This window comes from Jaculus jaculus, chromosome 6, assembly GCF_020740685.1.
Source record: "Jaculus jaculus isolate mJacJac1 chromosome 6, mJacJac1.mat.Y.cur, whole genome shotgun sequence".
NCBI lineage: Eukaryota > Metazoa > Chordata > Mammalia > Rodentia > Dipodidae > Jaculus > Jaculus jaculus.
In genome coordinates this window covers 9,698,256-9,770,344 of record NC_059107.1, presented here as the reverse complement: position 1 = coordinate 9,770,344, position 72,089 = coordinate 9,698,256, and the positions used below count along the sequence as shown (strand labels likewise).

Sequence of the window (72,089 nt, the reverse complement as noted above, 5' to 3'; positions counted from 1 at the left end):
ACCTGAACTGGACTCCTCCCCAGCTGAGGACAGGTGGGAACAAAAGCAACAGGAAGGTGTGGCTTCTGGCAACAGAAGGCGCAGGGGAGTGGATAGGGGGTGTGACTAAGCAGTCCCACCCAGCTCCTGGATCCAGGACCACAGTTCTGCCTGGCAATGCTGGGTGGGGTCCAATAGCTAAGAACGCTGTGGCCCCTGCCCTTCCTTCCGTCCTGATCACATTGTGATATCTGGTGTCTCAGAGACACACTGGCTACAGCAGGAAACCTTTCCGGAGAAGTACCTCCTGATCCCCCTAAGCTCCTCCATGCCAGGCCATCATCAGTCAGGAGTGGAGTCAGCAAAGGGCTGTGGGCAGGTTCTTTGGCCCTCAGAAGATTATCCCCACCAGGGTCTCCATGTGAGCCACAGGGTACATGGCATCAGGCATGATGTCACCCCATGCCTGGCCACCATCAAGTAGTATGAAACCGACTTGGGCCCTTGAGTGCCACCTGGCCTCCTTGTTCCTCCTCTTTGTTGCAACCTCACACTGCTCTTTATTCTCGGACTTCTCTCGAGCAAGTCCTCACAAAGGTCCCCTCTGCCCCTTTGGGAAGGAAAAGGCTGAAGAGATGCAAGAGCCACAGCAGTCAGGACCCAGCTGAGGGCAGTGACAGACTGTCACCCCCGGGCCTCAGAGAAATGCTCCTCCGGCTCGGGTTCTGCTGGCTGAGAGGGTGAGGCAGCTGGAGCTCCTGGGGCTGCCTCCTCGTGTCAGTTGGGCTTTGTGCTTTCCAGAAGGATCCAGGATGCCTCTGAGTCATAGAGGCTTGTTCTTAGAAGCTCCATGTCTGCCTCAGGCTATGAAGTCTGTCCCTCTTCCCTGAGGATGGCCCTGAGCTGGGGAAAAGCAAGCCCAAGCGCAGTGATTCCCATCACTCCCTCGGCCCCGGAATTCAGCGTTATGTTGCATTTGGAGAACACTAGACTCCCTAGCCCTGGGGCCTCTCGGGCCAGATGACCTGGAATGGCCTCCTAGTTCTCTGTGCCTCAGTTATAAAACAAGGATGAGCATAATCTCAGGGATGGGTGAGCTAGGCTGGTGGAGGCCAGAGTGCTGGCTGCCATTAAGATAGATAATTTATTAAGCACTGACTGTATGCTTGCCCTGTTAGGCAATAATGAGTGAGAACAGATATTTATAATCATATATATATACATACATACATATATACATATATACATATATACATGTATGGTGATATATAATCATATATATACATATATACATTTATGTGCTGATACAGAGCCTTGTGGGACCACCTGCAGCTGGCTGGAGGAGAACATCGGGTCTCCCCCTCCATCACTCACACACTTACCTTTTTTTCCTTGTTAAGGAATCTCTTACTGACTCCAGAGCTTGCCGTTCAAGAGCCCAAATAATTCTCTGTCTCTGCTCCCCACAGAGCTAAGGTTACATATGTGTGTGGCCACATCTGGATGTTTTAGATGGAGATTCAATATTAGGCCATCTCCGGCCCTGCGATTGCTCAAGGAACACGTTGAAGCCTTGAGCCATCTCTCCAGCCCCAAACCTAGCCATGAAAGAAAGTGGGTGAAAGAAGAGAGACTGGGAAGTGAATGGGATGTCATGTACTGGGTAGGAGCACTGGTTGGGGCTGAGTAGGTTCCTCCCTCACCCTGAGCAAACAGAGTCCCAAGGATAGGAGCAGGGGTCCAGACATCCCTGCAACACAGCAGCTGTAGTGAAGCCGAGGAAGGTTCAGCTGCACCAGCCAACCTAAGCTCTCCCAGGCCAGCTGGCCTAGGCCAGGCTTAGTGGAAAGCACAGACGAGACCAAGACACGGGCCTCTGGACCGTAAGCGCCGTGCATGAAACCCAATCCATCCCTCCTCAAGAGGGAAGACAGCAGACCCAGGGGAACCCCTAACCATGAGCTAGGATGTCCCTGGGCCAAGCCAAGTGAAAGGCAGTGAAGAGTCTCAGAGCTGACCCCAAAGACAGGGAAGAACGGCTTTCACCATCAAGGGTGTAGAAGGTGGCTTCTCTGCCTGACGCTGAGCTGAGTGGGTGCACTGCGGGGGGAGGATGCCAGTATCTGCTCAGAGCTGGAAGGTGGAAGGTGGGGACAGAGGCGAAGCCAGGCCAGGTGGGAGTCCTAGGGAACACCCTGTCACCTCTCTGTCCTTCCCTCCCTGTGTACATGTCAGTGACCCATTCACTGCGGCCAGTTGTTGCTTAATAAACGATCTTAGGGAGTGAAACCGAAAGCCAAGCAGGCCAGGGAGCAGGTTTACTTTGGAAGGTTTCAGTTTTGCTCACTAATCACAGGTCCTTTGTAAAACTGTGATATGTGTTAGATTTTAAAACCAGATAATCTCAAAAGGCTATTAAGGAAATTAACTAAACCTTATTGCCTCAGGGCCTTGATGAGGAAGGAGACCTCCTCCTAGCCAATACTTGTGGCCTGGGGTGTAGCTGTGGCAATCCAAACTTCACTTCCCTTGGCAGATTTCTGCAGACCCTCCAGAAGAACTCAAAGAGGGCCATAAAATCTAGTCAAGTTGGGCCACAGATGCTCAACCTCCTGGGAGCACAGTTCTCCCCTTCCTGGAATCCTTTAAAATCTCCTTGCTCCTGTTTCCAAGGCGTCCGTATCTTTTGCTTTGAATCTTTCTTGAAGATTTCCAACCCCTTTGCTTCAGATCTTGCTGGCATCTCCTGGCATTAAGTAAAACTTTAGATCCAAGAAACTCTCGCTCAGTTTTCTACTGTGAAACCAGAACCTGGCAGTGTATATAACAATGAATTTTTCTTTTAGCCATAGGAAGAATGAGGACACATATCATTTGCAGGAAGATGGATACAACTGGAAATCATATTAAGTAACTTGAGTCAGTCTCAAAAAAAACATCCTATGTGTTCCCTCATTAGTGGTTTCTACTCTGTATAGGCGCATTAAGTCGTGTGTATGCACATGAAAGGATACACATAAAACTCAACTGTATCATGGAAGATAAAGGAGAGGAAAGCAAGAAGGTAGTGTTGAATGGTAGAGAGAGATTTAAAGTGCATTATATACTGGCATGAAAACAGCCTTAGGTAACCCTGAATAATAAAGTAAATAAAATAAACTTTTTAAACATAGAGAAATAGTATGTGTGTATGCACGCGTGCGTGCGTGCGTGTGTGTGTGCGTGTGTGAGAGAGAGAGAGAGAATAGGCACACCAGGGCTTCTTGACACTGCAAACAAACTCAAGACACATGTGTCACTTTGTGCATCTGGATTATGTGGGTACTGAGGAATTGAACCTGGGCCATCAGGCTTTGCAGACAAGAGATTTTAACCACTGGGAGCTCTCTCTAAACTGGATTCTTTTTTTTTAATTTGGAACATACTTACTGTGAAAGTACATACATCATGTATTGGTACCATCTTTTCCCTCCTCCCTGCCCCCATTCTCTAGGAGACCTTCCTCAAGGGGTTACTGGTATTCCCCATGGGGTTGTGGGTTATGCATTGTGGAAATAGCAGTCAGTTATTGGGGGAAAGTAATGCCTTTGGGCATGATATTTGAATCTGTGGCTCTTACAATCTTTCTACACACTCTTCCGCAAAATTCCCTGAGCCTTTCTAGGTGTGTATGTATAATATACATACATACATACATACATACATACATACATACATACATACATATATTTACAACTTCCATGATTATAAACACCAGGGCTAATGGCGAGTTCTCAATCACCAGCCCAACAGGGGTCTTGCTGAAAACGGCCCTAGTGATGAGATTTTACGTGACACGTGGAGAATGAAGAACTGTGTGGTCTGTTAAGGTGACTGAGCAGGATTCCTGAGAACATGGGGCAAGGTAGAAATAAATATGACAGTGCAGAACTGAGGTCCTTGTTGGGAGAGAGCTCTGTGGAGGCTGAGCAGCTTAACCAAGGACGGCATCTCGACCAGGAGTGGGATAACAGGTAGTGGCGCCCTCTCAGGACTGCTCCCAGCTGCCAGCTGCCAGGAGTTTGTCCACTTGCCCTGTAAGAAGTCTTTAAGTCTTTTTTGGTCTGGTATATGCAGAATGAGCACAGCATGTTGTCACTAGTCCCCAGAATAAGCACAGGGTGAAGTCGGTGTGGGACACTAACCACAGAGTGAAGCACCCTTGAAACCACCCTGTGCACTGTACCCACCCTTGTTTGATCCCCCCCACCCTCGTCCAGGAGGTGTGTCCCTACAGCAAGCTCTGCCAGCTTCCCAGTAGTGAGTACAAGTCAACTCAGACCTGAGCAGTCTCTGGCTATGGAGATTTTGGTGAGGCCCTGCCCCAAGGTGGGAAGTTGCAGTAGAATTGGGTGTTTTGAGGTAGGTCTCACTGTAGCCTGGAATTCACTATGTAGTCTCAGGCTGGCCTCGATCCTCAGCCTCCTGAGTGCTGAGATTAAGGTGTGTGCCACCACGCCCAGCTACTGTTGTCATTTTGTGTGCATGTGATTCCCCACATTCAGTTATATGATCCCATCTGGGGTTGCAACCCCTCCAATTTAAGAAGCTTTACATTAGATATTCTTGAGTAATGAAGATGTTAACTTGTAGAGGTAAGCATGTGACCCAAAGTAAAGGAGGCAGACATGATGACAAGAGAGATGCCAGGTTTTCATTCTGCATTTCATCACTGCATAGGCCCTGTTGCAGTCAGGTTCGCATTGCTGATAGAACTCACCCAACCAAGAGCAGCTTGTAGGGAAAAGACGTTTATTTTGGCTTACAGGCTTAAGGGGGATTCTCCATGATGGTAGGGAAAACAATGGCATGAGCAGAGGGTGTATACCAGCAACAGAAGAGTGTGCCAAACACTGGCTTGGGGAAACTGGCTATAACACCCATAAGACAGCCCCCAACAATACACTGCCTCCAGGAGGCTTTAATTGCCAATTTCCATCAGCTGGGGAACCTAGCATTCAAAACACCTAAGTTTATGGGAGGCACCTGAATCAAACCACCATAGGCCCGTGTGGGGAGTTGACACTCTTTAGCAAAAGGGGGAAGAAAAGAGAGAGTACGTAAATTGGCATGCCAGGGCCTCTTGCTACTACAGTTAAACTCCATATGCATGCACCACTTTGTGCATCTGGCTTGACATGGGTACTGGGGAATCAAACCCTGGCCAACAGGCTTTGCAAACGAGTGCCCTTATCTGCTGAGACATCTCCCAAACCTCTTCTGTTGCTTTTACTTGCTGTTGTGAAGTGCGTTCCAATTACTGAGGTCAGGAAAAAAACTTATGAACACTTTTGAGATTCTGAAGACAAAGATGTGGGGAAGGAAAAAGAGAGAGAGAGAGAGAGAGAGAGAGAGAAGTTACTGTTTTGATGTTTAAATTTCAGTGAAAGAAACATACAATAAACAAGTAAAATATAAACTATATTGGTATGCCATAGTGGAAATTGCTACTCTGGAGAAAAATTAAGCAGCGAGATATAACCAGAGTTTTGGTCCAAAGCCCTGGTTTCTGCAGCCCCAGCAGGCTCGTCTTGGCAATAGCCCCAAAGCCCAACGCACCATTAAGGAGCCAAGTAATGGTGAGAAGCAGAAAGAGGGAAGTTAAGGATGTACTGGGGAAAGGAAGTGATAAAGGGATATAGTGACCCCAAGACTGTCCCCAGGGAGCTGACAGGAGCTGTAGGTTTCAGTAGAGAAGAAACTGGGACTGGGGACCAAGAGCTGTCCTGGTCAGCACTGGTTGGTCGTGATCTGGTTCGGCAAGGTGGTCCAGAGAAGTTGTCATTATGCCAGGTGCAGTGGCTCAAGCCTCTAATCCCAGCATTCAGGATGCAGAGGAAGGAGGATCACTGTGAGTTGAGACCAGCCTGGGAATACAGAATGAGTTGTGCACGCATCTGGAGTTCCTTTGCAGTGGCTAGAGGCCCTGACACACCCATTCTCCCTCTCTCTCTCTCTCTCTCTCTCTCTCTCTCTCTCTCTCTCTCTCTCTCCCTCCCTCCCTCCTTCCTTCCCTCCCTCCCTCTCTGTCTCTAATAAATAAATAAATAAAAATAAATCTTTAAAAAAATAACAGGGCCAGACTTTTAATTTCAGCCCTCAGGAGGCAGAGGGAGGAGGATTGTTGTGAGTTTGAGGCCAGTCTGGCACCACAGTGTGAGTTCCAGATCAGCCAGGCTAGAGGGAGAGCCACCTCAACCACCCCCCAGACAAACAAAAAGCAAGAAGTTGCCATTGTTGTCATCGCTGGGTCTCCTGAGAGGACGACTTCTGCTCCAGGATGCGGCCTCACCACCACGGGTATTTCGGTGCCATGACTATTCAGGAGGAGTTCGTCCAGGCAGCTTCCCTGTTGTTTGGGGGGTAGTTTCAGTGTCTTCTCATAAAGATGTTTAGCAATCAGTCCTGTTCCTGGAATCCAAAGTGACTGCAGGGGAGAGTGACTGAAGGAGACAAGCAGAACCTCAAAAGGACAAGATGGAGTGGGTTGGGTCAGTGACCAGTCCCTCCTTCACAGAGGACGAGAACAGAGTTAGGAGTCTAGTGTGGAGTCACTTAGCCAGGGAGGGCCTTGGGGAGAAGGTGATACTTGAGAGAAAAGCCACAAGATAGGCAGAACAAAGTGTGCAGAATGCCAGAAGAAAAGATACTTGACGGGGCTGGGGAGATGGCTCAGCGGTTAAGGTGCTTGTCTACAAAGCCTGATGACCCAGGTTCAATTAATTCCCCAGTACCTACGTAAAGCTAGACGCACAAGATGGCGCATGCATCTAGACTCCTTTTGCAGAAGTGAGAGGCCCTGGCATGCCTATTCTTACTGCCTGTGTTGCTGTCAGGTTCACATTGCTGGCAGAAATCACCCGACCAAGAGCAGCTTTTGGGGAAAAAAAGGGAGGGCTTATTTTTATCTTATAGAGTCTAGGGGAAGCTCCATAATGACAGGGGGAAATGATGGCATGGGGAAAACATTACCCCCTGGCCATCATCAGGTGGACAATAGCAACAGGAGAGTGTGACAAACACTGGCAAGGGGACACTGGCTATAATACCCATAAGCCCACCCCCAAGAATACACTGCCTCCAAGAGACATTAATCCCCAAATCTCCATCAGCTGGGAACCTAGCATTCAGAACACCTAAGTTTGTGGAGGACCCCTGACTCAAACCACCACACATGCTATGTGAGTAAGCCCTCACCCTGAGGCTGGGGCTGAAGGAGAGCATCTGCAGCGGGAATGGGGAGGTCATCCTCCAAGATGGATGAGACTTCTCAGGAGTATAGCTGCTTTGGGGTCTCCATTGCTCCTGTAAGCAACCCATCATCTCTGTAATAACCCCAATAAACTCATTGGTTCACCAATCACACTGTGGTCTGTCATCTGTGCCCTATCTGGGGTGAAGATGTGTATTGACATTACCCAAGGAGAAATGTTTCCTATGACAACACATTTTGGTTTCTGTATTGCAAGTGGTAAATTATGATATGGATTTCTCAATCCAAGCAGCATAATAAATTTGAGTGGAGAAATCACCTTGAGCGCTATTGTGCTTGCATTCTATCTACTTCAGAGGTGGGTTTTTTTTGTTTTTTTTTTTTTTTTTTCCTTTCCGTTTGCTGGTATTACTTCAGTCTGATGCGCGCTTAGTGGCTAAATGTGTGGCTGAGATGTGCCCTAAGCAGGGCTACCAAAGAGATTAGTCATACACCCTGCACAGGCAGGCTAAGGTCAACCCCGTGAAATGTAAGAAAAGGTCATCTAGACTGGACCATATTATCTAGCATCACATTGGTAAGGGACTAAATCCATAGACCCTAGGCTTATTCAGAGTCCCAGTGGTACAGGCTTTCTTTGCTCTAACGTGCTATGCCAACACCACATTCTTAGCTTCCTTGGGATCTCTGCCTGGGGGAATAATCTTGAGACTCTCAGGGACATACATTTCTAACTAATAATAGAGCTGCACAAGGCTATTAAGACTTTGAATCAGAGTGAATATATGGAGATTTGACTCTGTTGCCGTCACTTGTTCTACCTTATGATAATGTTATGTGCTGTTTAAAATTGATGGCTTTCTGGATTCTGGTCTCAGACCCCCCAGAACCTTAGATGATTATTGGGAGTCATAAATTCTGCCAGGTGTAGTGTCTCACACCTTTAATTCCAGCACTTGGGAGGCAGAGGCAGCAGGATCAGGAGCTGGAGGCCATTGGTCAGGACAGCAGAAGCTCTCTTACTTCCTGAGGCTGCCAAAGGAACTTTAGGGACACTCGTCACGGTGACAGAGATGAGGCTGGAGAAATGGCTTGGTAGTTAAAGGCACTTGACTGCAAAGCCTGAAGGCCCAGGCTCAATACCCCACTTCCCATGTAAAGCCAGATTCACAAACACATGCATAGTTTATTTGCAGTGACAAGAGGCCCTAACATGCTCACTCGCTCTCTCTCCTTATAAATAAATAAGTTCTTTTTTTAAAAAAAAAAACAAAAAACAGAGATATCAGGACTTTCTTCTGCTTTAGTTGCTTTTAACAAAACTACGCCCATGTGCTTTGAATTCTTTGGTAAGAAGGATCTCCAGGGCTGTTCTCATGTTTTACCTGTATTTACACATCCACTCAAGGCTGGTGTGACTCCTTCCTTCTGAGTGCTTAATTACCACATATAGAAGCCAAGCCCAACTAGAGACACCAGGACTGAAAAGGACAGTTAATATTTTGGTCCCTACTCTCAGATCAAGGAGGCCCAACAGATGATAGGACATTTCTAGAGTGTCCTACAACTCTGGTAAGACACCTATCTTCTTGATTCGGGAAGACATGGAGACCCTGATGTTGGATGCCAATCAGTGTATGGTCCATAGGAGGAGAGTGGAACAGAGGAAACCCCTCAGTGCTTCCAAGGGAAGCCACGTGGTCAGCACAACCCTGACTCATCGCAGCAGGTGGCACAAATGCTGAGAAAACCACAGATCTCCCCCAAGGTCCCTAAGAGTCACTCCTAAAGAGCCACAGATATCCTTCAAAACTTCATATTAGCTGGGCATGGTGGCACACACCTTTAACCCCAGCACTCAGGAGGCAGAGGTAGGAGGATTGCCATGAGTTCAAGGCCACCCTGAGAATACATAGTGAATTCTGGATCGGCCTGTTCTACAGTAAGACTCTACCTCAAAAATAAAAAAAAAACAAATTAAAAAATCTTCATACTTAATTAATTAATTTCGGGCTATCTTTTTTGTCTTAAGTACTCAGAAGAAAGGTATAGCCAAAAAGTAAAGCATACCTTAAAAGCCTTAGGCAACACATCACAGAATTTCCCTTTCTAATTCCAAAGGTCAAATGTTGACAGTAGCCAGGCGTGGTGGCACATGCCTGTAATCCTAGCTCTTGGGAGGCAGAGGAAGGAGGATCGCCATGAGTTCAAGGCCACCCTGAGACTACACAGTGAAATCCAGGTCAGCTTGAGCTAGAGTGAGACTTTACCTCAAAAAACCAAAAAAAGAAAAAAAGAAAAAAAAAAAGAAAAAAAGAAAGCAAAGGTAGCAGTTGGACAGAGTAGCTTTAGACAGATGTGCTCACAACAATTCAGAGCAGAGTCTGTGCCATTATCAAGTTTAAATGCTGTGGATGTGCTCTTGATGATTCTGCTAATGTCTTATCGGATTTATAAGCTCTACAAAACAGGTATAGACCATTTCATTTAGCCAGCTGCTTTAGAGAGCTTCATGGTGGAAGACAAATATGACTATCATTCCTGCTCATAGTGACTCTGCTAGTTTTTGGACCTCATGTACTCAGCTATTGTTTGAACTTTTTTGTTTTTATTTTTATATTTTTGAAGTAGGGTTTCGCTCTAGCCCAGGCTGACCTGGAGTTCATTATGTAGTCTCAGGGTGGCCTCGAACTCACGATGATCCTCCTACCTCTGCCTCCCATGTGCTGGAATTCAAGGCGTGCGCCACCACACCTGGCCTGCTACTTGAATTTTATCTCCTTTTGCTTTTTGTCAGCTCGCATTCAGATGGTACTGTGACAATCTAACTCCATCTACCTGGGTCCTCTCAACTGCTCTCCAAGACCTGAAAGTCTACAAGAATGGGAACCCTGAAGAGCTCCAATTTGTCCAGGACTCACTTCCCTGTAACTTCTTGCTTTAATTCTTTCTCCCCAACATCTTCATTTCAGACTGTCTCTCTACACTACACCAGTGCATAGTCAGGGTCCCTTAGACCTAGGGGAGGAGCAGTCCACCTGCCACTTCCAGCCACTCAGCTCAAAGAAACCAGATGGGTTGACACCCCATTCCCTAACAGCAGTTAGGGTTGCTTCTTCAGAGAGGGAGTCGAAGGGGATTAGGGATGACAAAGCCCAGAAAGCAAAATGCAATGTCCTTGAGCCTGTCCTTGCAGTAAGAGGTTCTCTCCTAGACCTGTTTGTTTGTGCTTGAACTCAACCGTAATCCCTTCCTGGAAAGAAGTCCCTCCATAGAAGAGACAATTTCCCCTTGAGAAATTTCCCCTTGCCTTTCTGGAAGATTGAGATTTCTGGCTGATCAATTCAGCTCCCATCCAACACCTTAAAGAAGCTAGTCTTGCCCTCTAGGCAGGCTTCTCAAACCCCTCTTACCTTCGTGGGCAAGAGCTATGTCTCCCTTCCTTTAAACTCCTTTTAAAGCTCTCCTTCCTAAAACTCTAAGCTAAAATAAATCTTTCTGAACCTTATCCTCTGGACTGTGGATTTATTTATTTATTTATTTATTTTGGTTTTTCGAGGTAGGGTCTCACTCTGGTCCAGGCTGACCTGGAATTAATTCTGTCATCTCAGGGTGGCCTTGAACTCATGGCAATCCTCCTACCTCTGCCTCCCAAGTGCTGGGATTAAAGGCATGCGCCACCACGCCCAGCTTGGTCTGTGGATTTAATTTGTTGAATTCATAAGACAAGAATCCAGGGATGCCCCAATATTCTTGTATCAAATTGGTGTAATGGCAGAGTAACCCCAATTCCTGTATCACTGCCCAGGAGAGTTGCAAATCTAACACAATTCACCATGACGGAAGAGAGAGAGCATAGACCACTTCATGCAGTCTGGGGGGCAAGTTTGAAGGTGGGTCAGGGTAAAAATCTGAAGATGCCTCAGGATCCAGGGATCAGCTTAGGATGACTGGTCACTGCCCACTGCTCCCTGGGTTGCAAGAGGGTTACCACTCCAAATGACTGCCCCAGGTTTCAGCATCAAATGTTAGGAAAATCCTGGGAATGAACAGAAAATAAAAGGAGAAGAAACACTTGTCTCAGCAGCAGACAAGGACTTTATCTGGGAAAGACTGAAAAGGGTTCTGGCCAGGCGGGTTGAGAGCAGCTTCTCTTTTACAGAGTGGGGACGGTGAGGCCATCGGAATCCTTTCCCTGCAGGGTGCTCTGCTTCAGGGGCCAAGGCCACCTCAAGGAAACAGCAATTAGACAGGTGGTCTGGACCACTTCAGGGACACAGCAATCCATATATTGTTTTGTGGTTGCAATGGGTGGTACTGGGCCACTTCCGGGAATCAGAAACTTCTACATTGTAAAATAATGACCAGAGTTAAAAAAAAAAAAAAAAAAAAAAGGAGACATACACCAGGCGTGGTGGCGCACGCCTTTAATCCCAGCACTAGGGAGGCAGAGGTAGGAGGATCGCCATGAATTCGAGGCCACCCTGAGACTAATTCCAGCTAGAGTGAGATTCTACCCTGTAAAACCCAAAAACTGAAAAAAAGGAGACATTTGGGTCCTAACAGTCATGATGGGGAAAGGAGAGAAGGATGTGGGCAAACCAGGGTCAACAGACATTTTGAAACAGGAAACAAACAAAAAAAAAAAAGATGAAGGAAAAAACTGATAAAATAATGAAGTGAAAGTGAGATTGTTTTTTTTCATTTTTTTTTTCTTTTCACAATTTTCATTAACATTTTCCATGATTATAAAAAGTATCCCATGAGGGCTGGAGAGATGGCTTAGCGGTTAAAGGCTTGCCTGTGAAGCCTAAGGACCCCGGTTCAAGGCTCGGTTCCCCAGGTCCCACGTTAGCCAGATGCACAAGGGGGTGCACGCGTCTGGAGTTCGTTTGCAGAGGCTGGAAGCCCTGGCGCGCCCATTCTCTCTCTCTCCCTCTATCTGTCTTTCTCTCTGTGTCTGTCACTCTCAAATAAATTAAAAAAAAAAAAAAGTATCCCATGATAATACCCTCCCCACACTTTCCCCTTTGAAATTCCATTCTCCATCATATTACCTCTCCATCTCAATCGAAAGTGAGATTTTTTTAAACAAGGTTTTAAATTTTTTTTGTCTATTTTTATTTACTTATTTGAAAGCAACAAACAGAGAGAGAAAGAGGCAGAGAGAGAGAGAGAGAGAGAGAGAGAGAGAGAGAGAGAGAATGGTCGAGCCAAGGCCTCCAAACAAACTCCAGATGCATGCGCCATTTTGTGCATCTGGCTAAGGTGGGTCCTGGAGAATTGAGTCTCTAACCAGGGTTCTTAGGCTTCACAGGCAAGCGCTTAACCACTAAGCCATCTCTCCTGCCCAAAAGTGAGATTTTTTTAAAGGGGTTTTAATGTTATCACCACAAAGAAATGATCAATATTTGAGATTTGAGCATAAAACAATTTACACATACTGAAATACAACATAGTACTCTATAAATATGTGCAATTTTTAGGTGTCAAAAATAAACACTTTTGAGCTGGGTGTGGTGGCACAAGCCTTTAATCCCAGCACTCAGGAGGCAGAGGTAGGAGGATTGCTGAGAGTTCAAGGCCACCCTGAGACTACATAGTGAATTCCAGGTCAGCCTGAGCCAGAGTGAGACCCTACCTCAAAAAAACAAAAATTAAAAAATAATAATAAAAAAACACATTCTAAGGCTAAGGAGCTATCTCAGTAAAGCATGAGGACCTGAGGTTAATCCCCAGGAGCCACATAAAATGCCAGAGGTGGTGGTGCACACCTGTAATCCCAGGGTCAGGGAGGCAGAGACAAGAGGATCCCAGGTGCTTGCTGGTTGGTTTGTGTTACAGTCAGGTTAGTATTGCTGGTAGAAATCACTAAACCAAAAGCAGCTTGTGGGGGAAATAAAGTTCATTTTGGCTTACAAGCTCCAGGGGGAAGCTCCATGATGGCAGGGAAAGCAATGGCATGAGCAGAGGGTGGACATTAACCCCTGGCCAACATCAGGTGGACAACAGCAGTAGGAATGTGTGCCAAACACTGGCAAGGGGAAACTGGCTATAACACCCATAAGCCCACCCCCAACGATACATCACCTCCAGGAGGTGTTAATTCCCAAACTTTCATCAGATGGGAACACAGCATTCAGAACACCTAAGTTTATGGGGGACACCTGAATCAAACCACCACAGCTTGTCTAAGATAATTGGTGAACTCTAAGCCAACCAGAGAACTATGTCTCAAAGGAGGTGGATGACCTTCCTGAGAATGACATCTGAGGTTGTTCTCTAACTTCTACATACACCCATGTGCACATGCACCCCCCACCACACACATACAAGCATAAATACATACACAGGTACAGAGTGTTACAGCAGAGAGGGAGACAGAGGCATCAGAGGTCACCAGCTACATCCAGAAATCATTCTTAAACCATGACATCTATCCTCCCAGCAAGGTGACCAAGAAAATGGGAAATCTAGGCTGAGGATGTGGACAAAGTTGGCAGGGTCCTTGCCTAGCATGCTCAAAGCCCTAAGTTTGATCTGCACTTAGATAATCCTAGCACTTGAAGTGGCAGCTGGAGTATCAGGAGCTCAAGGATATCCTTGAATACACAGTGACTTTGAGGCCAGCCTCAAAAAAATAAAAAAAAATAAAGGGGAGCCGGGCGTGGTGGTGCACGCCTTTAATCCCAGCACTTGGGAGGCAGAGGTAGGAGGATCGCCGTGAGTTCGAGGCCACCCTGAGACACCATAGTGAATTCCAGGTCAGCCTGGGCTAGAGTGAGACCCTACCTCGAAAAACCAAAAAAAATTTAAAAAAAAATTTTAAAGGCGGGGGAGGCTGGAAAGATTTCTTAGTGGTTAAGGCACTTACCTGTGGAGCCTAAGGACCCAGGTTTGAATCCCCAGAACCCACATAACCCAGATGTACAAGGTGACACATGTGTCTGAAGTTTGTTTGTAGTGGCTAGATGCCATGGCATGCCTGTTTTATCTGCCTCTCTCTCTCTCTCTCACTTTCTCTCTCAAAATAGATAAATAATTTTTTTAAATAAAGGGGATAGACAGATGGCTTAGTGGTTAAGGCACTTGCCTGTGAAGCCTAAGGACCCATGCTCCATGTGTCTCCAGATCCCACGTAAGCCAGATGCACAGAGGAGATACAAATTCAAGGTCACACATGCTCACTAATTAGCAAAAGTGTCTGGAGTTCAATTGCAGTGGCTGAGGCCCTGGAGGACCAGTGGGCCAATTCTCTCTCTTTCTCTCTAAAAAAACAGAAATAACAGAACAGAATGGAAAATAACTAGTGTGGTGTAAATAGAAGGTATGTCTCTATCATGTAACACATACCCATGGTGTTCCCTGAATGAAATTCAGTGTAAAAAATTTACAAACAATGATCAGACAGAGTTGAGGAAGGGGAAAAATCAAGAACTAAAACTGTTTCTTATGTAAAATATACATAGGGGACGAGAAGAAAGTCAGTAATATAGCTAGTAGATAGAGTGCTTGCCTAGTGTAGCAGACAGCTCAGGTTCACTGAAATGAACTTCCAGACCAGGCACAGTTATGGAGGAGGGGATTTATTGAAGCTTACAGATCTAGGGGAAGTCCCAAAAATGGCAGAAGAAGCTGGCCTGCCTTCACAGGCCCAAGCAGAGAAGAGAGGTACAAGCCTAAGGGTCAAAAGCCATAGCACACTTCAGGAACTACAGCTAGGCACACTTTGCATATTTTTAGATTGAAATCTGAAGCCCACCACCACACCTAAAGATCCATCCAGTGACATTGCCTCCAGCCAGGTAGCCAGCAAATGCAAACTACAAGCAATAAAGAACTGAATATATTGGGGGCCATCTATTCAAACCACCACATTCCGCCCCTGGCCCCCAATACACTTATAACCATCACACGTTGTAAATTGTACTCAGTTCAATTTCAAAGGTCTCCACAGTGTTCACCAATTTAAGATATTAAGACCTGTAAAATCAAACAAGTTAAACACTTCTAACATATAAAGGCACAGAGTAAACATTTTCAACTGGTATAAGGCATAGCAAGGAGAGACTAAAACAATGCAAATTCAACCACCATCAAACAAACATCAAACTTCTGCAATTCTAGTCCAAGACTGACAGTCTCCAGATTTTCCAATTCCGCCCCTATAGCTGGGCAGAGTAGCAGAGGAACACTTCCATCCCAGGCCAACAGTGCACTCCATGGTAGCCCTTGAACAGTCCTGGTATATCCAAAACTTCTTGAGGTCTTCATGCAAACCACGGTCCATCTTCCAAAGGCTCTTTCATCCTATCAGGGCATCATGCCCTGCCTCATGCTGCATCTCAGCAGCAGCTCCTGGAAGCATGTGCAATTCATGACCACTCCTCACATTTTTCATGCTTCTGAAACCAATACTAGGTGTGTAGGATACAGCCATATTCTTAATTCACAGACAAAATAAATCATAACCTTGAAAGCAGGTTCCTTCTCCAGTCAACTCTTTCCAAAAGTGTTTGCATTTCTATGATAGTCTTCCATCAGGCATCCTTTACATGGTAAAGCAATTGGACCATCTTCCTTAAGATTGCTGATATGTCGACAATAGCAGCTTTAGTAATCTAAAGCCAGTCTCTGTGCCAGTAAATTTAACTTGCTTAAAGTTTTCCATCTTAAAATCTTAAATCTCACAGTCCAATATCTCTAGCCAAGCACATCAGTCCATTACAAATTTAACCTTGATCAAACTCTCTGGGCCTGGGCAGCAGGACGCAGCCAGCTCTTATGCCAGTAGCCCAGTTCCAACAAAGTCCTCTGCAGTCTTTCCTTCCCCTTAGAAAGCTCATAAGCCAAGCCTCGAAGTTCAATGCTGTCTGCACTTAGCATTCTCAAACTCTGATCAGAATAGTCCGTAAAACTTGGATTACCACTCCAGAAGGCATCTTCAGTTGCAAGCACTATGTCCATGCTCATTCCTCCAAAACAAAGGTTCCAAAAGATCAACATCCACATGGCCAGGTACATCTCAGCCCACTCCTCAGTACCAAGTTCTGTAGCAGACAGATTCAGATTCTCTGAGATGAACTTCCAGACCAGGCACAGTTATGGAGGAAGGGATTTATTGAAGCTTACAGATCCAAGGGAAGTTCCATAAGTGGTAAAAGAAGCTGGCCTGCCTTCACAGGACCAAGCGGAGAGAGAAGAGAGGTACAATCCTAAAGGTCAAAAGCCACAGCACGCTTCAGGAACTACAGCTAGGCACACTTTGCATATCTTTAGATTGAAATCTGAAATCCACCACCACACCTAAAGATCTACCCAGTGACATTGCCTCCAGCCAGGTAGCCAGCAGATGCAAACTACAAACAATAAAGAACTGAATATATTGGGGCCATCTATTCAAACCACCACACCTAGCATATGTGAAAAACTGGGTTTTATTTCCAGCACAACGTGAGTGTGGTGGCATGAACTGGTAATCCTAGCAATGAGGAAGTAGAATGTTATAAAGTTCTACTTTTCTTAATTGCAAAGTAGAAGGGATTCAATGAAGAGGAAATTTGGAAGTGGGGGGGAAGTAGATGGTGGGATTGTGATTATGGTACATTTTCTATATTTATGGAAGTTGTTGATAAAAAGTTTTTAAAAATGTTCCACCTCTCTTAATTGAAAGATTCTGGGCAGAGAAAGAAAGGCAGTTTATTTCTCAATCCTGCAGGGTGGGTGGCAACCCAAAAGCAAAAGGCAGGTGCACCCCCTGAACACAGGAGACAGTTCTTATAAATTTCTTAGGGTAACCCCTCACCCTTCTCCCACTGGCTGGGTGGGTACCTGGAGGTACAATCTTCCTGGTTTTCTGCTACAATTCTGTCCCTGGGTCCCTCCACTTTGTCTAGCTGGGCTTAGCTTTGGTTCTACAGTCTAAGAACATTAGGTCTTATCTGTATCTCCTGCCTTAATGGTTACAGGTCTTTTATGTATTTGGTCAAGCATAGTTGTTGGTGATTTTTCAGTTCTGGGGCCAGACAAAAGAACTCAGTTGGAAGGGTACTTACTTGTTCGTGCTTATTGGTACCCTTGCAGTTTGTAAACTCAAGTCTTATTTAAGGCATTTTTAAAAAATCAAGCATGGACTACTATATTTCCCAAAAAAGGAATGCAACCAGGAGTTCAAGGTTATCTTTGGTTACATAATAATCTTGAGGCAAACCTTGGCTGCACACAACCCTGTCTCAAAGAAAAGGGGAAGGGAGAATCCTTGACTTAACATATAAGAGTCATCTCCAAGGTATATAATTTCTCACGTAAAAAAAAAATTAAATCAAACAATATTCAAATAGTCCTAGAAGCCACAAGATTGATTTTCCAGTCCTGTAGGCTATATGAGGAAATGTCCTGAAGCACCCAAGGTTTTTGTAGCCAGGATATGTGGCAAGTGACAAAATCCTAGCTGCCCATGTAGCTCCTCAAGAGAATGTGTGGTGCATGGATGGAAGAGATGCAAAATCTCAGCTGATCCCGCTAGTCTTTGGCTAAAAGAGGGGCTACATCCATCAAACTCTCCCTAAATTAATAATGCTTATTCAATTTAACCTATGCGGACTTCACTCTCAGTTGGAGAATCTGTTTTTCTTTTTCAGAAGGTAACAAGACTCCAGGAGATAAACTATCCCCCACCACATCTCAGTGAAGGCCCAGGTGAAACCACAGAGGAAGTGGGGAGACCAGCAAGAGCACCCCTCCCACGGTGAGCCTGACATCAGCCCCAGGGTGAAGGAGACAGATGCTGAGGATACTCAGCACTTACCAAAGCAGAAACCCAGAGGCTCCTAAGAGCTCATCATTCAAGTAGACTTAAAACTCACCCTCCAAGGCTCAGGGAATTTTGCTAAAAAGAGGGTAGAAAGCTTGTAAGAGCCACAGGTTGGGACGTAATATCCAGAGGCATTGCCCCCCCCCATAATTGACTGCTGCTCCCACAACACATAACCCATAATCCCATGGGGAATACCAACAACACCACTGAGGAGGGAAAAGACAGTACCAACACATGATGTACCCATGTAAAGTATGTTCTTAATTTAAAAAAATTTAAAGGACATGAATAATATATTACCTGAATTAATTCCAGGAGAATACAAACAACTGAAAGACAGGGAATAAATCCAAAATATGAAGATATAATTTGATAAATACTAAAAATACTGAAGAAAAGCACAAGGCACAAGTGAAATGATTCTGGAAATAAAACATTCAATAAGTCAAATATGAAACTCAGTGGAAAGCTTCATTAATAGGACGTGAAGACAAGATAGAAGATTGGGATTAGTCAGCCAAAGTCAATAATAAATTCAAACCTTATATGAATAGAGCATGCAAGATCTTTTGGTATACCATGAGAAGACACAAATGCATGAACTAGGGGCATAGGAGAAGGAGATGACCACTATGCCAAATGCATAGAAAATATTTGCAGTAACATAATAAGAAAATTTCCCAAATTTAAGGAAAGAGATGCCCATCCAGGTACAAGACATGTACATCATGCCAAAGAGAAAGAACCAGCAAAAAAACAAAACAACAAGAAAAAAACTTCCCTGTGTCATATTCAAAACACTAAGTACACAAAGAAAGTGTACTGAAAACTATGAGAGAAGCACCAGGCCACTTATGAAAGTAGGATCTTATGAATTCATAAGTAGGAACTTATGAATGCTAGGATCATTAAAAAATAAAGACTGAAAAAATGAAAAACAAAGACTAATAAAATACAAAACACAAGCCATCAAGATGACAGAAATTAATAAGCACTTTTCAATAATAACTATGAAAATAAATGGTATCAATTTCCCAATTAAAAGACACAGAGTATCATATTTGATTACAAAACAGGATTCAGGCCTGGAAGTGTTGCTCAATGGTTAAAGACACTTGCTTGCAAAGCCTTCCATCCTGGTTCAATTTCCATGCTACCCATATAAGAACCAGATGTAAAAAGTGGCACAAGTGTCTGGCATTTATTTACAGTAACAAGAGGCCATGGTGCACATGCGTGCATGTGCACGCATACACACACGGGCAAATAAGGGGAAAAAAAACAGGATCCATCTTTTAAGAAAGATTTTTTATTTATTTGTGAGGAGAGAGAGAGAAGTGCAAAGGGAAAAAATATTGTTGCAAACAAACTCCAGATGCATGTGCCACTTGTGCATCTGACTTCACATATATACTGGGTGTTGCAGTCAGGTTCACATTGCTAGCAGAGAACACCCTACTAAGAGCCGCTTTGGGGGGGGGGGGGGTATTTTGGCTTAAAGACCTGGGGGGAATCTCCAAGATGGAAGGGGAAAACAATGGCATGAACAGAGAGTGGGCATCACCCCCTGGCCAACATAAGGTGGACAATAGCAACAGGAGACTGTGCCAAACACTGGCAAGAGAAGGCTGGCTATAACACCCATAAGCCCACCCCCAACAATACATTGCCTCCAGGAGGCCTCAATTCCCAAATTGCCATCAGCTGGGAATCTAGCATTCAGAACACATAAGTATGTGGGGGTCACCTGAATCAAACCACCACACTGGGGAAGAAAACGCAGGCCAGCAGGCTTTACGAGAGTTATAGGTACCTTCTCCTTGGTAGGATAAAAGCACCTGACCAAAAGCAGCTGATGGGAGGAAAGTTTTTATTTCATTTAAAGTCTCAAGAGGAAGTTTTATGATGGTCGAGGACAGCAAGGCATGAGCTTCCCCTGGATCTGTAAGCTTCAAATAAATTCTCTTTCTCCCATAACCGTGTCTAGTCTGGATGTTCATCCCAGCAATGTAAAGCTGACTGTAATAGAATTGGTACTGAGAGCAGGGTGTTGCTGGGCGATGAATCTCACCATGTGGATTTTGGTCTTTTGGAACTTTTAAAAATCTTTTATTTTTATTTATTTATTTGAGAGAGAGGGAGAGAGATAAGCAGGTGGAGATACAGAAAGAGAGAGAGAGAGCTTTCCCTGGCTATTCAGCCCAGTTGAAGGGGCAAAATTGGAAAATCTGGAGACTGTCAGTTGCTGGTTATGATATCAGACTTGGACTGCAGGTGTTTAATGTTTGCTTGGAGATTAATGACTTTGCATTGGTCTGGTCTCTCCTTGTTAAGCCTTATAGCAGTTAGAAATGTTTACTCTGTGCCTTTATATGTTGAAAGTATATAACTTGTTTGGATTTTACAGGACTCAGTCTTAAATCTCAGATGAGACTTGAGATTTTGGGACTATCTTATATTGGTAAAGACTAAGGGGCCTTTTGAAATTGAACTAAATACAATTTACATCTAGCCCTAGACAAATAGTAATCTAATTGCTAGTTTCCATATATTTGCCCGTATTGGGCACTTCATTTCAATAGAATCATATCTGGGGTCTCTTGTGATTGGTTTCATTCACTTAGAAAAGTTTACAAATTCATCTAGATTATAACATGCCTCATTTAATTTTATAGCTAAATAATATTCCACTCCCTGGATAAACTGTGTTTGACTTATCCATTAGTTGATGAACAGCTGATGTCAGTCTACTTTGTTTGTTTATTTTTATTTATTTATTTATTTGAGAGCAACAGCCAGAGATAGAGGCAGATAGATAGAGAAGATGGGGAGGAGTGCCAGGGCCTCAGCCACTGCAAATGAACTCCAGATGATTGTGTCCCCCTGTGCATCTGGCTAATGTGGATCCTTGGGAACTGAGCCTCAAACTGGGGTCCTTAGGCTTCACAGGCAAGCACTCAACTGCTAAGCCATCTCTCCAGCCCTCAGTCTTCTTTTTAATGATTGTGAAAACTGCTAGGTTGTGAGTCTTACTACATTCTTTTGCTATTACCATCAGTCGTGTACAAGTTTCTGCATGAACATATGTCTTCAAGGATCTTGCTCATACATCCAGAAGTGAAACTGCAGGATCCTGTGGCGAATCTATCTTTCGTGGTTGCACATCAACCACAGCAAATTCAGAAGTGACTGCTCCAGCAGGGAATATAAAAGAAGATTCTGTTTCCCTACACCCTCATCAGCACTTCATCCTTTTTTGCATGATAACTACACTCATAGTATAAAGTCGCATTGCTGTGTTTGTTGTCTATGTGTGTGTGCACATATTCATGTGTGTATGAGTACATGTGCACATGTATATGCATGTGCAAGTGAAGGCCAAGAGAATAGTCTTGGGTGTCATTCGTAGGTGCACCATACACCTCCTTTTGGACACTGACCTGGAGTTCTCCAGTTAGGCTAGATTTGATGGTCAGCAGGCCCCAGGCTGGCCAAATTTAAGGCTTGATGTGTCCACTGTTGTTTTCGAACACTGATGAATTCTCTCTCCCATACAGCCGTATGTAGTATAGCTTTTTCCAGCTTTCTGTCAGCTGGTCTACATGAAGGAGGTTTTCAGCTCAGGTCCAGCTTTATGTCTTAGTGACCTCGCAGCCCAAGTATGAGTCTTCACCATCTATTTCTGGTGGAAAACAAAGAGCCTTGGCAATGCCCTGTAATGTTTTGGGGGCATCAGGAACTTCCCTGGCCAACAACTCACTGGAAGGTATTCCATCCCTGGCACTGAAAATTTTCTAGTAACAATCTATGGCTTGCCCACAATCACTAAAGTTTTTATCAGTTGTCAGCCAACCTTCCTTGTTTAACATGGGTGTGGCCTTTTTTGTTTTCTGTTTACATAATTAACCCCCCTTCTTTTTTTTTTAGATAGGGCTTCTTGTAGCCCAGGCTGACCTGGGATGAAAGGCATGCTCCATCATGCCTGGCTCTTATTTTTTTTTTAAGTTTTTATTTGTACTCTTCTGGTTTCTTGAGACCCTTTCACTCTATAGTCCAGACTAACCTTGAACTCTGTATGTAATCAAGGCTGGCTACCTATCTCAGCCTCCTAGGTATTGAAATGACAAGGTTGTTCCACCATTCCCCAATAGGAAAATCATGTCTTAAAATTAAATTGGCTGCAATATCATATGTATATTTAAGGCTGGCTTTATTCCTCTTGAGCAGTGAAAGAAAAGGAAGAAAAAGAAAACAGGCACAGTTACCTTGAGTAATCTCACAGTGTTCTATTCCAACCCTGTGCCTCATAAGGAAGTGAATGTCCCAAGGACACGAAATGTTTGTGATTGAGTGAGTAACCCTGGAGGCCCTGGAACTGCGGAGTGGGTATGGACTTTAGGTCTGAGACATTGCTGTCCAAGTTGTGGAGGTCATAGCACTGGTGTTTGCTTAACATCGTCAGTATACTTAATGACACTCCTGTGTACACATAAAAACGGTTACTATAATAAAAAAATGATTACCAATAACTCTATTCATTTAATTTTTTCAGGGAAAGGAGAAGAAAAGGGAAGAGTCAGTCAGCATGTGTTAGAAAATGATTAGAAAATGGGAAAGTAAATATATCTCGATATGACAGAAACACTTCAGCAATGAGATTACCAAAGCCCTGCGGCAGAGAAACGAAGGGAAGAAGGGAAGAACAGACAGGTACGTTTTTCTCTCTTCTTCCCTTCCCATAAATTCAGGCTTTCTAACAAAGTTTGTTTTCTATCAATTATCAAGAAGTTAGATAATCTCGTGACCACTTCAACATAACTTTCTTGCACTTGCATAAAAGTTCCAGATTGACCCAAAGATGCATTTATATTCCCTTTCTTGACTTCGTGACCTCTTCAGGATTATAGTTTAAGTAGATTAGATCCATCTAAATACAGGCATATTGTGTTTGGCAAGATTACATCCAGAAATGATCTTGTCTCAGAAGGTTGGGCACAAGAGTCAGAGACCCCAAGCTTCTTTAAAATATTTCCATAACTGAGGCTGGAGAGATGGCTTAGTGGTTAAGGCACTTGACTGCAAAGCCAAAGTTCCCAGGTTTGATTCCCCCAGGACCCACATAAGCCAGATACACAAGGTACTGCATGCATCTGGAGTTCATTTGCAGCAGCTAAAGCCCTGGTGTGCCCACATTCTCTGTCTATCTCTGTCTCTCTCTCTCTCTCTTTCCTTCTTTCTCCTGCCATCTCAAATAAATAAAATATAAAATATTTTTAAATACTTCCATAACTAGCAATGAGTGCTAGAGGCAGCATGATGCTGCAGGTGAGTCAATCCCAAGCACACGTACTGTGAGTTTTCCCTGCAGGCCCAGCCACGCCATGGTGCCGGAGGTGAGTTAGATATGCCCAAACACTCTTCCAGAGACACTCCTGCAAGTCTTCCTGGCTGGTTAAAATGCTGCCACACACTGCTGTAGGGCAGTCCACTGCCCACCTCCTCTGCTCAGGGCCTGCTCCCGCAAGGGCTTTCCAACATCCCAGTTGCACCACTCCAATGTGAGTGAGCCTGCCAGCCCCTGGCATCCCCTATACTTACAGGTACAAACACTCTCCTGCTTAACTCTACCACCCTGTGCTTGCTATAGTGAAACTGTGTCTTCTCACTCCACATCCCTCCCTCAGTCACTGCACTTTTGCCCCTGAGAGACTCCACACCCACCCCAGCAAAGCGCACACTCCACACAGGAGCCTATGGAATATGATAATGACATTCTTTATATGTACTTGAATTTAGTTTGCAAGTACTTTATTGAGAATTTTTGTTCATGTTATGGAGATTGGTCTACAGTTTTATTTTTCTGGTTTTGGTATCAGAGTAATACTGGTCTATAGCAAGAGTCTGGAAATACTCATTTACTTTCTATTTTATAAAATAGTTGGAGAAATATTAGTGTTCATTCTTTTTTTTTTTTTTTTCAAGGTAGGGTCTCACTCTGGCTCAGGCTGACCTGGAATTAACTATGTAGTCTCAGGGTGGCCTCAAAATCATGGCAGTCCTCCTACCTCTGCCTCCTGAGTGCTGGGATTAAAGGCGTGCGCCACCACACCTGGCTTAGTGTTCATTCTTTAAAGGTCTAGTTGAATTCTGCTGTGAGTCCATCTGGACCTGGGCTTTTATTTATTTATTATTTGTTAGAAAAATGAGAGAAAGAGAGAATGAGAGAATTGGTATGCCAGGGCCTCAGACACCGCAATCAAACTCCAAATGCTTGCACCACCTAGTGGGCATGTGTGATGTTGTGCTTGCCTCACCTTTATGTGTCTGGCTTACATGGAATCTGGAGAATTGAACATGGGTCCTTAGGTTTCATAGGCAAGTGCCTTAACCGCTAAGCCCTCTCACTAGACCTATTTATTTATTTATCTATTTATTTATTTTTGAGGTAGGGTCTTGCTGTAGCCCAGGTTGACCTAGAATTCACTATATAGTTTCAGAGTGGTCTTGAACTCATGGAAATTCTCCTATCTCTGCCTTTTTAGTGCTGGGATTAACGATATGTAGCACCACATCTGGCTGGGCTTTTTTTTTTCAAGGTAGGGTCTCACTCTAGCTCAGGCTGACCAGAAATTCACTATGTAATATCAGGGTAGCTTTGAACCCACAGTGATCCTCTGCCTCTGCCTCCCGAGTGCTGGGATTAAAGGTGTGTACCACCATGCCCAGCCTAAAAATATTTCTTATAAAGATCATATACCACAATCAAGTGGGCTTCATTCCACAGGTATAGCAATGGTTCAACATATGCAAATCAGTAAATATAATTCATCACATAAATAGACTCAGGGACAGAAATCATATAATCATCTCAGTTGATCCAGAAATGCCTCTGACAAAGTTTGACATCCCTTCAATGATAAAAGTTCTGGAGAAACTAGGAATGGAAGAAACATATTTCACCTTAATAAAAGCCATGTGCATGTGTATGTGTGTAAGCCAATATCATCCCAAATAGAGGAAGACTTAAAGCATCCCCACAAAAGTTAGGAATAAGACAAGAATGTCCGAGATGGCTGGAGAGATGGCTTAGTGGTTAAGCGCTTGCCTGTGAAGCCTAAGGACCCCGGTTTGAGGCTCGATTCCCCAGGACCCACATCATCCAGATGCACAAGAGGGCTCATGTGTCTGGAGTTCGTTTGCAGTGGCTGGAGGCCCTGGTGCGCCCATTTTCGCTCGATCTATCTACCTACCTGCCTCTTTCTCTCTGTGTCTGTTGCTCTAAAATAAATAAATACATAAATGAACAAAAAAGTTTAAAAAAAAAGTCGGAGAGTGGGTGTTCTCTCTCAGAGGGGGACTTTATGTAAGGAAGTTCTGGGTGAAGACAGCTCCTTCTTTCCTTCTTCCCACTTGGCTGCCGGAGCTGCTCGCTGCCTTCCAGAGTGGACTGAAGACCAGCGTCAACTGAAGACCCGCGTGGATCGAAACCCAGCAGCTCCTCCGGAAGCCTCCAGGCCTTCAGTGCCGGGTCGGGACTGCTGAGGCATCTGGCCACGTGGACTGAGCAGCTACCCGATCCTTGATTCTCAGACCTGCAACTGCTATTGGTCTACGAACACTTGGCTCTAGCTAATTTATGTGGTTTTTTTTTGTTTTGTTTATTTTATTTATTTATTTGAAAGCTACAGAGAGAAAGAGAGAATGGGCACACCAGGGCATCCAGCGGCTGCAAACGAACTCCAGATGCATGCACCCCCTTGTGCATCCGGCTAACGTGGGTCCTGGGGAATCGAGCCTCAAACCGGGGGCCCTAGGCTTCACAGGGAAGTGCTTAACTGCTAAGCCATCTCTCCAGCCCTCTGGTTAATTTGTGAAGAACAGAAGTGTATTTGAGTTGAAATTCCAGTCTCATTGCTCTGGCATGTGCTTGGCTTCTGGGAGCTCTGCATGCTATAAATACCATTCCTGGAGGCTTCATAAGGCTCCAGGACATATGCTGACCAGCGAGGCTGACATCCAGTCCTGTTTGCCCGATGCCTTATCGGTCACTATACTGCCGCGCTATGCCGAGGAAGCTCTAAGCGTCACTGTGAGAGAACAGAAGCAGCAAGACTTGACTGGCTGGATGCGGAGTCTAACAAGCAGAAGACTGTCCACTCCTGCGGTGTTTGGCCTTCTGGCCTGTTTCTGTATAATGATCAGTGTGGAAGTGAGGGGGTGAGGGTGGGGAGAAAAACTGCTGAACTGGAAATGTGAGGAGAGCAAGTGGTGGCGCACACCTTCAATCCCAACCCTCACTCTGGAGGCAAAGGTAGGAGGATCGTCGTGAGTTCAAGGCCACTCTGAGACGACCAACGTAGTGAATTCCAGGTCAGCCTGAGCTACAGTGAGACCCTACCTCGAAAAAGAGAGAGAGAAAGGGCAAGCCATGCAGACAAGGGTCCCCTAGTTTAGTTCTTGGATCTCCCATTTTTCAGGGAGCAGACATGGTGCATTCTTGGTGGGATAAGTTCTATTTGAGTTAGACTTTGATGAACCATTCTGGGCTTTAGTTTCACTGTTTGTTAAGGGGGGTAGAAAAGTCATTATGAGCCTTAAAAAATTATTATAGGCAAATCACCCAGAGCAGTACCAGGTACATTACAAACCCTCAAGAGGCGTTCTCCGTAAGCATTCCCACTGTAGCTAGGGCTGTGACTCGCGTGAGTCACATACACCCATGCATGCAAACATGCAGGGACACCCAGAGGCATATACAAGTAAAGTCCATAACTCGTGGCTATATCTAGGGAAGAAAGAAACATGCCGTATACAGGATTTACTACTACTGAAAGTTTCAACATTCGCTGGGCCTTGGACTGTACCCCATGAGCCAAGGGGGGACGACAATATCTAATGACACCACGCAAGCTGTCTTGTGTCCCTGCACCTAGCGCGGAGCCTGGTATGATGGGTGCTCCATAAAGATTTCTTGAATAGCGTTTCCCAAACTCAATAAATGAAAACTTCAGAATCCAGGTCAGGTTATAGCCAGAGGCTTCACATGGAAAGGAAGATGGTTCGTGTTGCGACTGGTTTTCTCTCTCACCAGAGCCTCGGCCACCATCCAAAGCCCTGAGCCTCTGACTCATCATTCGACGCAGGCATCCCTCCCCTCTTGTCTCCGGGCACACGCGGCTGAGAGTCGAATTAGATTTTCATGCTCATGTATTTGATGATTTATGTCCGTGTCTGACACACAGGGGAAATAGGAGCCTTCCAGCACTCATTTATCTGGAAAGCAATGAAGCTCTCATTACTTGTGGGTTTGGAGAGCAACAGTCTTATTGAACACCTTGCCCATCACTTCCTGAATCAAACGTTTTCAAGCCAGATGTCTGTGGGATTTGGAGAACTTGTATCAGGTTGGGGATTTTTCTGTCCTTGACAAAGGACAGGGTGATCAGGTTTCTTGTATAAAAGTCACTTACAGATCTTAGAAATGCACATTCCAAGCATTTGTACCCACCTGGGAGTCTGAGTCAATAGACACTTTATTATTGTTGCATTTATTCAGAATAACTTTTATAGCTGACTATGTGCCAGAGTAGATCATAAAAAGCTTTACATACATTGTTTTTTTTAATCCAACTAACAAATCTATGAGTAGACGAGACTTTTTCTGGACAATGAAACTAGAGGTGGAGGGAATTCAGGAATTTTCCTGAGGTCTTGTAGCTCATGAGTGTGGAGCTCTGCAGTGTTGTTCCGCAAAGCCTCAGTGCTGCCCGTCTGTGTGTTAGAGCCGCAGACCCTTGGGTCTCACCTCAGACCTCCTGAACCTGCATCCCTGTTTTATACATTATTTTTATTTATCTGAGAGAAAGAGACTGAGAGAGAGAGGGGTGTGCCAAGGCCTCCAGCCACTGCAAACAAACTCCAGATGTATGCACCACCTTGTGCCTCTGGCTTATGTAGGTTCTGGAAAATAGAACCTGGATCCTTAGACATCGCAGGCGAGAACCTTAACCGCTAAGCCATCTCTCCAGCCCTGCATCCACATTTTAACAAGGTCCTCAGCTGTCTTACGTACACATTCCAAAGGAGAACCCTGTCGAATTTATCGGACTGAAGGCTTCCAGTCTCCTTCTCGATTCTCTTGTCTGGTGTTTTTTCTGTAGGAATCCACCGAGACCTTATTCCATAGGTAGGTGGTTATTTGGGATTTACTTTCAGAGCTATGATTCCGTAGGTCTGGATGGAGGCGCAGGAATCTGTATTTTCAACCAGCAGCCCAGATGGCTCTAAGGGGGTAGGTAGTCTGAGGAACACACTTTGAGAACCTAGTGGAGGGGATGAGTTGGCTTCAAGTTCCTTATTGCTGAGGGAGGTAGGGAGGGGCGGACTTCTAGGGCAGAAGTAGAATGCAGTGGTTGAGCACTTGCCCAACATGCTTCAGGGTCTGGGCTCAGTCCCCAGCAGTAAGTGTCACAGTGAAACCCATTTCTTTGTGTGTCAATGACAAAATTGAGAAGAAATGAGCTTCTAACTCATTATACAGTAGGTTTTTGCATTTTATAACAAGGGACAATATTAATTCCATCAATCCAGTCCTTCTGCCATAGTATCCTCTTGGATTTCTACTTTGATTCTGCTGTGATCTGATAAGATACGAGGAATTACTTCAATTTTTTTCTATTTCTTAATTTTTGTTTTGTGTCCTATTATGTGGTCAATGTTGAAAAAGATTCCAAGTGCTTTGAAAAGAATGTGTATTCCCTATCTGTTGAATATAATTCTCTGTTTATATCTGTTAGGTCTAGTTGATCCATGGTGTGGTTTAGCTGTGAAGTTTCTATTTGTGGTTCTTTGTTGTGTCTTGGACATCTGTGGGATTAGATGTTCCTCTTTTACTTGTTCTCTCTCTTTTTTAAAAAATAATTTTATTTATTTATTTGCAAGCAGAGAGAAGAGAGACAGACAGAAAGAGAATGGGTATGCCAGGGCCTCCAGCCATTGCACGTGAACTCCAGAAGCATGTGCCCCTTGTGCATCTGACTTACATGGGTCCTAGGGAATTGAACCTGGGTCCTTTTGATTTCACAGGCAAATGTCTTAACTGCTAAACCACTTCTCCAGCCCTATTCCCTTCCTTTTCCAGTTGAATTTGGTTGTTTCATTCATCTTGCACAAGTTCTTTTAGTTTCACTGGGAAGAGTGTTTCTTTGAGGTGATTGGGGGCAGGCCTAATTGGTAGTTCTGATTCTGCTCAGCTGTGGAATGAACTTCTGTTACTGCTCTGTTTGCTTTCATTTACAGTAAGTCTGTTGTAAGAGGATTGGTTGGAAAGGATGTGGTTTATGGTGCTTTTTAAAAGGGAAAGTAGTAGCAGCAGTTGAGGGGTAAGGTGAGGAAGGAATAGAGGGAGGGGAAAGGAAGGAACATGAAGTTTGGGTAAGAAGATAAGTATATGGGCTGGAGGAATACAAGGAAGGAAGAAGAGTATTATAGCTATAGAAGTATAGAAAAGTGAATTTTTTATTAATATAGAAGTGTAAGGAACAGTCTTGAATGCCTATGCTGGCGGTATAGAGGTGTTAAATACAGTGGCTTGACAATGAATGCGTAAAATTTCAGGCTTTTGTGCTAAAATGCAAGACTACAGGGCACTGGAACACACAAACAAGAACCGCATCAGTAACAAGAAAAGAACAAGGGAGCTGTATCAGCAAAAGACAGTAAACCTAAAAAAAGTGAAAGGTAAGAATAAAATTAAAGAACAAATTAGTGGGTCTGGAGAGATTGCTCAGCGGTTAAAGGTACTTCCTTGCAAAATGTGACAGCCCAGGTTTGATTCACCGATCCCCACATAAAGCCAGATATAGACTCTCTTTCTGCTTGCAAATATGAATAACTTTTTAAAAAATTAAATACATTGATTTCTTTAAAACAAAAAAAAGGAGGCAGAGAATTGGCTTAGCGATTAAGACACTTGCCAGCCAAACCAAAGGACCCAGGTTCAATTCCACACAAAAGTACCCACACAAAAGCCAGATACATGTGGCACATGCATCTGGAATTCGTTTGCAGTGGCTGGATGTCCTGACATCATGCTCATATTCTCTCTCTCTAACCCCCTCTTTCTCACTCTCTCCAGTAAATAAATAAATAGATAGACAGACAGACAGACAGATAGATAGATAAAATACACTTTTTTTAAAAAAAAAAAGGAATAACACAGTCCAACAAATATTTTTTAAAAATCACAAGAACCAGGTGTGGTGGTGCATGTCTTTAATTCCAACACTCAAAAAGGGAAAAATAGGAGGATCTTCATGAGTTCAAGATCAACCTGGAGCTACAGAGTGCATTGCAGGTCAACCTGAGCTAGAGTGAGACCCTGTCTCATGTCTGTCTCAGAGCTTCCCCTACCTTCCTAATCAACTGAAATATCCCTTCAAGGGGTCCCCTCCCCCTCTGTCCTACAGGGACCCAGAACACCTGGCTCCTTGAGTGGGCACCTCCACCAGCCCCCATTGGTCAGCCTGACGCCCACATCCCAAGAAGCATAGAAGCCCTTCTGCCACCAGCTTCACTTCCTGTTTTTCTCTGACTTCCTCCACCGGTTTTTCCACTGCTCACTGATCACACACACACCTTCTCTGTCTTTTATTCTTTCGTTCTCTCACTTATTCTCTCCCACCCTTTCTCTCTGTGTCAAGTAAATAAAATATGTTTAAATGCTATGTAAGTAAGGGCATATAAGAGTGAGTATAGGCCGTGGTTAAAGATAGGAGACTACAAGACAGGAACAAAAGAGGATGAGATGAGGAGAGAAGACACAAACATGTAATATGAAGCATGCAGTATTGTTATGGGGTCTGTTGTCGCACAACGGAATGTGAAGCAAAGTTTTATTTTGTTAAAAAGAAAGAAAAGAAAAAGAAGAAAGTCTGGTATATCAGGTCTGATCTCCAGAGGTAATCTCAGGGGGCAGCCCTGAACTGTTCCGAGTGTCAGTTTTTATAGAGAAACAGGATTGGAGTTAATCCATAAATCACAATTCACATGTGACAATTCCAGCTACAAAAGTAAAACAAAGGAACTTGTAAATAGGTCTGTTGGTCAGTTACAAAAAGCGCCTTGGGGGGAGGGGAGCCAGAGGAGGCCTGTGATCAGGAGTTAGGCTTATTTAAGGAGTTTGCTCAACAATGCAGGCCCCAGGAAATGCTATTCAGACCTGCAGATCCTCCTGTTTATCTATTATCCACATGTGCTTAATCAAGTGTTCCATTCCATTCTTTTATGAGCTCCTACAAGAAAGTGACTTCTATTTTTCTCTATGCTAGGTATAAAGAAATGTAGAGAAACATACATTTTGCTCACTTTACAATATGAAAGCAGAGCTATGTTTGGGGGAGCACACAAAAAAGAGAAAGAGATGGGGAGAAGAGGGAGAAGTGAAAAAAATCCAAAACTTGTTTGAAAACAGCCTAATAAAACCTAATTCTTTGTATGCTAATAAAATATTCTGTCATGCACAGATAATTTTTCCATTTATTTTAGAAAAAAGCAGGTTTGCATACTAATGAGATAGATGTGCTTGTTTATTTTTGCACAGAATTAAATATTGGCTGAATATTTTATATTGCAGGACATAGAGTATCTGCATTGTTTCTCAGCTATGGTTTAGACTTATTGCCTTTGTTTGTGTTGTTGTTTTGCTTTTTGTTGTTGTTGTTGTTGCTTGATGTTTGGTTTTTCAAGATAGGGTCTCACTCTAGCCCAGGATTTCCAATTTTCTAACAGAAGGAGATTATGTTTAGGGCACCCAATTAAAGCCTAGTCTAAACCAGGCGTGGTGGCACATGTCTTGAATCCCAGCACTGGGGAGTCAGAGATAGGAAGATCCCCATGAGTTCAAGACCACCCTGAGACTACATAGTGAATTCCAGGTCAGCCTGGGCTAAAGTGAAACCCTACCTTGGAAAAAAAAAAAAAAAACAACTAGTCTATAAAACATTGTCAAGATGGAGGGTGTTTCAAGGGCTCTGTAGCAGAAAAACTATTGATAAAAATGGCCCTTGCAGACTTCTTATAGGCAAACTCTACTGTCTCCGCCTCCAGCAGCTCCCCACGAGCGCCCTACTCAGGCACAAAGGCATCTGGGTAGGATGGCTATAGGTAGGAGGCCAAGCTCTATCTGCTCACCGACCCACTTACAGATGCAAACACTGTGAAACAGCTGTGGTCTATGCTTTCTCCACTGCATCCGCCACCTTGACACTATCACCAAGTGCCAACTGCAGGTAGGATACTGTGAGCCCACAGCTGCCAGCTCACCCTGAGGCCCCAGTCCCTAGTCAGGCAGCTGTCAGCCCTACAGGCATTCAGAGGCCAAGAAAATTTTATGCTTGAATATGTATTATATACAAATTTTTTTTTTTTTTGTAAAAGAAATGATAGGGGACTGGGGAGATGGCTTAGCAGTTAAAGGTGTTTACTTGCAAGGCCTGCCAGCCCAGGTTCAATTGCCCAACCACCCATGAGAAGCCATATGTGTGTTTATTTGCAATAGTAACAGACCCTGGTATATGCATGCACAGGCACATGCACACACAAGCACACATGTGTTCCAATAAATATTAAAAACATTTTTAAAAAATTTAAATCAGAGCCAGGCATGATGGCACATGCTTTTAATCCCAGTACTCGGGAGGCAGAGCTAGGAGGACTGCCATGAGTTCAAGGCCACCCTGAGACTACTTAGTGAATTTCAGATCAGGCTGGGCTAGAGAAAGACTCTACCTTGAAAAACCAAAAATAATAATAATAATCAAAAATAACAGAAGCCGGGTGTGGTGGTGCATGCCTTTAACCCCAGCATTTGGGAGGCAGAGGTGGTAGGATCACCATGAGTTCAAGGTTATCCTGAGACTACATAGTGAATTCCAAGTCAGCCTAGGCTAGAGTGAAACCCTACCTCAAAAAACAAAAGAAAGGGCTGGAGAGATGGCTTAGCGGTTAAACGCTTGCCTGTGAAGCCTAAGGACCCCGGTTCGAGGCTCGGTTCCCCAGGTCCCACGTTAGCCAGATGCACAAGGGGGCGCACGCGTCTGGAGTTCGTTTACAGAGGCTGGAAGCCCTGGCATGCCCATTCTCTCTCTCTCCCTCTATCTGTCTTTCTCTCTGTGTCTGTCACTCTCAAATAAATAAATAAAAATTTTTTTAAAAAAAGTGATTTAAAAGAAAAAGAAAAAAGAAAAGAAAAAGGGTTAATGGCCAAGCTTGATGGCCCATGCCTATTAATCCCCTCATTCAGGAGCCCACAGGTTCAAACCAGCCTGGGCTATATATTGAGTTCCAGACCAGTTAGAATTAGATAAATGGTCTCAAAATACACAAACATATTTATACACACACCCCAATAAAAATTTTTTGTGGCTGTTTGTTTTTTCCCCTAGGCAGAGTCTCACTCTAGCCTACACTGATCTGGAACTCAATATTTAGCCTAGGCTGGCCTCAAACTCATGGTGATCCTCCTACCTAAGCTTTCTGAGGGCTAGAACTAAAGGTGTGTGCCACCATACCTAGCTCAAGGCTATTTTAGGCCTGGAGAGCTGCCTCAGCAATTAAAGGTGCTTGCTTGTAAAGTCTGATGGCCCGAGTTTGATTCCCCAGTACCCAGGTAAAGTCAGATGCACAAAGAGCCCTTGCATTGAATACTTTTTATGCGCATGTGTGCCTGCTTGTGTGGGTGGGTACACATGCACATGGGAAGCTGGGCATAGGACTACCTTGTGTGTCATCCTCCTCTGTTGGCATCAATCTTTTTTGAGGCAGGGTCTCTCGTTGGCATAGTTCTCACCAATTAGGCCTGACTAGCCAGTGAGCAAGCCCTAGGGATCTCCCAACCTCCACCTGCCCAGCACTGGGATGACTGGCATACACCTCTATGCCCAACATTTTTACATGGTTCTTCTTAGGTAGGGGCAGGCTCCCAAAATGGAGTCACCAAGGACAGTTGGATGGCAACAGAGACTTATCCAATTTCCTCAAGAAACTGCCCAGCCATAATCTCTTCCTTGCCTAACAATCCCCCCCACCCCCAGGTCATGGTTTCCTGCCACTGTTCTGGCCTCGCACCCTAGCTATTTCAAATGGCTCATGTAAAGAACAAACGAGTTCTTTGCCCTTCCTGGCCTTCTCCCAACTGAAGAAGCCCTGTAAAGCCCACTATCTGGAAACTCAGGTGCGCTGTGCTCTCTTCTTATGAACCAGCCCTGGCAGCTCATATTTTTCCCAAATGAAAACTTTCATCTTTGTCTCAGAGTGGTTTGCGTGGTCTTGGTCATACCCAAACCTTACAGTTCTAGGGATAAAACTCAGGATTTCATGCTTGCAAGGCAAGCACTATACTGACGTAGCTATCTCCCCAGCCTGGATATATATTCTACTTTATCAAACAAAGATTTAATTACTTGGTTCTTGGATAATCTAGTTCAAGGAGCCTGCTGCTCCTTGGCAGAATGACGCGCCTCCCCTACTTGTACTTTTGTTTTAATCTCTAATAAATTTATTCCCACTTTAAAATTTTTTATTACTATATTACATGCTAATGATTAACAATACCATTGGTTCAAGATTTTATAGTTTGCAACTATGTTCACACATATGACTCATTTTTTTTTAATTTATTTATTTGAGAGCAACAGACACAGAGAGAAAGACAGAGGGAGAGAGAGAGAATGGGCGCGCCAGGGCTTCCAGCCTCTGCAAACGAACTCCAGACGCGTGCGCCCCCTTGTGCATCTGGCTAACGTGGGACCTGGGGAACCGAGCCTCGAACCAGGGTCCGTAGGCTTCACAGGTAAGCGCTTAACCACTAAGCCATCTCTCTAGCCCCATATGACTCATTTTGCCACCACTATGGTCTTCTGAGGAAAACAAAACTCAAAAAAGTAAAATTCATCTGAAATTGTGGCCTGTGAACAAACTGCTGTTCAAATCTATTTTTTTTTAACTTCAAATCTCATTGTTAAACTGTATTAGAAACACTTCACATGAGATCTACCCTAAATAAATTCTTAAATGTGGGGTTGTTAACTATAGGCACTGTGGTAGGCACAGTTTCTAAATCTCATTCATGTTGTAAAAGAATTGAAATACCGTAATTCATGGCAGTGTTATTTACAATAGCTAATGATGGTGTGACTTTTACAGAGAAGTTGTGAACAAAGGTTTATTCACCCCAGAAAAGGCACTGACAACAGATCAAAGAAATTATTCCACCCAAGCCTAGCTTCCTGAAGCAGCAAGTTTATTGAGGTCACTTCCAGAAGCATGGGTGACGGGCTAGTTATTTACAGAAATACTCAAAGGCAGATGCATTACTGAAAAGTCTACCCCAGTATGGAAGTCTTTCATGCTTGTGAAAGACAGAATCAATATTGTGAAAATGGCTGTATTACCAAAAGCAATCTATAGATTCAATAAAATGTCCATCAAAATCCAATGGCATTCTTCAAAAAATCTAGGGAAAAAATAATACTGAAATTCCCATGGAATCTCACACACACACACACACACACACACACCAGCAAATAGCCAAAGCAATCCTTAGTAGAAAGAGCAGTATGAGGAATCACAATACCTAATCTAAAATTACATTGCAGAGCCATAGTAATAAAAATAGCATGACACTGGCACAAAAACAGACATTACAGCAACAGAATGTAATAAAAGACCTGGAAGTAAAGCTATGAAGACACAGCTACCTTTTTTTTTGACAAAGCTGTCAAAAACATAAACTGGAGAAAAGGCAGACTCCTGTACAAATGGTGCTGGGGAAACTGGATATATACATGTAAAAGAATGAAACTAGGCCGGGCATGGTGGCGCACGCCTTTAATCCCAGCACTCAGGAGGCAGAGGTGGGAGGATTGCCATGAGTTCGAGGCCACCCTGAGACTCCATAGTGAATTCCAGGTCAGCCTGGGCTAGAGTGAGACCCTACCTCGAAAAACCAAAAAATAAAAATAAAAAAAAGAATGAAACTAGAACTTAAAGCTTGCACTAAAATCAGTTCAAAATCAATCAAAGATGTCTAAATAAGACCTGAAACTTTACGTTTTGGAATTGGAATAGAGTCATCAAGGCAAACATGGTTTTATGGGTTTATGACTTTATAGTAATGGGGGAGAAAGAACAGGAAAGGGACGGGAGAGATGGTTTAACTGTTAAAGGTATTTGCTAGCAAAGTCTGCTGGTCAGGGTTCAGTTCCCCAGTATCTATATAAAAGCATATGGACAAAGTAGTACATGCATCTGGAGTTTGTTTGCAAGGGCAGAGGCACTGGAATGCCTATACTTCTCTCTCTCTCTCCTTATAAATAAATAATAAAAGTTGACACTTCAAAAGAAAAACTCAGCCAGGCATGGTGGCACATGCTTTTAATCCCAGCACTTGGGAGGCAGAAATGAGAATCACTGTGAGTTTGAGGCCACCCTGAGACTACATAGAATATTCCAGGTCAGCCTGAGCTAAAGTGAGACCCTACCTTGAAAAAAAAAAGTAAACTCTTAAAAAATAAAATGGGGAGAGAGAGAAAGAAAGAGGGAAAGAGGGGGAGATAAAAGAGATGCATACACCAAGGAGATAGCAAGAGGACCCAAGAGAATGAGAGGAGGGTGAAAGAAAGAAAAGGAGAGGGAAAGGAAAAGGGAGGGGAGAGAAGAGGAGAAGAGAGGAGAGGAGAGGAGAGGAGAAGAGAGGAGAGGAGAGCAGAAGAGAAGAGAAGAGAAGAGAAGAGAAGAGAGGGGAGGGGAGGGGAGGGGAGGGGAGGGGAGGGGAGGGGAGGGGGGGGGAGGGGAGGGGAGGGGAGGGGAGGGGAGGGGAGGGGAGGAGAGGAGAGGAGAGGAGAGGAGAGGAGAGGAGAGGAGAGGAGAGGAGAGGAGAGGAGAGGAGAGGAGAGGAGAACAGAACAGAACAGAACAGAACAGAACAGAACAGAACAGAACAGAGGAGGTACACATACCTGGATTAGGAGACTCAGAAAGAAAGAGAGGAAAGCTGGGTGCCAAATTTAGAGAGCCACCATCTCCAAGTGTTTTTCCCAAGCCACCAAGCCACTGGGTTCCAATCTTATCCTTCAGATAAGGAAATAATGACATTTCAACTTAAAACCTTACTTAAAGTACAAGTCTAAGATGAAGTACTAATATTTAAATTTAGCACTGTTTACATAGTCATGAATTGGTCTGAACCAAATTGACTTAAGGAGGTAAAACTTATATTTTACAAGTGTAATCAAGACTATCTCATTTATTTTATGCGCTGTGTGCATGGTGACATATCAGTGCAATTTAAATAATTGTACTTTATAGGATTGCCAAGAAAGTCAATTCAAGTGAACCATTCAGGTTGATTTGGGGAATAGCTGACTTTTAAAATTGTCTATTGTGGAGACCGTAGTTTACAGTCAGTCAGGTTATAGGTTTCTAGCTGAAATATACAGGGACTGAAAATAATGTAGACATTAGGAAATTTAAAGTCCTAGGGACACCTAAGCTGCCAAGAGAAAATGAATTTTTACTGAAGATCTCATTTTACTAAATTGTACTTTCTACTTGGTATATGTGTGACGGTCAGTCAGGCCTTGCTAGAACAAAGCAGACTATGTCCAAGTGGCCCTGTTGTTTGGATCTCACTCTAGCCCAGGATGGCCCTGAACTCAGTGATCCTACGTCAGCCTCCCAAGTGTGCTGGGATTAAAGGTGTGTGTTATGAAGAAGAAGAAGAAGAAGAAGAAGAAGAAGAAGGAGGAGGAGGAGGAGGAGGAGGAGGAGGAGGAGGAGAGAAAGAAAAGAAAAGAAAAGAAAAGAAAAGAAAAGAAAAGAAAAGAAAAGAAAAGAAAAGAAAAGAGAGGAAAGCATGCCAGGGCCACTTGTCACTGCAAACAATTCCCAAATATATGCCCCACTATGTGCATCTGGCTTTGCAAATAAGCTCCTTTAACTGCTGAGCCAAAAAGAAATATTTTTAATCTCTTTTAAATCAGTTTTATAGAACTATATTAAATTCCAAACATACACAAAAATTTATGACATATTCTATAACTATTTGAACCTTAACTCTATAATTCTGTCTGTGGTACTTTGATAAACTTGTTCAGTAATGACCTAAGTTAAAATTAAAGTATTAAGACTGATTGTTGGAAGAATTGAGGAATCACATCTTAAATCACAACATAACTTTATTTAGAATTTCTTTTTACTGTTCACCATGAAGTAAATAGTTTTCAAGTTTGTGGCAGATAAATACTGTTTAATGTTTCAAATGTGGTCTATTTATCTTATAAAATAGGGGGGAAGAATAAATACTTCCTCTGTGAGATTTTTTTTTTTTGGTGCAGGGTTTTAAATATAACCTTATGAGAGAATTAAATATTAATGTGTCGATTTTAACCTTAAGATTTAGTTAAAAGGCTGACAAATAGAGGAACCTAGTTAAACTTGGTTGGGTTACTCTAAATTCAGTCTTTCATGACCATTATTATAACCAGATTAACATCAATGAATTAAAGTTAAGTTTACAACCTGAATACCATAGCATCCTGCTACCAGCCAGGGCCATACTTTGTGAGTCAGATGCAAGCCCCAGGCTAATAATCATTTCATATCTCAAGCAGTCTGTAATCTGATTAAATACCTTGCCTTTAATCTTCTGTTTAAGCTTACTCATATCTTCATCTACATACTTTACTCATACCTTCATCCCACAGACTTTTACCTTACAATCCATGTAACCACTCTAACATATGAAGTTTTCTCTCCAGTTTATCTTCTATAGTCAGTTCATCTCATAACTACCAACAAAAACTTTTATTGTCCTTACCATAACACTTTTAATATGACCATTTTTCCCTCAAAAGGCCTTTTGCAATAACCTTTTTAATAAAAAAAAGTAGATCAGATTGGACTTATGCTATTTACCCAGAATAAACATAGAGATTTTGGAACTTTGTTTCTTATAACTTTCCTGAAACACATTTAAAAAAAAAATACGATGTATGTAGACTATATAAAGAATACCTACCACATAAAAACAAACTCATCTAATTTTTTTTTCTTTATAGATTTCACTGTTTCTCTGTAAACACAGGACATATAAATAAAGTCTGAGCTCAGAGTATTTGCCTAGCATACATGAAGTCCCGAGTTTAATCCCTAACACTTTATAGAAACCAAGTGTGGGAGTATATGCCTATAATCACAGCACTTGGAAGGTAGGAGGACTGATGTTCAAAGCCTGGGCTATAAGAGGCCCTGTCTCAAAAACAAAATAAATAAAATAAAAATAAAAACAAAAAGTCTGCTTGCCTGCTGTCATTAGGCACCAGGGAAGGTGAAAGTAAAACACTGAGACACAACCACAGCCCATTAGAATGTCTGTGGCTGGCGAGGAGATGGAGCAACATGTTACCTAGCTATTCCCGTCATAGTACTTACACAGTAGAAATAAATCGCATGTCTATACAAAGAACTGTATAAATGTTTGCAATAGCATTGTTTGTAGCAGTCCAAACTAAACAATTTCAATATCCATCAAAAAAAATCTTAGTTTGTTTTATGCAGCTATAGCAGCTTATCACAGAGTGGGTAAATTATAGTCAATAAAAGTAAATTATAGTCAATGAAAAAAAATACGAAAGCAGATTTGAACATTATGAGAAATTTGAGAATTTTTTTTTTTTTTTACAAATTTAGTATCAGGTACTTCCAAATTTAAACATAAATCTTGAGGCTATTGTCTGTTAGTAGTTCCAAAGAAACATGGAAAGATAAAGTAAATATAAAATGGTTACAAATTTCTTATAAGAAGTCCCCATCTGTTTATAGCAACTTGGCATTCATTCATCATCATGCTGGGGCCAGGATCCTGAGATTCCCTGTGCTTGCAGCCCCCCCCCCCCCCCGGTTCTGCAAGGCAGGGAAGCTAAGAAAGAGCCTCTTTTCTTCTTCTTTCTAAATTTCAGGAAGAGTTTTGGACTTTCCTCAGGGTTATAGGCTGCTTTTCCATCCTGCCATTTTACAACTCTTTAAGAATAGAATAATCCTAGCCAGGCGTGGTGGCACACGCCTTTAGTCCCAGCACTCAGGAGGCAGAGATAGGAAGATGGCCATGAGTTCGAGGCCACCCTGACACTGCATAGTGAATTCCAGGTCAGCCTGAGCTAGAGTGAGACCCAACCTTGAAAAACCAAATAAATAAATAAAAATAAAAATAGAATAGAAGAATCTTACTTTTTTTTGTCTATAATCTTAATTACTTTTAGTGTTCCTTCTGGGGGACACTCAACAGTAAAAATTGGCTATGCCATCTAGTACAGTGGGCTTAGTGGAAAACATCCCCGCAATGAAATGGCAGTGCTCAGAACAGAAATCATTCTGCAGCCTTAGGGCCGTGAGCCACGTGTACACTCATACACACACACACACACACACACACATTCATTTCAAGTGCACTTTTCATATAGATCTAAACAACCATCTCCCCTTCACATTCATTCATTTATTCAGAAGTTATGCATTCCCATTTTAAATTTCTATTCTATTTACAACTCTGGAGATTAAAATCAACCCTTGATACCAGGCAGGCTGTCAGGAGAGGCTGAGGGAGCTGGAGGAGCCAGAGGAGCTGTTGGGATGAGGTGGCTGGAAGGACTGGGTGAGAAAAGCAGGTAGAGCAGAGAGAAGGCTGAGCATGCAGAGTGAAAAATGGGGTGTTTCACACCATTTGCCTGTGCGTTGGCAGAAGTTTTTTTAATCAGTGAGAATTTGGAAATCGAAGGTATCATTCTCGGGCCATTTGGAGCCATTGTCCAGCTTATGGATGTGGCCAAGCAGAGCTGAAGAGAAAGATAAGCTGTTGTCCAAGAGTCATGGAGGCTTTACATTCTTAAGGAGACAGGGAAAGAGCAAAACAAGTGTGAGAGAAAAATAAACCAAAGCTTAAGCTAGGTTTATACAAAACACCAATATGACCCCCTGGCCCGTTAGGGTGAACAGGGTCTGCACTTCCCATGCGGGCAGAGGCCGCACAGGTCACACCTGTGAGCTGTTTAGCCTGTTAGTGGCGAGGAGGGCGACTGTGCTCCCGATGGAGAAAGCAGCTGTCTGGAAGATGAGAACGGCTGGCAGTGGAAGATGAGAGCTCAGGAGGGAGAGGGAGAGAAGGGAGGGAGAGGGAATATCCCAAGATGGTAACCAAACCAAAAGACACCCCTTAGGGTACAGTCGACCAGAAAGCGATGGACCCAAGGAGTCTAGAGTGCATCTTTCTTGAGACCTGGGGTTGAGGCCTAACGGTGGTGTAGCCTGGTAGGCCAGGACAGCTTCCACGAGGAGGAGTGAAACCCAAGAGCAGGCCAACCTGAGAGGGACATTGGCCGAGAAGGAGGGAGGAGACGGAGAGGGGAAGAAAAGTGAGGCTGAGTTACCAGGCAGAGATGGGCCAAAGCCTTCAGAGGGTCAAATGGCAGCTCAGTGGTCTGGTCAGGGGAAAGAGGTCTGGCCACCCAACAGTGCAACCCAAAGCCTTCCTATCCGAGTCAGGGCACCAGATGTAAGCTTCAGGAGTGACCAAGACCACGGAGACCACTCTGAGGCAAAGCTGGAAGCTTTTATTCAGGAAAAACAGGAGCTGCCAGGACTGACTCTCAAGAGAGGAGTGCAGTCAATTTTGAGATTGCAGAAAATGGGTTATATAGAGTTCTTTATTTGGGGGAAGGTGAGGAAGAGAAAAGAACTCCTTTGTTCTTGATATTTAAAATAGCTAGGCTGTGAGACTAAGTGACCAAGTGACCAGGTATCCTGAGAGAGAAGGGGGAAGGAAACCTAGACCTGGGGCATTGCTAGGCAAGGAAGGGATGATGGCTGGGCGGTTCCTTGAGGAATGTGGATGACCCGCTTCCTTGTGTCTCTGTCGCCCTCCTGCTGTGACTCCATTTTTGTCCTGACCTAACACTTTATTCTGGATTGGGACATTGTGGACCGTGAGGCTTCTCCACTTCAGGGTATTTGAGTCAAAAGCCAGTATCTGTACTCTTGTATCATCGGGAGGATAAGAAGGGTGAGGGGCATACTGGTAAGGGGTGAGAGTTGGGGGAGTCTGGATGAATCTAGTTGTCAGAAAGATTAGAGAGGGTCCTATAGATTAAAGACCCTTTCATCATTTACTGAGAAAGTAACAACAGGTATTTTTGAAACCATTTTGAGTTGGATCTGCTGGAATGAATTGTTTTAAGTTTAAAAGGCAAATTAAAGACTGAAGTTGCATGGCCAGAGAAGGGTCTATATGCATGATGTTGGAAAGCAGAAAAAAAGTTGTAAACATGAGGGGCCCCTGGGAGCCCTGGCATACAAGAGAATGATTTTTTATCTCAAAGAAAAATGCAAGGTATTAGGTGTAGGTCTATCTTAAAGGAGTATGTTCAGGAGAATTAAACAGAGCAAGATATGTCTCAGCTGGTCACAGAGATATTGAGTCATGCACAGAGAAAAATAAAAAATGAGTTGATTATTTTAAAAGGCTGTTATAGCCCAAGATAGCTCTGGCTCTGGATCTGTAACATTTAACTCTCTACAATTGCTGGAACTGGTTTTTTGGAATTCCAGTAATACAGGTGTGGCTTCTGGAAATCTCAGTTCCTAATTTTTCTTGGTCACAAGATAAAGAACTTGGCATGAAAGTGCAACCTTTTTGAGGCCCCAAGGAGATATTGTGAGATGAGTAAGCAAAGTTACTTAGCCCTTCTGCTATGCTTCCTCTGGTCAATGTTCCAAATCACACTTTCAATATTATCAACTTGCCTCTGCTTCCCCTCCCCCTAAGCTCTGTGTGCACAAACTCCATTCTAAGATCCCAAGTCAAATATTTCCTGTTTCCCCCCTCTCTCATTCTCTAGGACCCTCTTGCCCAAGAGAGAACCCTGATGCATGGACACCCTTTTCCCCTCTCTTGTCTTCCATTCTCTCCCCTTTCCTCTATCTCTCCCTCCCTTCCTCTTCCTCTCCCCATCTTCTTCTCTTTCTTACAGTATCATAAAGTCTGAAACCCAAAAAAGTCATCTTTGGCCCAGTGCCTCTATCCTGACCCTACAATCTAGCTAACAACGTATACAATGGAATCTTATGCAGCCATAACAAACAAATGAAGTCCTCAGTGCCAGGGATGGGATACCTTCCAGTGAGTTGTTGGCCAGGGAGGTCCCTGATGCCTCCAAAACATTATGGGCCATTGTCAAGGCCCTTGGTTTCTGACCAGGAATAGTTGGTAAGACCCTATTGCTGAAGACTCCACATACTTGGGCTGCAAGGTCACTGAAAAACCCTGCTGGAGCAGAGCTGATAACCTCCTCCATGTAGAACAGCTGACAGAAAGCTGGAAAAAGCCACACTGCATGCAGTTCAATGGGAGAGAAAGAAATCACCAGTGAAGATATCCAGCAGTGGACACTGCAATTCCTATATTTGGCCAGCCAGGCCAAATGAGCCAACAGGTGCAATGGTGGCATGTCTGTCATGGTGGAAACCAACCACCCTCTAATTTGACTGGAGGCCCGCTCCATAGAAGGGAATATATCCCTGATATTGAAAACCTACAACAGGAGTAGTCATGAGCCCTAGGAGTGTAACATCTGCTGCTGTCTGGCTAAAAGTATATATATACTATGCTCACCAAACTGCCCAGTAAGTACTTCTCTTAATGTTCATATCCATGAATTAATACTACTCTTGCTTTTGGCTAGAGAACTTTCTCTTTTCAGATGGCAGTGATGTTGGGATGACTCAGAAAGCACCATGGTGCTGAGAAGAAGTGACAGAGGAGTGCTCAACACTGAAATATCTCAATCATGCCTTCCATGGCTCAGGGTCCATTGTGGAAGAGGTGGTAGAAAGAATGCAAGAGCCAAAGGAAGGGTAGGAAGCCTTACAACGTGTTCCCCTCAGAAATAAAATAGTCTGGATATTCATGACCTCACAGTGCCTGACACTACCTACACAAGACCACTATAAGAGGAGGAAAAGATCATGACATCAAAATAAAAGAGAGACTGATCGAGAGGGGAGGGTATATGATAGAGAATGGAGTTTCAAAGGGAAAGTGGGGGGAGAGAGGGAATTACCATGGGATATTGTTTACAATGATGGAAGTTGTCAATTAAAAAAAATTTTTTTTTAATGAAGTCCTGACATCTGCGGGAAAATAGGCTGAACTGGAAATTATTGTGCTAAGTGAAATAAGCCAGAGTCACAAAGCTGAATAATGCATGTCTTCTGTTGCATACAGAGCCTCAACTTAAAATCTAGTATCTATGTGTGTGTGTGTGTTTAGGTCATCAAATTAGAAAGGTAGTCATGAGAGGGAGGAAGTTATCTTAATGGAAGTCAGAAATAGGATGGTGGAATCCATGTGATAGAAAGCTGAAGGGAGCACTCACTGAGGGAAGAAGGGAAGCAGCTTGAGGGGAGGGAGCACGGGGGCGGGCAGGGCGAAGGTAGTGAATGAGAATAAATGATGGTAACAAATATGTATAGATATGTCCTAATAAAATTCTTTTTTTTTTTTTTTTCGAGGTAGGGTCTCACTCTAGCCCAGGCTGACCTGGAATTCACTATGGAGTCTCAGGGTGGCCTCAAACTCTCAGCGATCCTCCTACCTCTGCCTTCTGAGTGCTGGGATTAAAGGCATGCGCCACCACACCCAGCAAAATTCATTATTATACTAACTTAACATTTTAATTTAAAAGATGGGCAGGGGCTGGGGAGATAGCTTCATCAGTACAAGGGCTTGCCATACAAACGTGAGGATACGCATGTAAATGCTAGGTGTGGCAGCGTACACCTGTAATCCTATCACCCAGCGGATAGAGACAGGCAGGCTTCCAGAGCAAACTGGCTAGCTAAACCAGCCAAATATGTGAGCTCCAGGTTTGCTGAGAGACCCTGTCGGAATGACTAAGGTGATGACAAGTAGAGGAAGACACGCAGTGTAACCTCTGGCCTCCAAATGCACAAACACGCTTACACACACACACACCTACACAGACACAAGCACACATATACATATGCATACATACCATACACACACATACACATGCAAAGCAACTGTACAGCAATAAGATACACTTGCTCAGTTTGCAATTTGTGGATATAAGGTAGGACATGGTTCACTACCTATGGAGGCAGCTTTAGCCAAATTTAATTCAAATTAATACAAACACTGACATTTTCAGTCAGAAGAAGATCTAGTCACATGCTGGAATTAACTGTGCACACAACATAATGCCTGTGAGTGGTACTTATAGTGTACAGCAATGTTCAAAGAACAATTATAATTAGGAATCAGGACACAAAATATATTGCAACTTACTTGCAAATAGCTTAAAAAGAGGATATTTTGAAAAAGTCAGTGGGCCAGGCATAGTAGTACACACCTTTAATCCCAGTACTCAGGAGGCAGAGGTAGGAGGATCCCTAAATTTGAGGTCAGCCTGGGACTAAAGAGTATGTTCCAGATCAGCCTGGGCTAGAGTGAGACCCTACCTTGAAAAATCTAAAAAGAAAAAATAAAGTCAGTAAAATGATAAAAGTAATTATCTGAGGGCTGGAGAGGTGGTTTAGTGCTTAAGACACTTACCTGCAGAGCCAAAGGACCTTGGTTCAATTCCCCAAGACCCACGCAAACCAGATGCACAAGGTGGCACATGTCTGGAGTTCGTTTGCAGTGGCTGGAGGCCCTGGCATGCTCATTCACTCTCTCTCTCTCTCTCTCTCCCTCTTTCTCTCTTTCATATAAATAAATAAAATTAAAATATTTTTAAAATAAAAAAGTATCTGATAAGATAGCTATGGCAATTTTTTCTTTAAATGTTTTAATTTATGTTTTTGACAAGGTCACACATGCGTATGATGTGTTGTGATGATATTCATCCTCTCATTACCCTCCTGAACCTGTTCACACTCCAGTGAAACCCTTTCTTCTTCCCACCTGCTTCTTTCATTCTCATGGTGTGTGTGTGTGTCACTGAGTTTATTTTTTTATTTTATTTTATTTACTTATTTATTTGGTTTTTCAAGATAGGGTCAAGATAGCCAAGTCTGGCCTGGAATTAACTATGTAGTCTCAGGGTGGCCTTGAACTCATAGCAATCCTCCTACCTCTGCCTCCCAAGTGCTGGGATTAAAGGTGTGCGCCACCACACCTGGCATGTGTCACTGAGGTTAATTTGGGCTGTTTACATAAATATGAGTATGCCACCATGCCCAGATAGAAAGAAGGAGAAATGGAGAAAGAAAGAGAGTGAGGGGGAGAATGGGGGTGCCAGGACCTTTAGCCACTGCAAACAAATTCCAGAGGCATGCACCACTTTGTGCATATGGCTTATATGGGTCCTGGAGAATCAGACCTGGATCCTTTGGCTTTGTAGGAAAGTGCCTTGACCACTAAGCTGTCTCTCCAGCCTGACAATCCTTTCTTAAAGACCTCGTGGAAGGGGCATTTTAGTCGGCACACAGAAGCAGAAGCACTAACCCACAGACATGGAGGTTAGGAATTTATTCTATAAGAAGCATGCTAGCCTCAGGAGGCTTGAGCATAGGACTCCCCACTCTAAGCAGAAAGGGAGATGAACAGAGTGGTGAGGCGGGGGTAGGTCCAAGAAATAGACAGCAGCCAGCAACACGGAGCCACTGAACCCCACACACTGCTGTGGATTTGACATTGAACCTTTGGCAGTTTTGAGCCAAAGTGAGGCCACCACTTGTTTGAACAGATCTGGCTGCTGCAAACAGAAAGAATCACAGGAGACACGGTATAAGTCAGGGCATCTGAGAACACCCGGTCATACTGAATGGTAGAGATGTTCATTTTTATGCCTTACTCAGCAGAAAAAAACATTGACAACTTAATATTAATAATATTAATAATATTAAGTAGGGGCTGGAGGAATGGTTCAGTGGTTAAGGCATTTGCCTGCAAAGCCAAAGGATCCAGGTTCAGTTCCCCAGGACCCATGTTAGCCAGATGCACAAGGGGGCACACGCATCTCGGAGTTCATTTGCAATGGCTGGAGGCCCTGGCATGCCCATATTCTGTCTCTCTCTCCCTCCCTCTTTCTCGGTCAAATAAATAAATTTTAAAATAATAATAATAATAATATTAAGTAACATTTACTGAACATCAAGTATGTGCCAAAAATGTTCCTATGTAAGTTCCTTTAATTTCTCAGAATACCCCCCTTAAGTGAGCTCTACCAAAGCTCCCAGCCTATAAATTATGAAACTAACGCTGGAGAAGTTGCAAAACCATGGTTCTAGCACATGATAGTTTCTAACGGATCACACCCAGATTCTGAGGTAGCTTATTGAAAAACACTACATGGAAAGAGTGAGTGTACTGCATGACTTTTCCAGAAATATTGGCTTTGTTCATAATTGTCTTAGGGGAAATCTGTGATAGAACACCAAAAATCCAAGCACATTAACTACTGAGTAAAGACCAGAACAGCAGTCTGCCCCTATAGAATAAATTAATGGGCTTCTAATACACATAGCAACAAGTGAATCTCAAAACACATGGCAAGGGAAAAGGAAGCAGATACCCAGTGGTACAGACTGTCATATTACACAGTAGCATTTAAAGTATGATGCTTTCACATGAACTTCAAATTTAGGCCAATCCATCTAATTCTTGGGTCTCAATGGGCAATTAAGGGCTCTCAGGAGACATCACAGCAAAGGATGCTTTTGGCATCAAGTATAAAGAGGTTGGGGATGCTGCTTGATATCATAACATACAGGACAGTCCCATACCTAACACACTCATCAAGCCCCTAATGTCAATAGCATGAGGCTGGAACTTGCAAAGTAATATGTAATGTCCACAAGAAAATCAAGATTGTGCTGGAGAGATTGCTCAGTGGTTAAAGAATTCACCTGCAAAACCTAAAGATCCAGGTTCAATTCCCCAGTGCCCATGTAAGCCAGATTCACAAGGTGGCTCATGCATCTGGAGTGTGATTACAGTGGCTGTAGGTATAAATAATTTTTAAAAAAGCAAATCAAGATTGTCTATCCACTGGAAGGAACATGAAAAAAGTCATACACTGTGCTCAGAAGTACTAAACATCTTGCTTGTGATTACCCTTATATTACTATACACACTTGCCAATGCTCATGGAAAAATCCCACTGTCTAGCATGAAATACTTCCCTACAAATTGTTGGTCAGGGAATTCCCAGAGTCCTCAAATAATACAACCCAGTGCGACTGCATTTGGTTGCTCACAAGTAGTAGTAGATGGTAAATTTAATATTGATTTTGTAAAAAGCCCTTCCATGTAGCTGAATAGCATCATGCTACCTAGTGACCACTCCCAATATATTTCTCAAGATGATACATAGCAAAAATAAAACAAAACAAAACTGTCACTATGGGCAGATCCTAAGGTCCAGACTTAAGGTGTGTGGTTGGTTTTGGAATTCCAATCTAAAGATATGCAGAGCGCTTCAGCTCTGCCTGGGGTTCCTGGAGTGTGGCCAGTGGTGGTTTTTCTATCTGTGTGGACCTTTGAAGGAAGGGGGGCAGCTTCTGCTGCCATTATGAAACTAAGCTTCAGATAAATTCCCCTCCTCCCAGAACTATAAATGGTCTGCAAATTAATCCCAGCAGCATAAAGCTGAGCCAGGATGGGTACCATAGAGTGGGGTGTTTCTGCATAATGAATCTGACCGTGTGGATTTTGGACTTTTAGAACTACTGTTTTGGAGGAACGGGCATGGGCTTAGGACTTGTACCTGAAGATGTCTTCCAGAGTGGTAAGGCAAGCATTGTGGGCTATTCTGGTGAGAGTCTGAAAATGCTAAGTGCAGAGAGAATTGTATTTGGATGCTTTGCTTATGAACTTTCTAAGGGGAAGGAAAGACTGCAGAGAACTTTGTTGGAACTGGGCTACTGGCATAAGGGCTGGCTGCGTTCTGCTGCCCAGGCCCAGAGAATTTGATCAAGGTTAAATTTGTAATGGACTGATATGCTTGGCTAAAGATATGGAACTGAGAAATTTAAGATTTAAAGTTGGAAAAACTCAAGCAAGTTTAAAACTATGGGCACTGAGACTGGTTGCTGTAATTGCTACTGTTGGATTAATATTAACATTTGGAAGGAAGATGGTCCAACTGCTCTCCATGGAAACAATGGTAAGGATGCCTGAGGAAAGACTGAGTGGTGGACATGCAGACTCTTCAGATACTTTACACTGAAACAATGGACAGGAGGCCTGAGGAAAGACTGAGTGGTGGACATGCAGACTCTTCAGAAAGGAAAGGACCGGCAGGAAGGAACCTGGTGTTCAAAGCCATGATTTATTTTGTCCCTGAATTAAGAATACGGCTGTGTTCTGCATACCTGGTATTGGTTTGGGAGACATGAAAAATGCATGGAGGGTTCAGGAAATGCACATGGTTCTAGGAGCCAGTGCTGCGATGTGGCAGATAGGCAGGGTGTGATGATGCTGATGGGCCACTGGCACCACTGGAAGCTGAACTATGTTTTGCGTGGAGACCCACAGATGTTTGTGGATATACCAGAACTGTGCAAGGTCTATGTTGGAGTGCTGTTGGCTTGGGACGGAAGTTTTCCCTGGCTATTCAGGCCAACTGTAGGGATAAAATTGGGAAATCTGGGACAGTCACTGGTTATGATACCAGACTTGCACTGCAGATGTTTGATGTTTATTTTGTTATTAAGTTTGCATGGTTCCAGTCTCTTTCTTATGCCTTATAGTAGTTAGAAATGTTTATTCTGTGCCTTTATGTGTTGAAAGTATATAACTTGATTTTATTTTACAGAACTCACAGTTAAGATAAAATCTTAAATCTCAGATGAAACTTGGGACTTTGGAACTATTTTAAGTTGAGAATGACTATGGGACCTTTGAAGTTGGACTGAATGCAATTTACAATGTAGATGGTTATGAATTTGTTGGGGGCCAGCAGTAGAATGTGATAGTTTGAATGAATGGATGTGAGAGGATCAAATTTGCTCCAGTTTACAACTAGAGCTAAGTTTCGGTTTCCCAGAGAGGCACACAAGACTTCTGGGAAAAACCACAAAGGGCTGCTAATCAACAGCAACTCTGACATGTGACCAGGGAAGATAACCGTCCAGAGGCCTGAGTCAGTTCCTGCAATACCTCTGGACTATGACCAAAAACAAAGGACTTGCCCAAGATAGTGGGCTCTAGGACTAAGTCAGTCTAAACAAGGATGGTAAAAATCTGGGCCACAGCCAATCAAAGGCGTGCAAATGTAACTGCTGCTTACTCAACCAATCACATTAGAAGATTACCTAGCCCTCCTAAAATTCCCCTAATTGTGTTTAAAAGAGGCCTGCATACTCCTCTGAGGGATGCCATTTTATACAAATGGTTGACCCCCACATGCTGGCTGATTCTGCAGAATAAATGCTCTTTTTGAGTCCAGGGTCTTTCTTCAGTGATTCTCAGACCCTTACAGAAGTTCCCCAATAGATTCAGTTTTATTAAAGTTTCTGGGATTTCCAGCTGCCTGGCTGGAAGAGGTGTCACTGTGGGCAGATCCTAGGGCCCAGCCCTAAGATGTTGGAGCAGATCTAGAATTCCAGTCTAAAGATATAGAGTGCTTGAGCTCAGCCTGGGGTTCCTAGGGTGTGCTTGCTTATGCTGCTGGTGGATTTCTCTCTGTGTGGGCCTATGAAAGGACCAGCTTCTGCTGCCATTATGGAACTTCCCCTGGATCTGTAAGCTTCAAATAAATTCCCTTCCATAACTGTGTCTGGTTTGGAGATTCATTCCAGCAGTGTAAAGTTGACTGCTATAGCAAGCATATGTGCAGAAACAATAATATAGAGTTCTTTGGGCATATGCCCAGGAGTGCCATAGGTGGGTCATAAGATAGCTCTATTTGGGGGTATTGAGAAGCCTCTATACTGATTTCCATAATGGCTACATCAATTTACACCCCCACTAGCAATGAATAGGGTTGCTCTTTACCCACCTCCTCACCAGAATTTGTTGTTCATTTGTTTTCCTGATAACAGACATTGTAACTGGACTGAGGTGAAATCTCAAAGTAGCTTGCATTACCCTGAGACCTAAGGATGTTGAACACTTCTGTGTATGTGTATGCATGAACATGCTGTGTGTGCACATGGGTGAGACTGTATGTGCCATGGCATGCATGTGGACATCTCAGTTTGTTGATCTCCCTCCACCTTGCTCGAGACCAAGTCTCTCTTGGTTTTGTTTCCTGCCACTGGAAAGGCCAAACTGGTTGGCACACCAACTTAGGGATTAGCCTGGTTCCAGCTCCCACTGCCATGGGTGGGCTGGGGTTAGACAGTACTTCCATCCCTCTCTTCATGGCTGCTGGGGATCTGAACTCCAGTCAACAGGCTGGCAGAGCAATAGCCTTTAACCACCAAGCCACCTCCTCAGCCCCTTGAACACTTTTGGTTTTGCTTTTTTTCGAGGTAGGGTCTAACTTCCACCCAGGCTGACTTGGAACTCACTCTGTAGTCCCAGACTTGCCTCAAACTCAGCCATCCACCTACCTCTGCCTCCCCAGTGCATCTGGAGTTCATTTGCATTGGCAAGAGACCCTGGGGCTCTCTCTCTCTCTCTCTCTCTCTCTCTCTCTCTCCCTTTCTGTCTCCCCAAACCCCTCTATGCTTGCAAATACATTTGAAAAAAAAAAACATAAAAAGTAATAGTAACTTTTGGGCTGGAGAGATGGCTTAGCAGTTAAGCGCTTGCCTGTGAAGCCTAAGGACCCTGGTTCGAGGCTTGATTCCCCAGGACCCACATTATCCAGATGCACAAGGGGGCACACGTGTCTGGAGTTTGTTTGCAGTGGCTGAAGTCCTGGCGTGCCCATCCTCATTTCCTCTCTCTCTCTCTGCCATTTTCTCTGTCTGTCGCTCTCAAAAAATAAAGAAAAATAAAGAAAAAATTATTTTTAAAAAAAGTAATAGTAACTTTATAATGAAGAAAACTGGTAGATAGCATTTTCACCAACTAATCGAGAATGGTGTCACCATGGACTGGAGAGATGCTTAGCAGTTAAGGCGTTTGCCTACAAAACCTAAGGACCCAGGTTTGATTCCCCAGAACCCATATAAGCCAGATGTACATGGTGGCACATGCATCTGGAGTTCATTTTCAGTGGCTGGTGTGCCTATTCTCTCTCTCTCTTTCTCTCTCTCTCTCATAAATAAATAAAAATAAAATAAAAAGAATGATGTTACCAGTAATATAACCTATGGACATCATGTGCCTCCTGATGAGATGCACTGAAAAGATCACATCACTGCTGAAGTAGCCTTGCCCTAAATGTCTACCTTCCATATTACCATGAGAAATGTCAAACGGAGAGACCTTCTGCAAAATAACTAGTCAATAGTCTTCTTCATTACGAAGATAGTTAATGAAATCTTGAAAGGTAGGTTCCAGAGTCATCACAGATGGGTAAAGAATGAGAAAACATGAGAACCTGGTTCTGAACCAGAAGAGGAAACACTAAGGAGGTTTGATGGGGTACAAATGAAGAATGTTCACTAACAGTGCCATGTCAGTGTTCATTCACTTGGCTCCCGTGACTGTCCTGTGGCGATGTAAGACGGAACACCAGGAGAAAGTGGGTGAGGGCAGACTGAAACACGACGTTTGTAACTTTTCAGTAAGCTTAAAGCTCTTTCCACATCCAGGGCAGAAGTGACACTGTGTGAATGCAGTGTTGAGCCACTTTGTGGCCCTCATGGTGACTTTGCTTAGGATGCATCATCAGAAACTCTATCAAAATCTAAGAGGATGCAAATAAATCATATGGAATCCTCTGGTTTTGGACAATGGAACACTCAGGAGCCATAGATCATTGTTAGAAAATTTTCAGTGCCAGGGATGAGATACCTCCAGTGAGTTGTTGGCCAGGGAGGTCCCAGATGCCCCCAAAATATTATAGGCCATTGCCAAGGCCCTTGGTTTCCCACCAGGAATCAATGGTAAGACCCTATTGCTGAAAACTCCACGTACTTGGGCTGCAAGGCCACTGAAAAATCCTGCTGGAACTGAGCTGATAACCTCCTCCATGTAGACCTGCTGACAGAAAGCTGGAAGAAGCCATTCTATATGTAGTTCAATGGGAGAAAGGGATACCACCAGTGAAGATAATCAACAGTGGACATTGCAAGCCTTATAATTGGCCAGCCAGGCCAAATGAGCCAATGGGTGCAATAGTGGCATGTCAGTCATGGTGGAAACCAACTGCCCTCCAACTGGACTAGAGGCTCACTCCATGGGGGGAACACATCCCTGATACTGAAAACTTAAAACAGGGGTAGTCATGAGCCCTAGGGGTGTAACATCTGCTGATGTCTGAATAAGTGTATATACTATGCTTATCAAACTGCCCAGTAAGCACTTCTCTTAATATTCATACCCTTATATTAATGCTACTCTCACTTTGGGTAGAGAATCTGCTCTTTACAGGTGGCAGTGACCTTGGGATGACTCAGAAGGTATCACAGTGCTGGAAAGAAGTGACTGGAGTACTGAGTAACATCTCGATCACACCTTCTAAGGCTCAGGGTCTAATGCGGAAGAGGTGGCAGAAAGAATGTAAGAGCCAAAGGAAGGGTAGGACTCCTTACAACGTGCTCCCTCCAGACATAAAATGGCCTGGATATCCATGACCTCATAGTGCCTGACACTACCTACACAAGACCATCATAAGAGGAGGGAAAGATCATGACATCAAAATAAAAGAGAGACTGATTGAAATGGGGAGGGGATATGATGGAGAATGGAATTTCAAAGGGGAAAAGGGAGGGCAGAGAGGGTATTACCATGGGATACTTTTATAATCATGGAAAATGTTAATAAAAATTGAGAAAAAAAAGAAACTGGACAAAACAACCATCAACGTTTACACCTTTAAATTTTTATTACAGTAAAACAACCCCATTCACCCCAAACCAGCTCAACGCCCCCTTTTAATTATTAAGTCTGAGCCCCTGTATTTTTGGCCCAAATGGTTTCTTGCTCCCCAGGTATTTCAGAATGAATGATGGCTGTTTGCTACTGTAAGTTCTCAGAGGCAAGGCACCAGGTTCTAGAGCCACATCCCCTACTACACAATGCTACACAACGCCCCAGGCTCTAAGCCCCCATCTGTTAAGCCTAAAGACTTGATCATGGATCCAGTGCGCGCATTCTTGTGGTCAGCATTCCTTCTGCACACACCCTCTCTGGGTCTCCAAGGCGACAGGACCCTGAGGTGACATCGTTGTTTCCTTGATTCACTGTGGGCCTCTGGCTGCCAGCAGGACAACTGTTGACCGACTGTCAGCTGAGACTGCAAAGCTACTGGGACTTCTGCACTGGCACTGTGATTAACATGTCATTAGGGGGCTCAGCAGGAGCACCCCCTGCTGTGGCTGTATAGAAGGTGGTGGCACACGGGATGCTAGATGGGCAGGGCTTCAAAGAGATTTCAACAAAGTCCAAGAGTCAGTTTCTCAGAAACAACATGGATCAAGAACAGGAATGTCCTCCAAGAAAAATGACCACCTCTTTCCAAAGCAAGGAATCCACTTTCAGTCTAGACATGGATGGAGCCATCATTTGGCTCAAACCACACCCAGCCCAGAACGTACCAGTGGACAAACCAATGCTTTAATCAGAGGAGAACCATGAATGCTCCAGTGTTACCTGGAGTCCAATGCACTAAGCATTTAAACAGAGATACAAGGACGGGGGGCGGGGCTTAGCACCCCATGGGGCACTGGGCAGGACCGTGACCCAGGGACCTCAGAACAGTAACCCCAGAAGAAGGATACTACCAAGAGCCAGGGCAGTGAGGGGGGCTTTCATGCCTGTGTTGGAGGTGGTGCTTGTTTGGGTTGGAGTAGTGGTCACCTGAGGGGAGGTGCTTGGTTGGGTGGTGGGTATTATGGAGGCATTCAAGCATTCAACCTTGTGGAAAATGACATCTCCCACGGGCTGGTTTCCAGTAGACAGGAAATGACAGGTGGAGTTACTGATGTTGGAACAGCCTTTCAATGTGAGATTCTTGGACTCCGTGCCTGAGAACGCAAAGGCAACAGTAAGGACCCCGCGCAGCCCTTCTGCCCCCGCCCCTGCCAATGCTGGGTGACCATCTGCAGCGTGGGCATGGCAGCCGAGCAACGTGCAAGAGTCTGGTCGGTTCCTCCACCCTCGATATGCAGAAAATGTCAAAGTAAGCCTTCAAGCTCAAAGTTTACTCTTAAGTTGCTCTGAGAAAGACCTCCATATCCCATGAAGAAAGAACCACATCACTGGTTCATTACAAGTACCAGTGCTGGGCTTGAGCTAAAATGCTAAAATGAGTTTAGGTGCTTGGAACTTCACTACAGGACTTTTAAAGGGACCTTTTAAAAATCAACATAAAAACTACATTTATGATCTGTTTGGCTTTCAACTTCAGCCAAACTATTTATGGGGAGAATATTTATCTTTGAGGGCTGGAGAGATGGCTCAGTGGTTAAAGGTACTTGCTTGCAAAGCCTGTTCACTGGAATTCAGTTCCCCAGTACCCATGTAAAGCCAGAGGCAAAATGTGGCACATGTGACTGGAGTTTGTTTGCTGCAGCAAGAGGCTCTGGCACACCCATGCACATACACAGAGGCAAATAAATCTTAAATTTCCATTCTTTGCACCAGGAGACAATAAAAACTAGATGTGCAAAGAAAATCTTTCAAATACCTTTGTTGCCCTAAGACACAGCTTTAAAATTAAAGACCATGCCAGGTGTGGTGGCACACACCTTTAGTTCTATCCCTCAGGAGGCAAAGGTAGGAGGGCTGCTGGGAGTTTGAGGCCAGCCTGGGGCTATAGAGTGAGTTCCAGGTCAGCCTGAGCTAGAGTGAGACCCTACCTTGGGAAAAGAAAAATTTATATATAGTCATCTCAAACATAGGCATCCCAAACTTTTCAAAGTAACAAGATATTTTGCTGGGATGTAGATCAATGGTACAATGTATGCTTCACATGTGTGACCCAGAGACAGAGAGAAGGAGAGAGAAATATGCATTGTGAAGTAAAAGAAGCCATTGCGAAAAGGCTACACACTGAATGATTACACCTATAGGACGTTCCAGAGAGGTGAAATTATAGAGGCTGTAAAAAGATGGGGCTGGAGAGATGGCTTAGAGGTTAATCGCTTGCCTGTGAAGCTTAAGGACCCCGGTTCAAGGCTCGATTCCCCAGGACCCACGTTAGCCAGATGCACAAGGGGGCGCAGGCATCTGGAATTCTTCTGCAGTGGCTGGAAGCCCTGGCGCGCCCATTCTCTCTCTCTCTCTCTCTACCTCTTTCTCTGTCTGCTTTCAAATAAATTAAAAAAAAAAGATGAGTGGTGGCTAGAATCTTGTGGGAAAGGAGGGAAGAATGAGTGAGCAGAGCACAGAGGGCATCTAGGGCAAGGAAGCTGCACTGTGTGACGCTGCTAGGGTGGACGTATGTCATTATACATTTGTTCCAACTCTTAGGATGGATGACTCCAAGACGGAATGCTGATGAAAAGTGTGGACATGGGTGACAGTGATGTCTCTGTGTGTAGGCTCCTCAGAGGTAAAACTGTACCATTCTGGTGGCTATGTTGACAGCAAGAGAGACTCTCCATGTGATGGGTGGCAGAACATGGGAACTTTCTTCCTTCACCTCCAGGGTACTGTGAATCTAAAAGTTCTCTTAGAAATAAACACTGTGTTGGAGCTGGGAAGATGGCACAGTCAGTGTATAAAACACCCCTGCTCAACCTGGAAACTGGGTTGGAGAGATGGCTTAGCAGTTAAGGCACTTGCCTGTGAAGCTTAAGGACCCAGGTTCAATTCCCAAGTACCCACATAAGCCAGATACACAAGGCGGGGGTGCATGCATCTGGAGTTCTTTTGCAGTGGCTAGAGGCCTTAGTGTATCCTTTCTATCTTTTCTTCTTCTTTCTCTCTCTCATAAATAAACTTATAATTTTTTTTTTAATCCACTAATGCTGACTGGGAGAGGAGAAGTGAATTTATTTCTCAAACCAGAAAAGTTCCCAGAAGTTTGTGGCAAGAATAGCAAAGAACAACAGAATGGCAAGATGCCCTGACTGGTAAAATCACCAAGTCTTCCTCTACCACCTTCTCCCGCCTCCCACATACACACTGGAGAGGTGGGAGGACACAGCAGAGATCTACCCGGTGTCAGGAGAATGATGGCAAGCCACAAGACAGGTGTACAGCTTGTCATGAACTCCGCAGGCAGCTGCTCCAGGCACACAAAATAGATATGTCCTTTACAGAACCGTTCATCTTAGAAGATACTCCTTGACAGTGCAATGGTTGTTGTTAAGTTATTTTTGTAAGAAAGAAGAAGGGGGAGGAAGAGGAGCAGAAGCAGGAGAAGAAATTCCCAATTTGAGCTAGGTATGGTGGAGCACATCATTAATCCCAGCACTTGGGAGGCAGAGGTAGGAGGATCCTACGAGTTCGTGGCCACCCTGAGACTACATAGTGAATTCCAAGTCAGCCTGGGCCAGAGGGAAACCCTACCTTAAAAATAAATAAATAAATAAATAAATGAAGCAGGGCATGGTGGCTCATGCCTTTAATCCCAGCACTCAGGAGGCAGAGGCAGGAGGATTGTTATTAGTTCAAGGCCACCCTGAGACTACAGAGTGAATTCCAGGTCAGCCTGAGCTAGAGTGAGACCCTATCCCGAAAAACAAAAAATAAATAAGTAATAGAAGAAAGAGGGCTGGAGAGATGACTTAGTGGTTAAGCACTTGCCTGTGAAGTCTAAGGACCCCAGTTCAAGGCTCGATTCCCCAGGACCCACGTTAGCCAGTTGCACAAGGGGGCGCATGTGTCTGGAGTTTGTTTGCAGTAGCTGGAGGCCCTGGCACACCCATTCTCTCTATCTGCCTCCTTCTCTCTCTGTCACTCTCAAATAAATAAATAAAATAAAAAACATTTTAAAAAAAGAAGAAAGAAGGAAGGAAGGAAGGAGAGAGAGAAAGAGAAAGAAAGAAAAAAAGAAAAACTAAAGAACCAATTTGACTATTGCTGTCAGCTGCCCAACACTGCCCCTAGCCAGCACCTCTCATGATAGAGAAATATAGGTATAAAAGTAAATAAAAGTCCCAACCATCTATACCTACTGCATGATAGCAGCCTAGTAAAGAGGCAGACGGCAGGAAGGGCATGATGTGATTAACTAGGCATGCCTTGGCTGGGAGCCATGGGGGGGCACAGTCCAGGAGAAGGCAGCCAGCACTATCTCTGGACAAAGAAGGCAGAAACAGAACCAGTTCAGGGCTTCCTCGGCAGGCTTTTTCTCTTGCCCTCTGCCCTTCCCAACCCTTTGTATTAGCCTAGAACTTACGACTCAAGGTCTGACGTGTTTTCAAATCAAGCCCCACAAAGGAATCAAAATTGCAGACGTACCGTTCATGAACTGTGCGATTAGGTGGATGCACTGCTCTCCATTATAACACTGCCGGTCTTTCTCGATGCAGGATGCCGTGTCATTTCCATAGCAAGCAGGGCACACTGTGGTGTTGCTCAGCGCCTCTGCCCCTTCAGAGTCTGAGTAGAGGAAAGATAGAACGGTGCCATGTTTGGGGGGATGGAGGGGACAGGCAAACAGAGACACCCTATCTGGCCAAAGTATTGACTGCCCACAATCCCACAGACGCACCCTTAGAGACCGTCCAGTCTGCAGGGCTCTGGAGAAGAGACTGAGAAGAGAAACCCTTGAGTTCAGGACAAAAGCCAGCCTAGGGCCAATGTCACCATGAGCCATCAGGGGCCTGACTAGTGTAAAGTCTTTCTCTGAGCATATGGTCACAGTCCATAGCAAATGTTGTGCCTGGGTGGGGAAACGCCCTGCTGCCAGCGTGCTCTGTGGCTATGGCCAGTGAGCTTTGCCTTTTTTGGCCACATTGTTTCATTCTTCAACATGAAGGCTTTGATCTAGATGAGCAATCGCAAATGATAGCCCAGGAATCCCGAAGCTCCTGAAACCTTGTAGTGAGTCCCAGAGGACAAAGCCATTTTCAGGTCAATGCTCGGTGTTGACAATTTGTATTCCCTTTGCCCTGTAAGAATTTTCTAGAAACCATATGCTGTATGAGATTACAACAGAACAAATACACGAGCAAATGTGATATTCTAGCTTCTTCTAAGCCAGAACATATATATGTGTTTGTGTGAGCGTGTCAATACATATATAATAGTACTGTTCATCTTACTAAATATTTTTGTTTTGGAAGATGTAATTTCTGTGTAAACTTGCTATTACTGATTATGTATAATTACCCAGTTTTGAGTGAACTAATTAAGATTTATGAATTTTCTTAGCTTTAATTCCTAAGACAGTAAATATAGGTAGAAGGAGACTATATAAAGAAGAGGTTTTGGAGCTGGGCGTGGTGGCGCACACCTTTAATCCCAGCACTCGGGAGGCAGAGGTAGAAGGATCGCCATGAGTTCAAGGCCACCCTGAGACTACAGAGTTCATTCCAGGTCAGCCTAGACCAGAATGAGACCCTACCTCAAAAAAAAAAGAAGTTTTGGGGTTCCTCAATTATTTCTAAGACTTGAGAATCTTGCCTGTCATGGTGTCACATGCCCACACCAGAACTCAAGATGTGGAGGCAGGAGGATCAAGAGTTCAAGGTCAAGCCGGGCGTGGTGGCTCATGCCTTTACTCCCAGTACTTGGGAGGCAGAGGTAGGAGGATTGCCATGAGTTTGAGGCCACCCTGAGACTCCATAGCGAATTCCAGGTCAGCCTGGGCTAGTGTGAGACCCTACCTTGAAAAACCAAAAAAAAAAAAAAAAAAAAAAAGAGTTCAAGGTCAGCCTCAACTTCATAGCAAGTTTGAGGCCAGACTAGGTTACATAAAACCATGTCTCAAAAAAAAAAAATATATATATATATACATATATATATATAAATAAAGCTGGGTGTGGTGGCGCACGCCTTTAATCCCATCACTCAGGAGGCAGAGTAGGGGAATTGCTATGAGTTCAAGGCCACCATGAGACTACATAGTGAATTCCAGGTCAGCCTGGGCTAGAGTGAGACCCTACCTGGGGGGAAAAAACGTCTTAATGGAAGACCTGAGATCCCAATGTTTAAGAATGACCAATGGACAGCTGCACTTGTCACACAATGGAGTGTCTCATTCGTGTTTGTGCTGAGGAAGGGGAAAGCATGATTGCAGGGCTGGGTCAGTGGCTCACAGGTTCCTGGAAATGTTGCCATTAACAACTCATGGAATGTTAATGATATCCAGATTTGCACTGCAGTGCCTGGGCTTGAGTTGAGTACCCTAGGGCAAGGATCCCAGGTGGCAAAGCAAGGACGGGATCTGGAGGACCTAGGGCAGGTGGCCCTAGGTGGTACAGACCGTGGCTGGTGTCATTACACTTCTCCCCTTGACAGCACTGGCTTGAAAAACTGAAGCGTTGTTCATCAGAGACATGCACAGCGAAGGCCACCAGGGTGTTCATCTCACTGCAGTTCTGCGTGGAGCAGTTCATGTTCTGGTACAACACAGAGGTTCCTCCTACACAAAGACAAACAAGGTGTCATCCCCTGCTGAGGAGAGGCTCTGCGGTGGGTGGGGACCTCAAGAGACAGAAGTCTCCAGGGCAGCTTGGGAGCTATCAAATCCCTCATAGATCAAATCTTTCCGTGACTGAAGATTATCAGAGACATGGGCTAACCTCTAGGTAAAAGGTGGATGGGGGGTTGGAGAGATGGCTTAGCGGTTAAGCACTTGCCTGTGAAGCCTAAGGACCCCGGTTCGAGGCTCGGTTCCCCAGGTCCCACATTAGCCAGATGCACAAGGGGGCGCATGCGTCTGGAGTTCGTTTGCAGAGGCTGGAAGCCCTGGCGCGCCCATTCTCTCTCTCTCCCTCTATCTGTCTTTCTCTCTGTGTCTGTCGCTCTCAAATAAATAAATAAAAATTTTAAAAAAAGGTGGATGGGAAGCTGGGAAATGGTAGGTTTAGGCTGACACCAACCCCTAACCTCACAATTGGTCTTAGCGTCTCTAAAATGGAAGAGCAGACAGAGCAGGCCTCATGTAAACAGAACACCCATAGCAGCACCTACGTGCGTCTTCTTAGAAACAGATCAAGAATCCACTCAGGCCTCCAGACCAGAGGCAACCCACATGCAGATGCCGTGCGTGTCGCCATTAACATCTAAATGTAGATTAATCAAAAGGAAGACAGCGTGGTGGTGCACGCCTTTCACCCCAGCACTCAGGAGGCAATGGCAGGAGGTGAGTTTGAGGCCACCCTGAGATTACAGGTCAGCCTGGGCCAGAACAAGACCCTACCTTGAAAAAAAACAAAGAAAAAAAGAAGAAGAAGAGGAGGAGGAGGAGGAGGAAAGAAAATTCAGGGACTGGGAATGCAGCTCAGTGCCAGAGCACTTGTCTGGCATGTGTGAGGCCCTGGGTTCAATCACCAGCACTATTAAAAAATAATAAAAATAAAAATAAATAAAATTAACATCTGTAATCCCAGAATTCAGGAGACTGAGATAGGAGGATCACAAATGAGGCCAGCCTAGACAACTTAACAATCCCCATGGGGATAACCAGCATCCCCAATGAGGAGGGTCCCTTCAGAGGGGTCGGGCCAGGGATAAGAGTAATAGTGGTACCAACATGTGCTGTTTATATACTGAGTATATCCATAATTAACTTTAAAAAGGGGGGGCTGGGGCTGTAGTTAAATGGTAGAATGCATGCCCAGCATGTGTGAGGCCCTCGGTTCCCTCCCCAGTATCACATACACATTAAACTAAATTTAAAATTAAATTCCTTGGGCTGGAGAGATGGCTTAGCAGTTAAGGCGCTTGACCTGTGAAGCCTAAGGACCCAGGTTTGATTCTCCAGGTCCCATGTAAGCCAGATGCACATGGCGGCACATGCATCTGGAGTTCATTTGCAGTAGCTAGAGGCCCTGATGTGCTCATTTCCTTTCTCCCTCTCTCTGCCTCTAATAAATAAATAAATAAAATAAAATCTTCAAAAAAAAAGTCCTTAGAAAAATTAAATTCTTCATCATATCAGCTATATTTCAATATGTGTGGTCTAGTATACAGGACAGAACTGATATAGATATTTCTATATTGGCAAAATGAAAAATGTTGCTAATGCTGACAAAAGACAGTGTTTATTTCACATTATTATTCCCTCCTCTCTGCTTGTATGCATGGGAGAATTTTGGAAACTCAGAGAGTTTGTCATCATGGTCACAATCAAAATGCCTCACAAAGAAGTCTTCAGTGAAAATGTATTTGATCTAGAAGTAAACCAGAAGGAGAAAAGAAACTTCTAGAAAAATACAAACACTGAAGGCAAAATGCTTGCCTCATAATTTGAACTCAGGACTTCTCTTACTTCCCATATCCATGGATTTGCATCTAGAACAAGATTTCAATCTGTGGTAATAATTTCCCAGATGCCTCAGGGTTTATCTGCTGTTTGATTCCATCCCTTTGTTCCTATTTGACTCCTGCTCACAGTGGCCACTGGGAAGTTAACTTCATGACTTCTGTTTCTGTGGCCATCTCAGGAATCCTTTCTCTCTGGTCACCTTCTTGAGCTCCTGGCCAGCCTAAGTCCCAAAGATGGAGAGCACCCCACTCACCCAAAGAAGAACTGACAGAGGAACTGGAGCAGCTGAGGGCATCAGTGGGGCACTCAGTGGCGCTGATGTTCAAGCAGGACCCCGTATGTGAATGACATTGTGTACAGTTCAGGGATTCTGGGGAGACAAAATATCAAGTAACATTCACAGAGCATACTCTGGTCAGAACCCTGACAGAGAACAGGAACAAGAGAGCTTAGTTTTAGAAAGTCACTCAGAGATACAGGTCCAAGAAGAAGACAGATGTCAACCTGCCCTGGCCAAACTAGAAAGAAACTCCCATCTGAGTTAAAATGGCCACCGGAAGCTACTTCGTGGGCCTTCATCCTGGAAGGTTTTTGTAAGCTTCCTCCAAACCTGCATTTCTACCCCCTCACAGGTTGATGGGCCTTTCCTGATCCTACACTCCCTCCCCGAACACCCATCAACCAATCAGGGTCCTTTCTGTACACCTGAACCTGGCAATGAGGCTCATCCCAACTGGGTGCCTGATGTGCATTTCCAAGGTTATAAAGAAACCCAGGGCTGGAGAGATGGCTTGGCGATTAAGCGCTTGCCTGTGAAGCCTAAGGACCCCGGTTCGAGGCTCGGTTCCCCAGGTCCCACGTTAGCCAGATGCACAAGGGGGCGCACGCGTCTGGAGTTCGTTTGCAGAGGCTGGAAGCCCTGGCGCGCCCATTCTCTCTCTCTCCCTCTATCTGTCTTTCCCTCTGTGTCTGTTGCTCTCAAATAAATAAATAAATAAATAAATAAATAAAATAAAATAAAGGCCAGTCTGTTGGGGAAAAAAAAGAAAAAGAGTTTAAAAAAAAATTTAAAAAAAAAAAAAAAGAAACCCAAATCCAGCCTTCAAGGCATCAGTCTATTCCGGGTCCTCCCAGCTTGGAGGTGTCTCTAGCTTTTTCCCCTCTCACCTGAGTCCTCCCTTGATCAAAGTTTCTTAATTTATCCTTCTTTGTTTGCACATTCCTCGGTTATTTGTGAATCGAGGACAAGAACTCTCATTGATCGCCACTAGCTTCAGGAGCCCTAACCCCACCCAGGGCTCTCTCCGCAACAGCAGCACAGCCACAACAAGGAAAAGACATCAATTGGGTGGCCATCCCTGATCTCTGGGGGTCCTCGGAGCTGATGCGGCTAAGATGGAGTCTCACCCATAAGCTTCTCCCCACTGTTCACTATTCCCCAAAAACAAAATCCAACTTTGGCCAACAGCAGTGACCATTCCAAAGGAAATGTCCATACATGGACCTCATACGACATAAGAGGCCATGTGAGAGGTACCAAGAGCAAGAATATTCTGATGACACGGGAAGGAGGTCCTCTTTCCCAGATGAGGTTTTGTGGCTTCTCTCACCTACAGCAGTGATGGCAAGCACCGTGATGACGCCAGCAACAAGGATGCCTTTAATGGTGCTGGGCATGGCTTCTCCTGAAGATGGGGCCACAGAGCCTCAAACCTGGAGAGACATAAAGACGGCAACCCTGGAGGCTTGGAGGAATTCCTGTCATTGAAGGGGACTTAAATCACATTGCAATAAGCCTGATTCTTAGACCATCCTTGTAGTGGAATAAAATGGGGGCACAGAGCTGTGACTTCTGCTCCCCTCTGCCCTTACACAGGCTCTGAGTTTGCTGATCTCAAATGCCTGCTGAGGCCCTGCACATAGGTATGTAACACAGCCTGGGGAAATTCCTACGGAACTATAACATAGCAGTGGACCAGTTTCTGGTGCCACTAGAACTGCTATTTAGCCATCAGATTTTTGTCACTACAAAAAAAAAAAAAAAAAAAAAACCCAAAGGGATGGCTTAGCAGTTAAGGCATTTGCCTGCAAAGCCACAGGACCCTGGTTCAATTCCCCAGGACCCATGTTAGCCAGATGCACAAAGGGGCACATGCGTCTGGAGTTCGTTTGCAGCTGCTGGAGGCCCTGGCGTGCCCATCCTCTCTCTCTTTCTCTGTCAAATAAATAAATAAATAAATAAATAAATAAATAAACTCTGAGATAATCAAGTTATAAGAAGGTAAAATTTATTTTGTCTCGCCAGGTGTGGTAGCTCACATCTTTAATCCCAGCACTCAGGAGGCAGAGGTAGGAGAATCACCATGAGTTCGAGGCCACCCTAAGACAACATAGTTAATTCCAGGACAGCCTGAGCTAGAGCTACCTTGAAAAAAAAAATTATTTTGTCTCAATTTCAGAGGTGTTGGTCCCTTGGACCTCTCACCGGGCCATATTGTACAGCATGTGGGAGCCCATGACAAAAGAACTCTGTTCACCTCATGGTAGCCAGGAAGTGATTATAAAAAGTAAAAAGACAGGAAGGATCAGGGTCCCAATTCCATGCTAACTTCCTGCTACTGGCCTCCTAAAGGCCTGGTGCCCCACCTTACCACCACAGACCAATGATCAAGCCTTAGCACATGGGTCTTTGTAGGATCCACATCCTAACAGAGCCCAAGAAAAGAGAGCTGTAGCTCCCTCACCCTTCCCAGAATGCAACGTTCATCTTCTGGGCTGGCATCTCCCTGCATGCACACTTGGCGCTCCGTGGTTTTGCTGCTGCCACTCCCATGTACAAACACACATGGTGCCCTTGCTCTGTGCCAAACCCTTCACATGCATTCGTTTGGGTAATTTGTCCACCTTTGCAGGCAAGTGCTGCTGTTAGCACCTGGAGGATACTGAGCCCTATAAGACAGTCAAGTGTTAGACTCAAAATCAAGGTTTCTTCCTGAAAGGGAGCAGGGCTGGGCTGTGGCCAGGCCCTTCACCTCCATTCCACACTGCCTTCCAACTCCTGGGTTTCAACCGGCTGCTGTCAAAACCACAGAGAAAGCAAACATCCGGCTCGGCACGGAGTCCTCCCTCCCTAATCATTATCTCGCGGACTACAGATGGCGGCCATCAGGTATGCATGGCTACTTAAGTTGCGTCATTCAGGTTAGATAAATAAAGCATGCTGTCTTCCAGCACACGAATCACTGTGCAAGTGCCCAGTAGTCACATGTGGCCGACAGCTGCTGTACTGGCTGGTACAAGTACGTCACATCACGATCCCTGAGTCCTGTTGGCTGCTCCAGTAGAGTTGGTGCCTCCATTCCACGGGGAGGAAACCTGAGGCATCTGGCTCACTCAGCCTGTACGGCCCCAACCAGGACTTATTCCAGTCTTCAGTCCCAAAGTTTGGTTGCACCACATGGTAGTGGCCACTGGCTGAGACGGAGCTGACCTTCCGCTGGAGGCTGCAGTCCTCCTCCGGCTCTGCCCCATGCCACACATCACCCAACACGCACACACATCCCTCACCTTCCACTCACACCACCCTACGTACACACACATGCCACTCACACCCCAGCCCCTACATACAACACACACGCTACACATCACCCAGCTGGCTACAAATGCTACTCATATCATATGCCACATACCCCATACCACCCAGCAGTCACAAATGCCACTCACATCACACCTAACACACACACACACACACACACACACACACACACACATTACATGCCATACTCCCCCATCACTGACGGCAGTGTGGCTCTTTGATTGAATCATTCGAGATTGGTGACAAGGAAGAGAATCCCAATGACCCTATTTTAGAGACCCAAAAGGGAAGGTTAAATATGTTTCGTTGGGAGCATGTGATACACAGCTAGGTACCAGCCATGGTCCCCACATACTAAAACCACCCTCCAGGCCTGGAAGGCTAGCTGACTGCCCCTATCCTCAGAAGACAGAGTTTAGGGGAAGGTTCTCTGGGGGAGGAGGGAGATGTCACAGCAGCCACATGCACTGCAAAGATCACCTCCGCTCCATTACAGCCCTGGTGGCGAGCCTCGCTGTCAGACGGGAGTGATGGAGGCCCAGAGACATCAAGAATTGACTGCCACACAGCAAAGCGCCAGAGTGTGGAGGTGAGCCTGTGGTGGGACACACCGTCTGTTAGTCACATCTATGGCCACAGAAAATAGCAAGGCTGGAGGACAAGGAAGGAGCCCTGCGTGTGGAAGATAAGAAGGAGTGTCTTCTCCTTTGCAAAGTTCTTTGTTGTGGAAAACATGGTCTCATATTGCCCAGGCTTGCCTTAAACTCACTATGTAGCCAAGGATGACCTTAAACTACTGATCCTCCCGCTTCCGCCTCCCAAGTTCTGGGCTAACAGGTGCATCATATTTGCACTAACAGACCTGGTTTACACGGTACTAGGCATCGAACCCAGAGTTCCATGTATGCTAGGCAAGCACTTTGGCAACTGAGCCACATCCCATCCTCCCCCTTGCCCACCCTTTGACTTGCAAAGTTCTGTCAGTAAATCTTTGAAGTCTGGCAAGGCCTACCACTCTTGTTTTTCTCTGACAGGGAAGCCAGACCTAAGAATGAATCTGAACAGACAATACCACATGGAGGAACAGACAACAGATGACAAGCAGATCACACCCCTAGCTCACGCCCCCCCCCCCCATACTCCAGCCTTCCTGTCCTGAAAGGAGAGTAGCAGTGGGCGAAACTGGAAGAGGCAGGACCATGGGAGTATCCTGGACTCCAGCCAGGGAAGGGTCTCAGCTGGACCTGGATGTCACTCCTCCAGCTTCTTGTTCTCCCAGGGTCCGCCCCAGCCTCAGACTCCCCTCACCTTCTGGGTCCAGCCGGGACCAGAGTCCGCAGTCAGATGGATCCTGCAGCACATTGGAGCAGGTGTTGGAAGAGACCTTATATAGCAGGTGGCTATAGGCTCAGAAAACACAATTGCCCTGTGGGGTGGGGCCTCTGTGTGTCAGAGGGGCCCCAGAGCCAGGCTCTTAGACTTCGACCTTCCCAACCATAAGACTGGGGTGACTTAACCCCTGGCATTACTAGAATTGTTAGAGTCATAGCTTGGGCCCTGGAACCTCTAACAAGACTCAGTTACTCATCTTCAATAAGCCAATCAAACAGACAAGTAGTCATGGAAAGAAAAAGAAATTTATTCAGTAGAGCCACATTAGGGGGAAAAAAAAAAAGGTCTACTAATTCCCCATACCTAGGGCCATTTTAGGGTCAGGACATAAGGCTCAGGTTTGAATAGAGGACTCTTAAGAGTACACATTAGGGCTGGAGAGATGGCTTAGTGGTTAAGCCCTTGCCTGTGAAGCCTAAGGACCCCAGTTCAAGGCTTGATTTCTAAGCAAAATTTCTGTCCAGGACCCACATAAGCCAGATGCACAAGGTGGCACATGCTTCTAGAGTTCATTTGCAGTGGCTGGAGGCCCTGATGCACCCATTCTCTCTCTCTCTCTCTCTCTCTCTCTCTCTCACACACACACACACACACACACACACACACACACACACACACTGCATCTTTCTCTCTAAGTAAATAAATAAAAATATATTTTTTAGATCCTACCCATCATAGCCCCGTCATTATCTCAGTTCCAGTCCCTCCCGCAAGGTGGTCTGTGTGTGTGAACTCTCTTCCTGAGAGACAAGTTCCTCCTCTGGCTGATTTCTTTCCCTTCCCCAGCATGAGATTCCTGAGGAAATTCCAGTTCTTTGGGATTTCAATGTCTCAGTGACCTGACAGCCACAGGGAGATCACCCGTGTCTCTTTGCCTTGCCTTCACTCCTCTCAGGACGGCTTCATTAACCCCTGTGTCAGTGGTGTTCGGAGGCCTCCAGACACTGCAGGAACTTTCTTCCAGGCCTGCCTTCGACAGATGTGCAAGCGGGCACAGCGTGTTGCTGGCACCTCCCGGCGCTGGCTGCAGCCTACTAGCTCACTTCCCTGGTCTGCAAATATCATTGTGTTCTAACAACTTTTTTTTTTTTTAATGGTTTTTTGAGGTAGGGTCTCACTCTAGCTCAGGCTGACCTGGAATTCACTATGGAATCGCAGGGTGGCCTCAAATTCATGGCGATCCTCTTACCTCTGTGTTGGGATTAAAGGTGTGCGCCACCACACCCGGCTATGTTCTAACAACTTCATAAAATAGTTCTATTCACAGTCCATTTAAAAAGAAAAAAAAAAAAAGCCTCATTCACAGATGAAGAAACAAAGGCGCAGGAGGCAGCTGGCATGCCCGCGGTAAGCAGCGGTGCAGAGTCAGCATTCAGAACTCGGACTAGGACCTCAGGATGTCCACACAGCGCAGAGAGGGGGCTCAGGTTCCCTCCAGCCAATGTCTTAACAGCCAAGATATCAGAACAATGGGAGGGGGCGTTTGCAAGATTCAGTTTTAAGTAGAAAAATCAGGATTGTCTCCCAGAGAAAGCCAATCTGAATCATTTGTCTATTTTTTTGTTGTAGTTTTACTCCACCCTTTCTGAATCGTTTTTCTAAGCAAAATTTCTGTCCAGCTCTTGTTCTCCACCTCACCCCCCCATCAGCCTCGGGTTGTTTAAAACAGTGTTTTCCTAAGCGAAGAGTTCTCTCTCTCATCAAATCCTGTGTTTCAAACTATACATCAGTCATTTCTTGACTACAGCTGCCTAGCAGGGCACAGGGTGGGGAAGTGGGCACATGGGCATTCAATAGAGATGTGGGTACTGGAGGGGTCCCAGGCATCTCCGCTTCCCCCGCCAGCTACCCACAGACCACAAGTGCCTATTTGCTGTGACAGTTCTGGAAGGTCATCCAGTGTGAGGCTGTGGGTGGACACAGAAAAACCAGGCTGATCTAAGCCTGATACCCAGGCTAACAGATGAAGGCATCCAGAAAAACTCTAGTCTGAGTCCAGACTTTGTGCCTCAAATCACACAAGTTACTTATTAACCGTACTCACTGTCGCAAGCTCCCTGTGTGCAAGATGGGAACATCTTAACCAAAACAAAAAAGAAAAAAATGCCTGCTGATTATTTACTCCTGAAATCCTCATACCATTTTACTGTTTTTTCCAAGACCATCTATCAGGAATGTTGTGTGGGTGTTAAATTCTGTGGGAGTTATTAGCAGGACAATCTTTTTTTTTTTATTTTTGTACTCAGTGAACACAGTCAAATTGGTACCATTATTAGCCTCCTTCCTGTCCTCCCCCCTCCACCTGGCCCCTCCTTGTTGGGGTATATGGGTCGTGCATTGTGGGGTTAGCCCCCAGTTATGGGTAGGAGGAAATGTCTCTGTGTATCATGCATGACCCAACGTGTAGCTCTGAAAATTCTCTCCATCCCCCTCTTCCACAAATTTCCCTGAGCCATGTTGGATTCATTTTAGGTCTGCTTCAGCGATGAAGTCTTGGTATCCTCTGGCTCTCTGGATATCTGATTTGGTAGGAGTTGATTGTTCTCTGTGTCGATCTCCTTCACCCTTGTGCTGGTACCAGGTTCACCAAGAAAACAGCACCTTTGCTTGTTTCGCCAATGAGTCTTAGTTTCAGCTGGGGCCCTTCTGAGATATGATGGGGCAGTTCTCTCCTTAGGATCTGCATCTATCTGAAAAAGAGAAGCAGATTCTCCAACAGAGAGTAAAGTTAGCACCAGATAAATGGGATAGCTATTATTTTTTTAGAATTTAGTATCTACATAGCAGTAAGAAAAAACCACACAATGAAATTTGAAGAAAAATAGCAGGACAATCTGAATCAGAGCCTACTCTGGTGGCATGATCTCCATAGTGGAAGGCAAGGTAGTCCTTCTTGTTCCCAGCTCAGCCGAGGCCAGCCTGGGACTTAATTGGGTGGCAAAGTTTCACGCATGTGTGCAAACCTGGAACACCTATAGGAAATGGGTTTCTCCAGGATATTCCTCGGCCTCCAGCAGAGCTTGAGGATGAGTTCCCAGTGCCATTCCCGTTTTGTGGAATAAGCATATGGAAGTGTGTAGAATCAGAGCTAGGAGGCCAGAGCTGGAGCTGCATCTCCAACAGGGGTCGGCACCAAGAACTCTGCAAAGTGTCCCATCAAAAACAACTCCCAGGCTGGAGAGATGGCTTAGTGGTTCAGGTGTTTGCCTGCAAAGCCAAAGGACCCAGGTTTGATTCCCAGGACCCATGTAAGTAAGCCTTATGCACAAAATGGTATATGCATCTGGAGTTTGTGTACAACAGCTGAAGACCCTGGCATGCCCATTCTCTGTCCCAATCTCTCAAAAAAAAATAACTTAAAAAAAAAAAAAACTACCAGGGTAGAGGAGATAGCTCAGCAGTTAAAGGTGCTGGCATGCAAAGCTTGATGCCCCGAGTTTGATTGCTTAGAACCCATGTAAAGTCAGATGCACAAAGGGGCACATGTATTTGGAGTTTGTTTACAGTGGAAGGAGGCTCTGGAGTGCCCATTCTCAATGTTTTTCTCTCCTTCCTTTCTTCCCTCCCTCATAACTAAATATTTCAAAAAAAAAACCACTCAGTAACATTGGGCTTAGGGAGATATATCAGTGGGTAAGACAGCTTGCTACATAAGCATAAGGGCCTGAGAGAGCCTAATCCACCTCAAACAAATAACAAACAAAAATACAGGTGTGGTAGCACACATCTTTAGTCCCAGAACTTGGGAGGCAGAGGTAGGAGGATCACTGTGAGTTCAAGGCCACCCTGAGACTACATAGTGAATTCCAGGTCAGGCTGGGCTACAGCAAGACCTTACCTCAATAAAAAGGGGAGGAGGACAATGACAGCTATGTTGCATGTATGTCATCACATGATGACCACCACAAACACAGCACTCAAAAGTGGCTGCTCCCTCTCTCCTGGCTTTCCCTAACAGTAGAGTGTTACATGTTCTCATGTGTTCAACAAATATTTCTTTATGCTAGGCCTAAAGAAGATAAATGAATCCTTAGCCTTTCCTAGGTTTTGAGCTGGTAAAAACAACCATAAGCAAACAACCAGTCATATAAAGATAAGCGTGAATTGCAGTGTTGCGATGGAAACAAAGCACCAGAAGAGAGGAAATAACAGGGCTCGGTCAGGAGGCATGGGGAAGATGGTTGCTATAATATGACTTTTCCCTCCAGGTTTAACCCATCCCATTTTGGAATAGAGACAAGCTTGGCTCAGTCCATGGCTACTGGCTGAACATAACAACGCAGCAATGCCTATGTTATGGTAATGGCGATAGAGCTAATAGAAGGAGGAGGAGGGCCACAGGATTCGTACCTTGGATTCCAGCCGTTACTCCTTCCTGCTCCCTCAGCTGCAAGTGGTCTTGGGAAATGCTGGAGTATATAGAAAGTAGAAGGTTAATTGAAAGGGGGGGTTCCATGATGCAGCTTCCAGGAGGTCATCATCCACGATGGGGTGGGACTTTGTAGCAATGTAGCTATGTTGGGGTCACCTACACTC

At 44.5% G+C, this 72,089-nt stretch overlaps 1 protein-coding gene across 1 annotated transcript; it reads right to left on the bottom strand.

Moving 5' to 3' along the window:
• Nucleotides 1–54,930: 54,930 nt before the first annotated feature.
• Lypd8 (LY6/PLAUR domain containing 8) lies at nucleotides 54,931–64,243 on the bottom strand. Its single transcript, XM_045151703.1, has 5 exons — nucleotides 64,177–64,243; nucleotides 62,820–62,936; nucleotides 60,560–60,718; nucleotides 58,591–58,731; nucleotides 54,931–55,205 (listed from the first exon to the last, which is right to left on the bottom strand). The coding sequence occupies exons 1-5, from the start codon at nucleotides 64,241–64,243 to the stop codon at nucleotides 54,931–54,933; spliced, it is 759 nt and encodes a 252-aa protein (XP_045007638.1).
• Between the last annotated feature and the right edge of the window lie 7,846 nt (nucleotides 64,244–72,089).

Bases quoted from the DNA above. Each gene is read 5' to 3' on its own strand.
- Lypd8 (XM_045151703.1), bottom strand. From the start codon at position 64,243: ATGCCCAGCACCATTAAAGGCATCCTTGTTGCTGGCGTCATCACGGTG. The intron at 62,937-64,176 runs GTGAGAGAAGCC...TTGTCTCCCCAG, and splicing joins GCTTGCCATCACTGCTGTAG to AATCCCTGAACTGTACACAA. The intron at 58,732-60,559 runs GTCTGTACCACC...TCCTCTACTCAG, and splicing joins GTGTAATGACACCAGCCACG to ACTCTGAAGGGGCAGAGGCG.